The 72,089-nt window shown below is 41.3% G+C and overlaps 1 protein-coding gene across 1 annotated transcript; it reads right to left on the minus strand.

Annotated features, from left to right (window-relative positions):
• Positions 1-8,531: 8,531 nt before the first annotated feature.
• Positions 8,532-31,299, minus strand: LOC149316061 (blue-sensitive opsin). Its single transcript, XM_089514717.1, has 5 exons — positions 30,762-31,299; positions 24,385-24,553; positions 16,164-16,329; positions 12,023-12,262; positions 8,532-11,511 (listed from the first exon to the last, which is right to left on the minus strand). Exons 1-5 carry the CDS (start codon positions 31,120-31,122, stop codon positions 11,380-11,382), a joined length of 1,068 nt encoding a protein of 355 aa, XP_089370843.1. The 5' UTR covers positions 31,123-31,299; the 3' UTR covers positions 8,532-11,379.
• Positions 31,300-72,089: the final 40,790 nt, after the last annotated feature.

Consider the following 72,089-nt stretch of genomic DNA (forward strand, 5'->3'; position numbering starts at 1 on the left):
ATACAAACATTCAAAACTCTCAGATACAACTAAAACCTCTGAACCAGTGTTTTAGCTCCAGAAGCACCTCTCAGTTCCCACTGGCCATTCTGTACCTAATTTAGAGAGTTAAACCTGCATAGAATATTTGCTTCTCTTCTTTCTTAGTGATGCTTGGTAAGCTTTCTTTCTGCCTTTTTCTTTTAGTTTCTTTTAAAAGGCTGGACAAGCAGAAATAGCACCAAAGTTCTCTGGTCACCTTGAACATGGCCCCATAGGCTCATGCTCATTGTTTTTTGCCAGTGCATTCACAACTTTAGGGCAAGGACAGTGTACTATAAAGGGAATCGTTGTGTTTTGCTGTGCAAAGGTTTATTTAAAAAGTATGTCACTCTATGCTTGCAAATTATTACTGAGTATCATCCAACATATTTCTGCTATGGCAGTCAAGGCAAATTCTCACAACAGTTCCATAGAAATTGTAATGTTTGCTGATCCATCTTTCAGGCCTTTGGGAAATTGGGGTTGTTCTTATAGTACTACAGCTTCCTCTTTTTGTTTGTGGTCTATTTTGGGAATGGCCATTTTGTTGGGTCAAAGTACTATGACAGGTGTGATCATTCCACCATATTCTATTACAGCCTTAAGAGAGGTTTTTTGAAACCCACAGTGGTGAACACAAACTCAGCTCTACAAGTGGAGGCTTCTGCAAATGCTCAGGTTGACCCAGGTTATTGTTGTTGTTGATGTTGTATGTCTTCAAGTCATTTCCATCTTATGGAGACCCTAAGGCAAACTTATCATAGGGTTTTCCTGGCAAGAATTTTTCAGAAGGAATTTGCCTTTGTGTTCCGCTGAGGCTGAGAGACTGTGACTTGCCCAGTGGGTTTCCATGGCCAATTCAGGATTTGAACCTTGGCCTCAAGAATCATAGCCCAATGCTCAAAGTACCATGCTGGCACCATACTGCCACAGGTACCTTCCCAAAATCATTTCAATTTTTTACGTCATCATAGTCTTTCTGGATGATGTGATGGGCTTTGCACCAGATTTGTGTCTCTAAACTCAGCCCTTCTCAGCAAATATGAACAACTTCAGGTTCAGTTCTGGCAGATTTTTAGCACAACTGACAAGAATGGAAATGATTTTCAACAGGCTAAAAAGTTATCTAATAGGGCACTGCCTCCCTCTTTTTACCCAATGCCAAGAGTCCAGAAATAGTGATCAAACATCAAGACAACCAGGGATAGTACAGTTATTTTTGCCCTTTGTGACCATGCAGCACAACATGAGGCACCATATCCTGTGGACCCACACTGGTGCACAGAGCCAGCTCCATCATTTGGTAGAGGAAGATGGCTATCTTGGGCTGAAGATTTGGGCCATGCCAAGAAAGATTAGAAAATTGTTCCTTGTTTATTTTAATATATTTTTGCTTCATTTTCAAGAAGTACAAAGATGAGCCTCTGGAATTTTTTTATCTCAGATACCAAAATAACCTGGGGCCCATTCCCACTTACCTGTAGATTCAGTTCCTGAAGTGAATCCTGAAACCGGTTCAGCAAACACAGTGGTTTCCACTATGTTTGCGCCGGTTTCAGGATTCCTTTCAGGAATTGGAATGTCTATTTTGACAGGCTTCTTTTTGACATGGCAAGAGAGGCTTCCCCAGCCTCTCCTGCCATCCCTCCCTCCCTCCTCTCCTCTTCTTCCTCCCCCTCCTCCTCGTTCCCTCCTTCCCTCCTTCTTACCTCCTGCCTGGGGGCCCGGGCAGTGGCGATGATGGTGGTGGTGGCAGAAAGGACTACCAACCAGAGCTCATTGGATGTGTCTCCATCTGGCGTGCCTTAGTTCTCCAGTGACGTCCAGGAAGGATGTGCCTCCATCCTGGATGTCACTGGAAGACTAAGGCATGCTGGACGGAGGCACGTCCAGTGAGCCCCGGCCGGCAGCCTTCTCCGCTGCCGCCACCATCACCACTGCCAGGGCCCCCAGGCAGGAGGTAAGAAGGAGGGAATGAGGAGGAGGGGAGGAAGGAGGGAGGGAGGACTGAGGAGGAGGAGAGGAGGGAGGGGGGAGGGAAGGAAGGAAGGAAGGAAGGAGGGAGGCACGGTGCAGAGGGACTGCCAGGGTGGATTCGAATCCGCCCTGGATTCCCACTGGGCTGAATCAATTTATTGTCAAATAAATAGATTCAGCCCAAAAAGGAGCGGGAAAACCCAACTCCTTTTTGACATGGGGTAAATGGGGGGAAACCATGCCCCCCTTAGGAATCAATTCCAAATTGATTCTCAAGTGGGGACCATGGTGCTTTAAATCGGATTGTGATTCGACACGATCCGATTCAAACAATAGTGGGAATGGGCCCCTGATGGATCTAGAGTACTATGAACCCTGACTTTATAACCGGTGGGAGAGAGCTTTCTATTTAACTGAGATATGCCACTTTGGCAAACATAGCATAATAATTACTTCTGCTTTGTGGAGGAAGATTACAAGACAGAAAAAGAGAAAGAGAGGATAAATTGTATATGTGTGTCATTTTTGTTAATATGCTTCTGTAGCAATGAAACCCAAACTACCAATTGCTGAACACTGTGGAAAGGCATTTCCGGGAAATGTAAAAGCTGGTGCATTTTTCCCCTGAAAGAAAAGGGATCAGTTTCAAAGCTGTAATGAGTTGCCATACCTACAACAGGTGGTGGAGTCAGACAGTAGATCTTCTTCTGCTACATATCCTCGAAGCATTTGGTGCTGACTGCAAGGAATATCATTCAAATACTGTTATTTACATTAGAACAAAAACATTTTTAAAAGAGGCATAAATAAGGAATAAATGTTCCAAGCAACAGCCAGCTTTTAATGTAATTGATTAGACTCCAAAGAGATCACCTGAAAGATAAAAGAAGAGACAGAGAGCATTAACCTTTTAGCACAGTGTCTCTCAAACTTAGATTCCCAGATATTGTTGGACTATGACTCCCAAAATTTCTGGCCATTCAACATATTGCCTGAGGGTTCTGGCCTTTGACAAAGTTCCCCATGACATTCTTGCAAACAAGCTTGTAAAATGTGGGCTAGACAAGGCAACTGTTACGTGGATTTGTAATTGGTTGACTGGTTGACCAAAGGGTGCTCAACAATGGCACCTTTTCATCCTGGAGAGAAGTGACCAGTGGGGTCCCACAGGGCTCTGTCCTGGGCCCATTACTGTTCAACATCTTTATCAATGACTTAGAGGAAGAAATTGGGGGAATACTTATCAAATTTGCAGATGACACCAAATTAGGAGGAATAGCTAATACTCCAGAGGACAGGGTCAAAATTCAAAATGACCTGAATAGACTAGAAAGCTGGGACACAGCTAACAAAATGAACGTCAACAGGGAGAAATGTAAGGTACTGCACTTAGGGCGAAAAAATGAAATGCACAGATATTGGATGGGGGACCCCTGGCTTAAGGAGACAATATGTGAAAGGGATCTAGGAGTCCAAGTAGACCACAAGTTGAACATGAGTCAACAGTGCAATGTGGCAGCTAACAAAGCCAATGCGATTTTAGGCTGCATCAATAGAAGTATAGTGTCTAGATCAAGGGAAGTAATAGTGCCAGGTCAGGCCCCACCTGGAATATTGTGTCCAGTTCTGGGCACCACAATTCAAAAAGAACATTGAGAAACTGGAGCGTGTCCAAAAGAGGGTGACTAAAATGGTGTATGATAGACCTGTTTAAATATTTGAAGGGATGTCATATTGAGGAAGGAGCAAGCTTGTTTTCTGCTGCTCCAGAGACTAGGACCCAGAGCAATGGATGCAAGCTACAGGAAAAGGGATTCCACCTCAACATTAGGAGGAACTTCCTGACAGTAAGGGCTGTTCAACAGTGGAACACACTTCCTCGGAGTGTAGTGGAGGCTGGATGGCCATCTGAAGGGGATGCTTTGATCTGGATTTCCTGCATGGCAGGGGGTTGGACTGGATGGCCCTTGCGGTCTCTTCCAGCTCTATGATTCTATGAAACTGAAGTCTCACTATATCAGAAGACCCAGCTTTGAGAATCCCCTTGCCCTCACTCTGAGAAATCCTCTCTGAAGCAACAGATTCACAAAATTCTGATGATAATGTATCAGCAAAGGAAATCTCATATACGTACAGTCTGAAGGATCTGACTGGTTTTCAGACTGTAAGACCTTTAAACAAGCATTATTTAGATATTGTAGTTTTACATGCACTTCCCAACCAGTGCTGTTCCCACATTGAGTGACACCCGGTGTGGAGGGTGGCACTTCCAGGGGTGGGGCTTCTGGTCCCAGACTTCCTGTGGGCTTTCTGGGGTGGGGCACCCGAAAAAGCCTCCAAGTAGCACAAACAACACCCGGGGGGGGGAGACAACCTGGTGTCACCCCCTCTTCTTGGATGTCACTACACACACTGCACCCCCCCAGTGATGCTACTGTTCCCAACTAAGATCAGGACCAGAGTAACACACTTTAGGTAGGGCCAGTCTGTTTTTCTGCATCCACTCCACAACTCTGTAGCTATTTCCCTTGTCCTGCTCTTGCACTAGTGATAGAGGCAGCTGGATGTTTCATGCAGAAGAACATTATTTATCCAAGGACGGACTAGGCTGGTCCCTTAAGCATTAGGAAAATACTTTTAAAGCCATCTTTAAAAAAAAAAAAAAGGACAGGTTTGCACATGCCAATTCCTGTGTGTAGATACAAATTTAGAAAGTATTGAAATTCAAACAGAAATACATACCACCATAATAGAGAAGACTAATCATATACCTTCCAGCTTGGCAGGGATGGTCTCTGTCGTCCCACATCTTCTGATGCTGTTAAGATATTCCAGTTTCAGTCTCCTCCTGCTGTTTTCCCTCTTTATTCTCAGTTTACCTCAGTTTCTGCAAACTGAGTCCAAATTCAAAAGTAGTTTGTAACCAATTAAGTCAGCAAGAGGTAAGAGACATGAACTGGTTGGAACTTTCCCTTCCTAGCAGGGTCTGACAAAAGCAAACTGTTGCTGTCTCTCTTAGCATGTGTGTTTTTCCTTATTAATAACTTTTGCCATTTTACACACACTCTGATGTTACTTGGCCACAGTGGCGTCTCTAGGGCTGGTGTCACCCATTGCAGTAACTCATGGTGTCACCCCACCCCATTGACCTCCTCCCATACCACATCATACAGAATCCTTAGTATTTTTTGTACTAATAATTCCCATCTATCACTGAACCATAGTTGTGACATAAGCAACAGTGACATAAGCAACTAGCAAAATTAAAATTACATCTTTAAATTACAATATCACATGCACGCATTTCCTCAGTTCTTTAGGATATCAAAAATAAACTGTTAACATGGAACATTGCAAGCCTTTAAAAAAAATCTGCAACTTGTTAAAAAAAAAACTGATAAAAGCAAGCAACTCTGATGAAATTAACACTCCTTCCCTCCATCTCTCCCATCTCTCTCACTCCCAGGCTTGCTGGCTGTCTGCTGGCACTGCCTCCTGGGCAGAGAGGCTGTTAAGCAGTGGCCAGGAGCAAAAACCAGGTTTAAATCCATGGGTTGCTTCTCAGGACGTTATAAGACAAGGGAAATTGGAAGTATAATCCAATGGCAATCCGAACGCAATCATGGGTTTTAACGTTACTGCGTGATAGACTACCACACGCAATTTCAGGCAATAGGAAGTCAGTCCGAACACAATCATGAATTAAATTCTTTATTACGGTCAAAGACCAGCATCAATATAAAATATAACATTAAAAATAAAATAGTACACATAAAAAGATTGCTTGACATAAAAATCTGCCAACTAGAAATGTAAATAATTCATTTCCGTTACATTTAAGATAGCTTCATTTAAAATAAAATAACGTGGGTTTCATGTTATTGCGTGAGAGGTGATCACACGCAATTTCAGGCAATGGCAAACTATTTTCGGGCAATGGGAAGTCAGTTCGAATGCAATTCGAATTCACATAAATTTGCTGAACTAGCGAATTCACGTGAATGCGTTCTGGCCCCACTTTCTTTTCATTCGAAATTAAGAGAAATTCCTCCTGTGTTATAAACTCCTCACAAAGTTCCCGCGAAAGTCTCAAAGCACAGGGATGAGGATGGGCAGGGGAAGCAAACAAAATAAAACAAGCCTCTTCTCCAGCCCCCACCCCTAGGAAGGAAGGGGTGATTGATCCCTGTCTATTTATTGCCAGAGCCCTCCCTCCAGTCATTCTCCCACTCCCCCTTCTCATAGTTTTTTGTGGGTTTTTGGGGCTATGTGGCCATGTTCTAGTAGAGTTTCTTTCTGACGTTTTGCCAGCATCTGTGGCTGGCATCTCAGTTTGCATTTTGGAGAAGAAAAAAAAGGTGACCAAAAAGAGGTAGGAAAGGGCTTCGTATGCTGCTCTTGAAGGGCTAGATTTTGTCTCTATTGTGCCTTTGCAACTTTTTTTGCATCCTTGGCCTCCACACACCCCCTCCCCTCTCCTTCCCTCCAACAGAGGATTGATGCTTAAAGTGTGTGCCACCCCTCCCTGTCACTCCCCTCCCCTCCCATATGCCTACTTGTCCTGGCCATTCAAGGGCTCTTCTTCTTTAGGCAACCCAGGTTTTCCTACAAGCATGCCTATTACAAATGCAGCCCTGCTTCCTTGCATCTCCTTTCTCTCCCACTCAGCTCCAGCTCCAGCCACCTCCCCTTTCCCCCTGGCTTCCAGTGAGAGAGAGAGAGAGAGAGACTCTTCTTGCTCACTGAAGTGACTACATGGAAGGAGAGTGCCTTCTTCACCCACTGAGCTACCCTTCCCCACATTCCTTGGATGTTTGAAAGGCTGTGGTGTCACTACCACCCCCCCCCCCTTAGGGTGTCACCTGTTGTGATCCGCATCCCCTGCACCCCACTAGGAACACTACTGCTTGGCCATACAGGTAACATCAGTGAAATGTTGGATGGTATGTAACCAGGTGACATGTAAGCTGGCAAAGTGTGTTGTCCAAGTGCTGGTTGTTGATGGGCACCTTCAAGGTCTCTACACTCCTATCTTATGGTTCTTTACCTTTAAACAGTGGTGTATTGTATTTTTATTTTTTGTTTTTTGATATGTAGGCCTTCATCTGGGCAGTCCTAACAGTGACTCCACCAAAGGAGACCAAAAACTTTCATGGCTATCTATATTTTTAACAAAAGCTAGAAGTTTTCATCTCCACCAAGAGCAAAACTTGTCTATTCAGGAAGAAGTTACTTTAATATATATGGGGTTACAATAAGGGTGTGTGTGTGCCTGCCTGTCTTCAAGTTGCTTGTCTACTTATGGCAACTCCATGAACTTCATAGGGTTTTCCTAGGCAAGGAATACTCGGAAGTGGTTTTGCCACTTCCTTACTCTGAAATATAGCCCACAAAACCTGGTATTATTGGAGGTTCCCATCCAAATACTAACCAGCACTGACCCTGTGTAGCTTCCAAGATCATATGATCTGGTACCTTTATGGTATTTAGGCCCCTCACAATACGGGTAATTCTTGATAATACATAGTTTCTGGGAAAATGGGGAAAGTGCAGTTAAACTCAGGGCTCATCTACACAGGTAAAATAAAATGCTCTCACCCGTCCTCACAGCAAACTGTCTTCATGACACAAAGCCAAATCCCCAGTTTAAGTGTGGATTGTCTTCATGACATAAGGCCAGTTCTGCACTGAATCCATCCTGTCCCACCCTTAAAACAGTTTTTAAAAAGTTACCTTTTGCTCCAGTTATTGCAGGAAAACCCAGAGCATTATGTAGTCATATGGGGCAGCTTTCTGCCCAAACATCCCCATGTAATTGATGCTGGGCACTTTGCTTCTGACCATAGAGGGAACCACTCATGCCAGCAGTGGCAGCACCAGGCAACACAGTAGGGATATGTGTGTAGACAGTCACCCAGCATTGCTACAGAGTGCAGAGGTTACAGGGAAATCTAGGGCAGCCCTGGGAGCAGAATACTCCAAAACAGCCCAGAATATTCTGGTCAATGTAGACAACTCCTCAGAGGGAAGTCCAAGGGTAGTGACACATGATGTCATAGTCTCTGTTTATCAAAATGTCCCAGGCTTCAACCCTGTGATCCCTGGTGCATTACATCAGTTTCTTGGACTGTTTAGTCTTTATGGAGGATAGTCCTCTTTTAAACTAGGATACACAGCTATCCTAGGACAGACTGGTCCTGCCAAATATATTCATTAGAGATTCAGGTCTCAAGTAAGTTCTTATTCACCTTTTCCTAGTAGGTGGAAATTTGTGACTTCTTCATAGATATGTTCTGACATTTGTACAGCCAGATCTATTGTGATCCTCTTTATCTAGCTTTAAAATTCTTGCTGCAGTCTAATACATTCATCCAGAATTGTAATGAAAGCTATGACTATAATGAAAGGAGGTGTGTGTATGTGAATATTCCTCCTAGAAAAACCCATCTTTGGGATTGTAATAAGAGCTTTTCAAATGTATTTTTAAAATATGAGTTTGACCTATATAACTAAGCTATAGGTAGGTAGGTAGGTAGGTAGGTAGGTAGGTAGGTAGGTAGGTAGATAGGTAGATAGTGTATCTACAGGAGACATGAAAAGTTAATCCTTGTAAACATTTTGTTAGTAAAGCTTCTCAAGAGGAACTAATCCAACTACTGCACTAAAAATGTCAATTTGTATTGTGCATATGAAAGAGGCAAAAATTCTTTCCTTCTTTGTGCTCGTGGATTTATTCTTTTTCCAAATCTCTATATTTCAACTTTACAAAGTGATCATACTGATATTTATAAAATATGTACAGAAAATTGCCACAGCAGCCATTCCACCCTTTATTGTCTGTTGGGCTCATAAACCAAAAACCACAACAAAAATATGCTTCTTCTGCCTCAGGAGGGAAAATGTGGGGAGAGGAATATGGAGTTTTCTGTTGAAAAATATAAAGATTTCAAAGTCTGCAAGCAAATATGTACAAGTTCCAAGACCAAACATTATCTGTAGAGTCATTTTGAAAATACAGAGGCTGCTGCAAGATTCATATTCTCTCAAAGTTCCATATGTTACAATGATTGATAAGAGATATGTACATTGATCTCCATAGTCCATACACTTAGTAAGAATGCACAACTCAGAGGGCTTTATATTCACTGGTGTTTATGAAAGAGTGGCAGGAACAGTTCTAGATTTGCTGCTCCATATTTTACTGGTACAAAAAGATGCCTTTGAAATATAATCTAAATCTTGCAAAGGTTCAGAAACACAGAAAACAGACTTCAGAAAGAAAGGGGGGAAAGAGGAGAGGAAATTCCTAATTTTTTGAGGCTTTCATAATTTACATACAATGGTCTAAATCCAACTGCTGGTCCCAGCTAGAACAGACTTATTGAACCAACTGAAGAATGGTAAATTAATGTTTATCTAAATCATACTGCTTCAATGGGCTTATTCTAGGTGGTTCCAGTAATTTGATATAGGTCCCTCAAGAGATTTCAGAACACAAAGAACCTAGACTAGACAGTTTTATACCCAGCTGGAAGAAACTCTGTGAACTGCCTGCTTGCCTGCCCACCCACCCACTCTTTCAGAATAAAGATACAAAGTGGATTTCTTTGCTCATACTTCCCAGCAAACCCTAGGTAAGAAGGAACGGTATGATATGCAAAGACCATGAGTACTGTTCTGCCTACTGTTTAAGGGTCAAACTAGTCATTAATGTAAAAGTGTATTACCTGTGATTAACAGGTTTTCCCTCCGCCAATATGATTTTCTTTGAGAAACTAGACTTGCATGCTTATCCTCAAATGACTAATGACAAAAAAGTATAACAAATATAGGTGAGAACAATTAATAAGACATGACAAATAGACATTTTTCACCACTTGAAGGATCATATCCTTGATACATGCTGAATTAGGTCTCTGGTTTGGCCCTGAGTTCTGCCTTTGCACTTTCATTATAGCTTTTGCTTATCAGCCAAAACCTATTGTGCAAAAGCAAACGCAAATATTGGTGAAACAGCAACAAGCATGCATATTATTGGAAAAGGCAATAATTTATCAACTGTTTTATTTTATTTTATTTTGATAGATGGGGGTGAAAAGAGGGCCTCTGCACATTGCTGAAATTATGGGACCTTAGAACTACAGCCAAAATTTCCTTAGTTGCAAGATGCACTGAAGGGTAAGAAGGGCTTCTGGCTCATTTCCTTGCCTTTCCGTTTGCTATTTTAGTTATACAGTGAAGTGACAAAAGAGAAGTCTGAAGTCCAAAATCCTCCTACATCACTTCTGTCTGAATAAGGAGGTCTCTTTCCAGCCCATTTTTGAAGAAAAGTGGAAAGGTGTGAAAATACAGCTCAAATGGTGCATATTAGTGAAATGTTCTTGACAAAAGAGCATTATGCATAGGTTGCTGATTGTTAGCTATGTAGAATATAATGATTTCACTATCTATACACTCTAATGCATTCATATTTCTGTAAAGACATATTCATTTGCACACACAGAAGTATAATGGAAACAGACTCACTGAAAGCAGGTTGTTGTTTTTTAATCTTATTTGCACCCACAGTCGTAGTCTGCAATTTCCTTCTTTGTATTCAGATGTGTCTCACTTCTGTTGACAACTTTTCCTGGTAAGCAAAATTTCAATCCTGAGTGGCCTCTTGCAACATCTAATATTCTGTGTATAAAATTGTTGCTGGGAAATGCTGATTCCCAATGTCATCTTTGATGCAGACATCATGTCTGATTTTGGCCACACAAATACATACCTTTGAGTCAAATGGAGACAGGTATATGCAAAATTGAAAGCACTGAAATAGTTTGACCCCAGCCTTGACCTAACCAGTCAGTTTTCCCCCATCAACAATCACCAACATCCAGTAGCCTAAAGGACATTTTATTTCATTTTTATGTGTACAAATGGGCAGGCAGGATTTTTACCTGTTTCTTTGGGTAACAGAATTCTCCTGACAAAACTGAGTGCCCAAGAAGAGAGGGGAGATGACTTGCCAGAGCCCTTACACAAGTACCACTGCACTGATGCGCAGATATCTCATAGGTATATGATGGATAGCATGTCCATTTCTGGAGATGTGAAGGTGAAGACAGATGCAGGTATTTGACCAAAGGAACGCTTGCACAAAGGCTTACAGAATGTGTGCCAGTTATTACAGAGGGAGATTACATAAATTGTATAGCTAAAAATCTGCGAAGAGGAATGCTACACTCGGCACACTTGTCTGTATGTGGCATGCAACATCTGTGCATATGAAGATAATTGAATGAGAGAATCTTATGGACCACAAACCCTGTGGAGAGCCCATTTCTATTTCCTGGTCCCAATATGTGACAGATCACTGAAGGTCAAACTGTCCATAGCCTATGCAGGTGACACTTGGCTGGAAGAAACAGAAGATACCTCAGTCTTGCTTTGGGAAACAGTAGATGAAACATCATCATCCCCAAAGGGATTCTTGCCACAGCAGATTGTGGTGATCATGCAATTACGGAACTGGAAAGAGAAAGAGAGAGAAAAGAACAAAGATGCCCTGAAACAATTTGTGCAAATTCCACAGTGAAGGAAACTCAGCACTCAGCTCTCAGCTCTGGTACAAAGCAGTGGGTCTCTGCATGCCTCATTGGGCTGTCAACTATAGGCATATTAACCTTCATCAGAAAGATGCAATTGCTGAGAAGCAACTTTGATGACCAGGATGTCATTCCAAGAAACTCTAAACAGGAGATTAGGATGGACTTTCACATCCAATTGGACATTGGATTGGTTAGAAAAGATTGCTGTTGGCTGACACAAAGATTTATCAGCAGAGCCATATTGACATTCAAAACTGGAGCAGCAGAAAGCTGCAAATTAGGACTGTGATACCTTCTAGAGCTGGCCTGATGATGCAAGAAAGGAATATGCCAGGTTTAATTTCAGAGAAGCTGGAGCTGAAACCTATTTGGACATCAGTAGCCAAAGGGGATTTTTCTTTTTCTAATTCGGGGGGGAGAGGATCACTCACCTGCTTGTTCATGAGGACATAGATGATAGGATTATAGAGGGATGAACTCTTTGAGAAGAAGGCAGGCACTGACATGAGTGTAGCAGAGAAGTCTGCCCCTTTGTTGGTGAAGATCCAGAATGCCACCACTGCATACGGGGTCCAGGCAAGGAGGAATCCCAGCACCATCAAGATCACCATGCGGGTAACTTCTTTCTCTGCCTTCTGAGTGCTGGCAGACTCCTGCTGCTGAGCAGCTGCCTGAGGAAGGAAAAGACAGCAGTGGGTCAAGCAGATTCTCTCAAACCCAGTAGCTCTGGTGTGATTTATACATTACCATCACAATGAGACAGAGCTGAGCTGTTGCCATCATCACTTGTCATTATATTATACATTGCTAGTGGTCTTTCATCAGAAAAAGAAAACAGCAGGTTTTCTGGCAACTACAAGCTGGTCCAAGTATCTACTTCATGAGAAAGCAAATATTGTGGCTGATCTCCTAATTCCTCCTTCCCATCCCAGTTGCCACTTGCTTGGCCTATTAGGATCTCCTCCCCGCCCCCCGTCCTCCAAGCATGGGGAATCCACCCAAGAATTTTCATATCATAAATATCTTAATAGAATATGGTCAGGGGTACTTGCAGAAAAATCATCTAGTCATTGCCCTATGACAAGAGAAGAAATAAAGAAGTAGCAGAACTTGATAGCAACTTGTTATTCATTTTAATGTATTTTCAAAAACTCAGTGTTGGAAGACAGATATCTGACTAGTCAATTGAATTTTTGCCATAAAAGATATTGATATATTATAGAAGTAGAACAACGAATAATAGGCATTACATATGGACAGAGAGAGAGCTAGATGGATATATTATTTTATAGGTGATGTGATAAAATATGTACATGACCACTCTTGACACATTATTCTAACTACAGTGAGCCCTTGGTATTCACCGGGGGTTGGTTCCAAGACACCACAAACATTTTTCATTTCTTCTCATTTTACACCCCACTCTTCTGCCACAAAAGCTCTCAGAGCAGCTTACAAATTGTTAATTGGACAGTTCCCTGCCTTCAGGCTTATCATCTCAATAAAACATGACACAAAAGGAGAAGGGAATGGCAATGGGGAAGGGAATCAGGTCCAGCAGATACTGCTGGTTCTTCTCTCCCTCCAAGGCCACCTCTGTGGATACCAAAATCTGTGGATGCTCAAGTCCCATTATATACCATGGCATACTAAAATGGTGCCCCTTATATAAAATGGCAAAATCAAGGTTTGCTTTTTGGATTTTGAAGGGGGGAAATATTTTCAAGCTATGAATGGTTGAATCCATGGATGCAGAATACAGAGTTGATACAGAAGGTCAACTGTATATTGTTAATTTTGGGAGTAAGGTGGTAGAGCTGGATTTTTTTATGATTGTTGAATTCTAAAAAGAAATAAAATTAATTAAAATAAGGAGGAAAAGGGAGCAAACTTGAGGAGTCAAATTCTCCGAGCAGTCTATACCACAATGAGGCTCAGGTGCCTATTGCCTACTTCCAGTGGCCAAGCAACTGTTCTGAGATATTAGCTCATTTAGTACAAAATGAATGAATTGGGTTTTACAGGAAAATGAGTATGCATCATAGCTCAAATTAAAAAGCAACAGCAATTTGGAAACCCTTATATACGTATATGCTGTTTCCAATTGCTGTTGTTAAGTGCTGTCAAGTTGACTTCAACTTAAAGCATTATTGTCTTTTCTAGTGAGTAATGTTTTCTCATTTTATGGCCAACCATGACAGTCTCAGCAGCCATCTTGGCTTCTAGGGACAGTTCTGGTCTGATTTGCTTTAGGAGCCATTAATTTGTCTTTTTAGCAGTTCACAGTATCCATAGAACTATACCACAATGAGGCTCCAGCACCACATTTCAAATTATTTCAATTTTTTCCTCTCAGCATTCTTCACTGTTTAGCTTTCACAACCATTCATAGAAATTGGAAATACGATGACATAGACAATCCTAACTTTACTATTCAATGATATAGCTTGGCACTTCAAGATCTTGTCTTGTTCCTTCAAAAGTATCCTTCCCAGTCCTAGTCTTCTACTGGTTTCTTGACTGCAGTCTCCATTGTGATAAATTATTGAGCCAAGATATAGGAAATCTTGAACTATTCCAATGTTTTCATTGTCTACTTTAAAGTTATGTAAATAATCTATGGTCGTTATTTTTTATTTCTTAGTGCTCAGCTGCAATCCCCTCTTTCCACTTTCTTCCTTGACTTTCTTGAGCAGTCATTCCAAGCCTTTGCTATTTTCTGTTAATAGTATGATTTTACCTGCATATTTTAAATTGTTGCAATTTTCATACCTATGTTCTCCAAGTCTAACCATGCTTTACATATAAAATGTTCAGCAACAGTCAGGGTGATAAAATGCATTCTTGCCTGACCCCATTGCCAGTTTTGGAAACCATTTTTCCTCCATATTCTGTCTTCATAGTAGCCTCTTATCCTAAGTACAGGTTACACATCAGGATAATCAAATGTTATGACACACCCTTTTCATTAAGAGCCATCCCAAGTTTTTCATGATCTGCACAATCAAGTGTTTTGCTATAATCTATATAGCACAGGTTGATTTTCTCTGGTGCATTCCATTATCCAATGTATATTTGCAATATGATTCCTCTAGTATAGTGGTCCCCAAACAGTGCCCTTTAAGAGATTTTGGACTTCAGTTCCCAGAAGCTTCAGAAATGTTGGCCAATAGTCTGGGATTCTGGGAGCTGAAGTCCAAAATCCCTTAAAGAGCACAGTTTGGGGACCAATGCCTAGTACATCTTCCTTTCTTGAGGACTAGAATGTATATCAAGTGTTTCCAATCTGTGGTCTATTGTTTTGTTTTCCATATTTATTGTCAGATTTTATTTAAAACTAGATCTTGTCTCTATAGATTGAAGCAGCTCTACTGTATGCAGGGGCGTCACTGGGGGTGGGGGTGGGAGTGCAGACTGCACCAGGTGACAGCCCAGAAGCATGGTGCCTTCCATTAATGTTCTGCCATGGTTGTTTGCCTGAGCAGCCACACCAGACCGTAAACAAGCTATCTGGAGGCTTCAACACCACCACTCCAAGGAGGAATTCTCCTTGTCTCTGTGCACAAGCCATTGAATAGTTGCATTCAGGGTTCTGACTCTATTTCTGTCCCCTTTTTTACTTTTGGTTGTTTTATGTCCTTAACTGCTTGAAGAATTTCATCTGTCATCCTTTAAGGTTAATCTTTCTTTTTGGCAACAGATGGTGACTTTTTGCTTTTCATTTTTATTTTATTTTTTTATTTTTATTTTTTTTTTGTTTCTATGCTGTCTTTGTCCCAGGAAAGGACCCAAGGCAGCTTACATTCCTCCCTGACAATGTCTCTGGCTTCAGTCCAGAGTTCTTCAGGCTCATGGTCCATTAGGCTTAATAGTGCTAAATAGTGTTTAATAGTACAAATCTATTTTTCACATTATTTTTAACTTCTACAGGGATGTTCTTCATGTTGTGTTTTGGCATGATGGCTGGTTTAGTGTCCTTTTGTAGCTTTATTCTAATTTTTGATATTAGTAGTTCATGCTCCGTACACTATCAGCTCCTTGTCTTGTTTTTGCAGAGAGAATGTTGCTCCTTCATTTTCTGCTTCCAGTTATGTGATCTATTTGATTTCTGTTTTGGCCATCAGCTGATGTCCATGTTGCTTCTTGGATTGTTTGAAGAATGTGTTTGTGATGAAAAAACTGTTGGCCTCACAAAATTCAGTCAGTCTGTCTCCTGTTTCATTTCTTGATCCTAAGACAATTTTTTCCTGCAATCTATTCTTCTTCTCTGTTACCTATTTTTGCATTCCAGTCGCCTATGATTAAGAAGAATTTCCAATTATGCATATTAAAAATAACTTTGGGTCTTGTTTCTTTAGAATTCTTCCCTGCTCTCCTCTTTTACAGAACACAGATATAATCTGGATGTTCATAGCACAAAAATCATGCCTGGCTCATCTTGTCACACACACACACACACACACACACACACACACACACGTAGTCAAAGTCCAGTATGCACTTCATTCATCAATTCTTTAGTCCTGGCTTCACCACCACCCCATGTCTTCAATCTGTAAAAAGATACATTACCTCTCGGACTTTGCATATGAGCCGCCCATAGGAAAAGAAGATGATAACCACAGGGATAACAAAGTGGATGAGAAACATATAGAGGACGTAGGACTCATTGTGGTAATCAGGGTTGAGAGTATAATAGTCTGGACCACACGAACACTGCATTCCCTCAGGTATATACCTGTCAAGCAAAAGAGCAGATTTTTATTTTTACATAAAATATTTTATTTTACAGTAAAACCTCTGGATCAAGACAGGTGGCATTGGCTTAGGACCCAGTACATGGCAAAATAAGCAATGAAGCTGCTACCTAGGCAGCCTTTCCCTAGTGAAACATCAGGGATTTCAAGAGAAGAAAACAATGAGTTAAATCTGACAACTTTTCTCAGAGCATCTTCATACATCTTTAAGTTGCTGGCAACTACATTTTAGGTTCCTTCCTGTGTGCAGTCTCTGAAGTCATTTTCAGATAAGAAAAAGGTGACAGAAGTTTCCATAAGCCTAACAATTGTCTATGGAAATTTCTATGTATTCTCAACTGAAAACAATAGCTGTAACATGACCCTAGTTTTTTTGGAGGAGCTCCCAAATGATCCTGAGCTGAGGCTCTTTTGCACTACAAAGTTATAGTGCTATGATTCCACTTTAACTGCCATAGCACTTTCCAAATGAAATCCTGGAATCTGCAATTTGGGGAAGTTTGTATATAATTCTCAGCCAGAGAGCTTTAGTATTTCACCAAACTATAAACCCTGGGATTCTAAAGCTCTCTGGCTGAGAATTCTATACAAACTTCCCTAAAATGAAGCAATGGATGTTGAAGTGAAACCATAGTGCTATAACTGTGTAGTGTGAAAGGACCTCTTCTCTCAATGTGTTTCATCTACCACCCTTTAGTGAAAGGTGGGAATTGTGTGATCCACAGATTGCATACAGCCCTTGAAGGCCTTCCATATGGCCCCAGTTGCCTTACAGATTTCCCAAGACCTCTCGGTGTTTAAAAAAAAATGGACAAAAACAAGGGAATTCGTGCCTCCACAAAACTCTGAGGATATCTGACCATATAAAGGCTGTTTCCTCCCACACCGTTTCTGAGGCCAGTGGATTTTTTAGAACAGACATTGGGTTGGGGAACAACTGAGTGTTGCCCACAGGTTGGAAAATGAGGTACAAAGCCTTCCATCCACTCCACCAAATGCATCTCATGGTAGCAACTTCTTTCTTTCTTTAAAAGGTGCTACAAGATCTCTCTACATTTGATCCTTCAAAATGGTTTGCCAGTGTTTTAATCTGAGTTTGGACCCTTGCTTTTGGTATGTAGTATTTTCTAGTACTTCAATTGATTAAGAACCAGAGCATTCTGGCCCATATTCACTGTAGGCCAGGAGGTGACTCTGGTGCAAAGCACCGGCCTGTATACGTGCTAGGTTTGCCTCGGGGCATCCTTTACAGACGCCCCACAACCCTAGCATGTACCTGCGGCGTTGTAATGGTGGCACCCAACCCATTTTGGAGCTCCTTTCGCCTTTACACAGCTGTGCCAATGACACAAAAGAGAAAGGGGCTGAGCGGCCCCTTTCTCTGCCTCCCCAAGGACACCCCTTTCCAGGCCCTGGGGAAGCGGCATTTTGCCGCTTCCCCAAGGCCAGGAAAAGCGGCGGATCGGAGCTTCCGGGGATGCCACTGTGGCAGCTCAGGCCCAAATCTGTCGGGGAAAGGGGCGGTCTGTATCCCGCCAATAGATCTTTTGTGGATGATTGCTTATCTGGTGCCTGCTTCCTACAGATTCACACACCCATAAAGTCTGCATCTGTAGAACTCTTCACCTCCATGCACCATTCTATTGTTTGTTTGAAAGGTGGTACCCATTTCATCTTTTTGCTCTCCCCTACCCCCATGCATGTATATTTGTGCGCATGGTTTAAACTGCAGACACTGCTCAAATGCTTTTCTCTCCCCATCCCATTGACTAACATGTGCTTTGCAAACATATGAAATGTGCCCATTTTTTCATGCATTATGACACCTTTCTCAAATTTATGTTTATCCAAAATGTAGGAGGGAGCTACTTCCTATCAAGTAAGCTCATTTTCTGCTCACCCTAAAGCAAGCAGGTAGCATACTGGATATAATATTTAATAAACTAATCTGTTAATTTGATTCATTAAAACTTTTGATTATAAAAATTTTCTTCCAAATTAATCAGGCAATGTTTTGTTTTGGTTTTTTGGTTTTTTAAAAAAATACATTTAATATAAATGCTTACAAAAACTACAGATGGCATCAAAGAATCTTTTTTCTAAGATGTCACATGCTAGGCTACATGCAAAAAAAAACTTTTTTCCCTTAGAAATATTATTTTACCTCTCATGCAAATATGTTACATAAATCAAGTAGAAGTTATATGATTAATTCATCAATTTTGAAAAACTAGGTTGCAGCCCTAGGGGATATTATTCAACCTGAGTGAACATTGCCATGTTTAAGCAAGAGACCAATACATGTCTTCTCCAGGGATCTGATGTGTCCCAGTGCCAATGTCATAGAAACAATACAATGGCCAATATGTAGGTTTCCCTGGAAGGAGGTGACAACTGAGATGAACATGTTTGCTCTGAGCTGGCATGTTGCACTAGGATGTGTAACATCAGTTTATTTTGACACTTGCTATTCCCCACTGGGGACTAACAATTTACTGTAATCTCTCTGCACAGCTGGGTGTGTGGCTGGACTTGTCAGATACCTGCTCATTTCGTGGCAAGCAAAATGGGGAAGGGTGGTGGGGGACAAAGATTTCTTGTATTCTTCAGGGCACCTCTGAACTCTAGGAAAGAAGTAGGCAACCTGTCACTTTCTAGGTGCACTCAGCTACAAATCCCATCATCCCTGATCATCTGAAACTGAGGTGAATTGAAGTTTAAGTCTAAATCATCTGGAGGGCATCAGGTTTCTTTCTGCTGCTCTAATGTCTGGTAGTTGCTCCTGGTGAAGCAAAACAAGGGATAAGTAAATCTGGGATCCAAGTGCCCATTTGTTGGGACCTTGCACCAATATCTTTCAAAAGCAAAGGGCCAAACCAGATATTACTTGAATGGCATGATTAGGAAGTATGGGCTGAGTTTGTTTGTTTGCTTCTACAAATCCCAGGATGCCACAGCATTGAGCTATGGCAGTTAAAGTGATGTAATATTGCATTATTTCTGCAGTGCAGATTAAACCACTGTCACATCGTGATGGATGTGGATAGCGTAGGCAACACAAGACAAGTTGGAATGCCTAGCCATGGTATCATGGGTGGGCATCTGTGTTTGTGTAACCTTCCAGGTGTTGTTGAACTGCATCTCCAAATTCGAGTGGTTAAGACGCTGACTCTGTTCACTGCAAGATCGGCAGGTTGGCAGTTCAAGGCCCAAGTGTCACATGATGGGGCTGCTCCCATCACTAGTCCCAGTGTCTGCCAACCTAGCAGTTCGAAAGCATACAAATGCGAGTAGATAAATAGGTACCACTTCGGTGGGAAGGTAAACACCTTTCTGTGCAATCATGCTCGCCACATAACTACAAAGTAGTCTCTGACAATGTTGGCTCTTTGGCTTAGTAACAGAGATAAGCACTGCCCCTTATCTTGTCAGTGGAGAATACCTTTACCTAGCATGGCATACTTAGAAATTATGGGAGTCTCAGCTCAACAACTCTGCCTCCCCATGCCATGGATCAGAAGAGAGATTTCGGTATCCCATGACCACCTGTCAAGGCAACTTTGTAGGTACTATGACCATCCCAGAGCCCCACTCCACCCATGAACTAGAAAATTGCTCCCTTATAAGCCTCCAGGAGAGGATGTTCTCTATTTTAAAAAGGTGGACCCACAAATATTTAAAGCTTTGTTTAAAACAAAACTAGAAAGTGACTTTGAACTCTGGTTATGTTTTCCTACCTTTGAATCTGTTTTTGAGGGGTACATTCTCCATCAGTTCCAGTCACTGGTCCCAAACTCCAGACCTTACCTACCTGAACCTTAAGAAATCTTTGCTTGCATTTTTAGTTTTTTCCTACATGACTGCACAGGTGTCTTAAAGCAGGAACCCCTTGGAGATTAATTAATATGGCTGCAGCAGCCCCATTGCACTTCACATGATTAAATCCTTTTCAGAAAAATGACAAACAGCAGGTTCATCCACAAGTCTACTTGCTGCTCTTTAATCCAGTGCTGAAGCATGAAGCAAGCTAATTTGCTACAAGCATTCTCCTTGCTGATGAGGTCTATAAAAATATTCTTTTAAAGTTTTTTTAAACATCATATTTTAACCAAATCTTCACTATGTATATGTAAATACATTTAGGTTGTGCATATGCTATTGTAATTTGAAGGTATAATTTTAATTTTGCTAGTTATTTATGTCATAGCTATTACCACATTCAGTGGTACATGGGGATTATGATTTACAACGACCATAGTCTGTATAGTGTGAAATGAGAGGATGACACCATGAGTTATGGCATGGGATGACACCAACCCTAGTGACACCACTGCTGCCAGCACTGGCTTCAGGTAACTGTGGCATTTTTCATCACTGTAGAGAAGCCGCAATATGTTTGATAGATTTGTATGAATCATAGCTTTGGTAGGAGTGGTAGGGATAATGTCAGGCTTCGGCTGTGAAAGATTCAAGTGCACACACCCTGCCACCACCAGCTAAAGAGTCTGTTCCCTTTTGAGATCAGATCCATTCTCCTCCAAATAGATACAACTCAAAAATGGAGCTGACACCCCACATTTGCCAATTCCCACATCTTCCTGCTGGCTCACTTTTCCCTACACCTTCCCTTCTTTGGGGAAGGGTAACAGGGAGCAAGACACCCTCTGTGTGGTTATAAGCCCTCCCCACTGCCTGTCAGTACAGGGGGGAAGGATGAAGCAATGGAAGACATGCTTCGCCAATTTAAGCTTTAGAAGCACAGAGACATTCAAAAAAAGGTCTCAAGCAGAACTCATTACTCATTGTTTCCTTTCTTAAAAAATAGGTTTGTTACTAATACATCACTTTTTAGTTACATTTTAAACAGTGTTATCTTTAAAAAGCATACTTAATAGATCCTAATCTCTCCCCCCCCCCCAAAAAAAGCAACACTTTAGAAGCAGCAAGTTAACATTAATAGGTATATCAAAAAGAGAGTAACATCACTGCAAGCAGTTACCATCCTTTTAACAAAAAGCAATGTTATTATGCCCCCCATTCTCCTAAAAAGATATAATACATTCTTTTCCAGCCCTACACTCACACAAAACAGCAGCATAACTTTACTTATCGTAAGCTACCACCAGCATTTCCTGGATTTTCTTCTAGTAAGTATAAAGACCATGAAAAGGGGGTAATTATAAGGTGAATTAGAAACAACGCTTTTGAAGCCTAGCTGCAAAATCCTACTGTCAAGGGCTCACTTCAGGTATTTGTAACACAGCGTATAATAATAGCAGTGCATGCCAGGCACTTATGTACTCTTACTTTCCACTTGTCCATACAGAAGAAGCTTGTTGTTCTCAACAGTGTTGAAACTCTGTGGAAATTACAATTGTAAGCCTGTATGCCAGGAGTGCAATAAGATTTACCACAGATGGAGGGATTCTCAGAAATGGCTACCAATTGTGTATTTCTAAGTATCACTATTTACCAGAAAGAGGTAATGGCTCAGCTGGGATCCAAAAAACTACAAAACTATTCTCATATGACCAAGGGAGATTGGAGATTGCATTTCTTGAACAGCAGGGCCCCAATGTCATGTGGAAAACTGTTCTTGAAGTCAGCATTCCAGAAGAGTTTGTGAGAAAACACAAACATCTGCTGTTCAAAGGGGGGAGAGGGAGAGGAAGTAAAAACTCCCGCTAGATATGTGAAAACCAAGTAGTTCTGGGGTCCTGAATCTTGTGTATAGGAGAAAACATTTTCAATGTGAACCAGTGTGACAGCTGAAAATACACTTTGCTGGCTCAGGCCTTGGATCTCACAAAATAAATGGGGGCAGACTTAAATATTTTGGTGGTGAAAGTCTATGGATGGGCTGAACAGACAGCTCTTTGTGCAGAAAAATAACTATATTTAAATATGGGAAGCAATGTTTGGGAACCATGCCCTATGAAGGAGAGGCTTACGGAGCTGGGTATATTCAGCCTGAAGAAGAGATGGTTAAGGGGTGACATGGTAGCCATATTTAAATATTTGAAGGGATGTCATATTGAGGATGAAGCAAACTTGTTTTCTGCTTCTCCATAGACTAGGCAATGGATTCAAGATACAGGAAAAGAGATTCCACCTAGGTATTTAGAAGACTGTCCTTAGAACTGTTTGACAGTGGAATGTACTGCCTTGGAATGTGGCAGAATCTGCTTCTTTGCAGGTTTATAAACAGAGTCTGGATGGCCATCTGTCAGGCATGCTTTGATTGTGTACAGTGTGCCCTTGCCTTATGCGGGGGATCCATTCTGATCCCCCGCACACTCCAGACTGGAGCATGGCTTTGGTGTGGCTTCTGGACTTTTAGGACGCATGCATCATTGAAACACCATACCTCCACTGTGACTCGAAGCAGCTTTATTTTGGGTGTCTGTAACAGGCCTATAAGAGCTGTACAACAAAGAAATAGACTGCCCTGGGAGGTGATGGACTTGCCTTATTTGGAGGTCTTTTAACAGAGCTTAGAGGGCCATCTTTCAGGAATTCTTTAGTTCTGACATCTTGCATGATAGGGGATTGAACTACATGGCCCTTGAGGTCACTTCCTTGGCATTGAATTATAACCAAGAAAATTGAGACAGTACAAGCCTTCTATCACTGTGTTCCTCCAATACAACTTATACCCCAAGTTCCCAACCCCTTTCTAGTTCTGGGGTTCAGAAGCAAATGGCAATGGGGTCCACATCCCATATGGACACTCTCAGCTTCCACATGTGGAAACCCAATGGATTTGAAAACTATCCACCATATAGAGATCTATTCAGTGGCTCAGTACTGATAAACAGGCTCTTTCAATTGTGCAGCAGTTGGGGTGTGTGTGTGTGTGTGTGTGTGTGTGTGTGTGTGTGTGTGTGCCCATGTCTGTGTGTCTTGGCATGCCTAAAATAGATGCCCTCTGTATGCTCATACATGCATGCATACACAAGTGCGCCTTGGGTTCTCCAGAGAAGAAAGCAGCTGCTAAATGGACCACAGCAGGTGGAACATGACACCAGACAATTGCTGTACAAGCAGCCAGTATTTCCACTAAACACACAAGGGGTGTGTTACAGGGGATCTCTTCTCTGCCACCCTATTCCTTTGCTTATTGGCTTGCTCAAACTGCAAGATCCTCAGTTCACAAGGATCAGAATGAATTGTGACAAATCTCTATGACAACTTCTATCCCAGGTCCTATTTTTCATTGGTCAACTTAATCCTTATTCTCAATGTATGAATGAACATGCCCTCCAGGGCACTGAACCTATTGGGATCAGAATTTTGGACAGCTTCTTTAAAGTCTGATGTAATTGTGTGAGAACCCAAGCCTCCACTCTTTGGCACAATCTTATGTAGGATTCTGCTGTTCCTGGTTAAAAGCAAAACAAAGTCAGTCATCTGTTTTGAATCCTGTTTAGAGATCTGAGCAGACCTAGCTTTAAATCTCTCTGAGGAAGGCCTTAGATGGCATGATGGGCCAAAACATGTTAGGTTATGTACTTCCTTCCTTCCTTTGATGTTCTAAGACTTGTTCTCTTATTTGTTCTGTCCTCTGAAGGATGCTTGCCAGACTTTTTTTGTTAGTTTGTTTCATTTTGTTTTTGTTGTCAATGGTTATACTGGAAATGATGCCTCTTACTAGAAATGCTTCCACTGTTTTCCAGAACAGAAATTATATGGAAATAGTCAGATGCTGGAATCATCTGTTGATTGAGTAGTCATACTAGTAGGTCCCATAATTAATTGGCAAGGGGAAGGTGGTTCCCATCTGTGTAACGTTTGCAAAATTGCTATGCAATACATTCCAATTTACTAATTATTATACAAATACACAAAAACTGCACTTACAGTCTGCATGTACAGTCATTCCAGAACTGAGACCAATCACCTTTCATATCTGCTGTTGTACACCACATGGGGATGACACTAAGCAAAACCAATCAGATCTTGATGACTAGTTGGATTTGAAGACAGTGCAACAGGGTAGCTATGCTATTGCTAGTAAATGCACCAAGTTTTCTTACCTGGACCAACCAAAGAGAGGTGGAGCTGCACAAGAGAAGGACATAAACCAAGTAAAAGCAATGCCTAACAAGGCATGAGTGGCAGAGAAGCGGAAGTTGCCCATGGGCTTACAGACGACGATATAACGCTCTATGGCTAGGACAACCAGCGACCAGAGGGCAACCTGACCTGCAAGCAGTAAGGGGGAGAGGAAAAACAAACAAAGCTATGTAATACAAATTGGTTGGATATGAAAGGTATAGCAGCCTTTTCTAATCTCAAATCCCCAGATGCTTTTTGAGGTGCAGTTCCCATTATTCCCAGCTACAATAAGTAATTGTCAGGGATTGCGGACACTATAGTCCAACAACATCTAGGAACTCAGGATTAGTAACAGACTGGTCTCTGAAGAAATGCCTAATCCAAGACATTTTAAATTAGTGGAGAAGCATGATATGCTTATTCTAGATAGGAGGCTTATAGCTCATCTCTGTTAAGAGCTCTGAATCCATATTCAGCAGTTAGATGTTCTACACAACAACTGAGATGCATGGTGATATAAAGGCCACCGAAAGCCATTTATGGCACTGATGAAATGTCAACAGTGTTGCAAGTATTATCAACCTTTGGTTTTACACATGAGCATATGAGTCTATTAATCTCATGATCAGAAGTAATCAAAACTTAGAGGATTATCTGAGCCTAGCCTGGGTCATAAGCTTGTAAATGCCTGCTGCATGTAATCACCCAATGATAAGTTAAGTACATAGGGTTTCATGTAGGAAAAGCAGCTATTGCTTTTAATCTAGTCTACCTTTTTCACTTCTCACCCAAAATAAAATATGATTTTTCATAGACAATGTTCTCATTTACATCATTAAACAAAAATGTTCCCTAATGAACCACTGCCATATAGCGTGGGAGGGTGGGGGGTCTTCCCCACTGTAAAGTGGCCTTATAGGATTTCATGTTATATTGTGAACATATGCATACCTTGTGCTTTGAGTTCATCATTTGTGCACATCCATTTTGTTTTTGTCATCTAATTCTGCCAGGACTTTACTATCAACTTTTGGAACATTCTCATGATGGAGAGAATGATAATTTATCTTCATTTATAAATTTATAAATAACTCATTTATTTTAAAGCAGCAGTAAATGATATGAGGCTGGGCTGGATGCATATCAGGAAATACTGAAAAGTCATGGCAGCATATCCATGAGAGTGCCGACACTTTCTTAACTCAAAGTGTACAATTTTGTCAGAAAATGTACCCTAATTCTGCATTGGTAAATAGAAGCTTTGTTATTTCCAGATGAGAATATGTCTGCTTCAACTCCACCATGTCGGTTCTTTTCATTTTGGTTTGGCCTCTCTTTCTTTGAAATTATAACTTTTCTCCCACCAAACCCCTGTTAAAGCACTTAACATGCAACATGGAGACTAGTTGAAGGTAGCTTTTTAATTACATGGAGAAGTTTGGATTGTTTATACAACAGGAGAATAAAAATAATAGACACTGATCCTGAATGTAAAATAAACCTTATAAAAAGAAAGATGGGCATGGCATTAATCACAGGACAACTTAATTTCTGCTCTAGATTCTGGTTTGGCACTGCAGTTCAGTAACTATTGATCTTAGAAAAGGCAGTTAGTTGCCTTTGCTTTGAAATCCTGCATCCCGGAAAACAAAAGCTAGCCATGCTACTGCACAGTCTACACCAGTCTTACAATAATCTATGTCTGCCATGTGGGTAGCTGGTTAGCAGGGAGTGCAGTGTCTCAAGTATCTTCAAGTGAGTGTGTGGCACAAATGGGTAGAACCATTCAGATGAATTCCCCCAGGTTCAAACAACTAATACTGTATTGTATTTTTGCATTACTAGATCCTCTTTGAAATGCTCCTGAAAACTATCTTTCTAACTGGACACAGACTTTTCTCTTAATATAGGAATAGAAGCACTTTCCTGTGTGACAGGGATAGGGAACCCCAGGACCTGGAACTGAAGCCAGCCCCCCAGGGCTCCCAATCCAACCCTCTGATTAAGTCTGTTGAAGTTTATACCCCATTCACTGTACAAGTTTCCCTTCCTCATTCTAAAATGTTAAAAGCCCTCTTAGAGTCTTATGTTGGTATTTTTGGTCTCACCTTGTTGCCTGAAGGCCTACTCACCCCTGGAATGTGGTCTTTGAGACAGGGATGAAAAGATAGTTAAAAAAATATTTGAATGAATGACCACAGAGAGAGTTTCTCAAGAATCTTCACAATTCAGAACTTGCTTTTCTCCCCCTCCCCCCCAAAAAGGTGGGTCTTTTATACAGATTTTTTGTGTTTGTATACATAGCACACTGTTTTCTGTACAAAAAAGCCATGTGTGTTTTTCATGCCAAATAAGTCCTGAACTGTGAACAGTTATTGACATCCACCTCCACTGGTGGGGCAATAGTGATGTTGTTCCTTCACTCAGTTTGATGGAGCTTTATGGTATCTTGTCCTGCTCCACAATCTGTTCAGGATTAACATTGCAGGAACCACATCCCATAACCATCCTGGCAACCCTACTATCACTAGAGGTGCTACAAAATGTCTGCTGCATTCAGCTTAGACATGAGCTTCACAGGTATGACAGGACTTGCCCAAAATACTTCTTCAACTCAGATTAAAATCTTTTTTTATTATTATTTAGTATTTTTGAAATTTTACATGCTCAGATTAAAATCTAAAATGGAGAAGACTTCCTGTTTTAACTCTGTTTTGTAGGACTGTGTCCCAGAAAACTGCTGCTAGGAGGTAAATACCCTCCTCTTTGGGAAATCTTCTTAACCCAAGGAGTGCACACATTCCTTGCCTTTGACACTAGCTTTTCCAGTCATAGCCTTTGAAAGCACTGCCTATGTCATTAAATGGTTAACTATTTGCACACAGATTATAACAACAGGGAGCTCCTGTCCTCTCTGAATACAACTACATTTGACACAAGACATCTACATTGAACATATTCTGAAGAAGTTTTTATTTTATTTTATTATTTAAAAGGAGCTGCAAAATGGTGGAATATTATTCTCCTACTGTGTTTCCAATGCAGGTTTCCCAATAAAATTGTCCCTCCACCTTCCAAAGCTACTGGTGGATTTTTGTGTAGGGAAGCACATATGTGTCATATGGATACTGTATGTTTTCTCCCACAGGACAAATAACAGTTTGTATGAGAGGGCAAATTTAGTTGAAAACACCATATAGAGCGAAGACTTTCAAAACTATTCCTCCAGAGCTGGCATGTTGACTTACACTTCCCTTCTAGGAAACTAATTTGGCTGTTTTTTTAATCTGTTAGGTCATACTGCTGTTGATTTTTCCATGCTCTCTAAATCCTGCCATTTTCTCCCAGCCTGTCTACCACTGACATTCCCCTGCTTCAGTTGTGCCATCTATGGAGTTTATCACATTGCTAAAAAAAGTGCGACTTACTGCTGCCATTTTCAATTTGAATTTGGGATACATCCAGATATTATCACATGCATTTTGCTTCCAATGCCACTGGCCAGGTGAATCCCAGCTAACCTCCAGGCTCAACTAGCCAATTTGCAAAGCCGGGAGCTTCCTGGTTTTGAAGAGTCTGGCTGAGCTCAGATTCTAGCTGGAAGTTAGCTGGACTGCACTCGGCCGGTGGAATCAGTGGCAAAATGCATGCAAAAATATCCAGATGTATCCTGAATTTGAATTGAAAATGGCAGCAGTAAGTCGCAGTTTTTAGCAATGCAATAAACTCTTATATTTGCCTTGTCCTCTGAAACAGAATATGGAAAATGTTATCCTTCTTCCTTGAATGGCATGAATTCTTGTGCAAAAGACAAGTATATGAATTCTTTCTAGACCCGTGACTACCTAGTGTTTTACTGTGGATCACTTGTAAAAATAACATATTTCTTAGGGCATACCCATATTATTACATTTATATTGTCTGGTTGTGCTTCAGTTTTGCGTTAATGTGGATTGAGCACATGGTTTACAGCTTCTCAAAGAAATTAACACACTTCTACCAAGATTTTCTTTCATTTTTTAAAAAAACAATCTCTAGCAGTTTTAAAAAGAAATGTTAGTAAATTCATTATTTGTATTATTCTGACATACAAATACCTTTTGTATATGAGGACACAATGGAAAACACTAAAAAATCTTTATGGAAAAGGGGGGGTATTATTTTCTTGTAAGTCACACAACTATAGCACAAGCCAGTTTGGTCATGCACAGAGCTTGGAAAAGTTGTTATTTGCACTACAGACATCTCCAGCCAGCATGACCATGGCCATGAGAGAGAACTCAGTGCAGATTCAAGCCTCCAATGCACGTGGATTTGAGAATGGTGTTGTCAAATCATAAGAAGCATCCATGTCTCTAGAGTTGTCTTTATGTAGTGGGAAGGACTACACTACACCAGCTGTGTCCTTTCAGCACCCCTTTTGGAGATGTGTCCAGCAGAATAAGAAGTGACATTTTTCATCTATCTGAGCATTAGGCAAAAAGTGAGGAAATGGGCAGTATATGAGATCCTTCTCGAGCAGAGGGAATGACAAAACAGACACGGTGCATATTTTAGTTAGGACAGAGGTTTTAATTTATCATTGGCAAATTTGTTTTCAGCTGAAGAATTCCCTATTGTCCATCCATGTGCCTCTCTAAACTTTTACAGATATTTTATGACATCTACATAGAAAAGGTGTGTGCATCCTATGTGACAGAAATCATGAAGATTTCCCTGTCCTTCAATATATAACACTGATTAAGACCTTGGTGAATTATATTAAGATCTTTGGGTGATGCTGGCATGACCACACCAGTAATGGCCTTCATTCCATGTATCCAAACAGTACTTCATTTGCCTTTGACTCTCAAAAAAGGTGCAAAATCTGCCAAAGGAGAAGTAAAGATTCAGCATTAGGGAGTGTGTGTTATCTGCCAAGGATGGGATGGTGATGTAGCATACAGGGCTCCATGAAGAAATGGTGCTTATGAGAATGCTTGGGAACTTGCAGCACAGAGAAACATCTAAACAGCATTTTACAGCCTTACCAAAGGACAGGATCTCAGTTAAACAAATCAGCTTTATGCTCTTGAACTAGATTCTAGAGTCAGCATATGGTGGCATCCCTAATTATGAGTTTTGGATTCTTGGATTTGCCCTTGGCTACCTCTCTTTTAACTGATTGCACTAAACTCTTAACATCAAGAGTGCTTAAGCAAAGTATTCCTTGAAAGCAGGAAGGGCCTATGAAGTACAATGTTTGGTATTAGTTTCTCAGGAACAATGGTTTTCGTACTACGACCAAAAAAAAATTGTAATTTACAATACTGAAAATGCTACATTCAAACGCACAATGCCCTTTCACCAGATTTTCAGATTTGAGGACATACACATCCACTGCAGGCACAGATAGATGATAGATAGATAGATAGATAGATAGATAGATAGATAGATAGATAGATAGATAGATGATAGCAATGTTTTGCTAAATTGAGAAGTATTTGCTAAATTTAAAAAAACAATCCCAATTTTATTTTACAAATATAATGCATAAAATATTTATTTTGGATGGAAAGTGTTAATTCTAGTAGAAGAAAAATTATATTTTGTGAGCTTCAGCACTTGTACTTAAAACCAAAATAATAAATATATGAATGGTTGTTTTTGGTTTTGAAACTGAGTTGGAAGAGACCACAAGGGCCAGCCAGTCAAACCCCCTGCCATCTGGGAATATGAATCAAATGATGCTACTACTCGAGTTCCTGCATGGCAAGGGGCTGGACTGGATGGTCCTTGTGGTCTCTTCCAACTCTCTTATTCTATGATTCTATGAACCTGTGGGATGGTTTTATTCCATTAGAAATTATTACAATGTTCCGCTAGCATAATTGAGATACTCGTGGAGCTCAGTGGATCCCTTTCAGTCACTAGCCTAACCTAACCAGGGCTGTTTTTGAGAGCTGCTTGGAGGAAGAAATGGGGTTTAAATGGAATAAATCAGCAGTGAGCAAGTTATGACCCATTAGATGTCAGACTGCAGCTCCCAACAGCCAGCCCCAGCACAATCAAGAATAAGAGATTGTGCAGATTGCAGTCCCATAACAGCTGGACACAAGTTACCCACCTCTTCAATAAGTAAATAAGTGTATGTCATGATGATATATAAGGGTGAGTTACTTTTTTTACAGCTTTTGAAATATCAGTGATGAACTTATTGCATTAAACTTACAAAGATTGAAGGGCTTCTGAATGTTACTGTAGTGCCACAAGCATGGATCAACACTTTTCAGATCTGCAGGATGCCACCTGCTAGGTTAGAAGGGTGGCATAGTTTCCTTCTAATATTGCTCACTATTTTTTTCATAGATCTTACCTCCCAGTGTTGCAAAGAAGCCCTCAATGGCACAGCCGATGGGACCAAATATGAAGTAGCCATTCCAGGCTGTGTAGAAGGTGACGGTGAAGCCAAAACAGGCCATGAAGAGGTCCGCTACTGCGAGGTTAACCAGGATATAGTTGAGTGGCTGCCGTAGCTTCTTATGTTTGAAGGTCACAAGTAAGGTAAGGATGTTGATGGGCAGCCCGGTGGAAATGAGGAAGAAGATGTAACAGCACACAATTTTGTACTTCCAGGGTTCAGCTAGGTAATACTGGGGATATTCAAAGGGGCTCCGCACCAGCCCTGTTTTATTGGAAAGTGGCACATAGAAATTGGTGCCTTCCGTGCCATTCATGATTTGCTTATTTGATCAACTATTATACTGTTGTTGCACCTATTGTTCTTTTTTAAGCCAATGAAATTTGGGCTTGTTCCACCCCCCACCCAACCTTAGTTATTTTCCTAAAAATTGTCAAGAAAACAGCAAATCCCCTAAGGGAATGCAGGACTGGTGCGTCTGCCTTCATCTATGATCTGGGGCTGGCGAAGCCAGGATTGAAAGGGGGTTTTTATACCCTCTGCCCAGTTCTGTTGGAGGAGAGGGAGGAGGAGGGAGGGGTGGAAGGATTAGGGTCTAGGCTAACTTTTTATGACAAGGGCAATGGGATTGAGAGGGGCTGATGCTTTAAGCATCCTTTAAGCAGCTAGTTGGCCCCAAAACCTGCCCTAAGGCGTATTAGTTTCTATTAAGTGTTTAATATCATTTGGGGAGTTTGGTTTATTTAGAAATGAGGGAGGCTGGTAGGTCATTGATTTAACTAAGAAATTTTAGGAAAAGCAGAAAGAGGAAGCTTTGCATTGGTGTGAAATAACATGCTGTGGCTTCCTATCTAATAACAAATCAACAAATTATTTATGGCAATTCATAAATGCTTGAGTGCACATAAGCACAACTGTAGCAGAAAAAAACCCTATTTCATTAGATCCTTAGCTTTACAGAAGGAACTGTGTGAGTAGGTATTTGAATGGGTATATATATATAATCAAATGGCTGCAACATTGAGGAGCATTTGGGAAGGGATGCTCTTATGGAGACTTAACAACAAACTGTGCATTGGGCTGGGACAGTCCCAGTTCACAGTGCATCTTAGCCAAGAACCTAAGCAAGGCACCTCCATTCCCTCCTAGCATTACCCAGCTGAAGCATGGCAATAGCCACAGGGGTGTTGTGAAAAGGAATGAAGAGTAGAGTAAAACCATGAATGAACTCATTAGATGAACTTCCATAAAACTTTACAAGAAGCAATACTTTAAGACTACAGTCTTATACCCAGTAACCCAGATTAAGTCTAACTGAATCCCAGTTGTGATTTATCTATGAGGTATGGGGTTTCACTTTAAAGCACTGGATAACTGATAAATAATTTTGTTATCTGAATTGCCATTCTGAATCTATGAAGATTGTATCTGGTGTCACAGCCAGGTCCCCCCAAGACTCAGCTTAATAAAGTGTTCAGTTTTCTTTTTCGAATTTAAGATGCATTCAAAAACACATTGAATGGCTTATGAAAATGAGGGATTGTTTTTTGTTTGCTAGTTTTGTCTCCCTTTGTTTGTCCATCTAGGTTGAACTTCATTGATGACATTCATCACAACTCATTATGACTGGGCACTGGGAAAATGTACAGTATCACTCCCTTCCCAGAGTGAAACCATTTCTTTCATTCATGCAGTACTCCAGATGTTGTTTGACTTCACACCCCAGCAACCCTAGATAGCATAACCAATGCTGGGGGTTGCAAGTTCAAACTCAGCTGGAGGGCTGTGTAATTTCCATTTCTACTTTACACTAAGCCTGAAGTAACATATTTCCCATCTCCGCAATCTCATTTCCATTTTTACCTCACAGAAGTTCATATTGTTGGCTATTTTAATGTGTCATGGTCAGATGAGACTCAGAGAAGTGTTGACTTCCATGTTTAGACAGGTTCACAGAACAGGAAGCTATTCTTAAAGTATCATAATCTCAGAAGATGACTCTATGTTATCTATGAACAAAACAGGTTAAAGAAACAGACACAGAGGAAATATTTCAGGGAAGAATATGGCATCAGATAATTTGGAGTCAGCACTGATTTGGGCAGTCAAGAGCCAGCTTGATGTAGTGACTTGATGTTGTGCTAGGAAACTGGGAGACCAGGCTCTGAATCCCCACTTGGCAACGAAACCTGTAAGGTGACCTTGGGCACATCACACTCTCTCAGCCCCAGAGGAAGGCAAGGGCAAACATCCTTTGGACAAATTCTGTGAAGAAATCCCCATGATAGATTCACCTTAGGGTTGCCATAAGTCAGAAATGACTTGAAGGCACACAACAACAACAACAACAACAACAACAACAACAACAACAACTTCTTAACTGGGCAAACTTAAAAGTATTTAAATAAATATTTTACTCCTTCAGAAAGGTATATTTTTAAAAAAAGAAGAAGAAAAAAAAATTCACCTCTGTTTCACATAACACACAACACTGTTTTCAATCATCTCATGCCAAAGAAAACTAATTTCTTTGCATCCAGTTAAGCTGACTGGAGTCCAGAAAAGCTTACAGTAAAAAATTCCTCTTCCCGGTTAGTCTCAAAGGGGCTACTGGTTTAATTTACGTCTTTTATGCTAAAACAAACTAATGCAGCTATCTCTTTGAATAATCCCTTTGGTTTTTCCAATGGAGTATTAACAAGGTGTTGGCCATCTTTTATAGTCCAGCTTTCCTTATGACCTACTTCAGCATTTCACAAAGTGTAGCTGGCAAAGGGTCAGCTGTTTTCTTATTGGGGATCTGCTTTGCCCTTTATAATCTTATGCTTTGCTGCTTAGTGTAATACGTTAGCCCAATTTAGCAGAAGTTGCATCTTTGACGGAAGACTATCGGAAGTGTGTCAGAGATGGGCCATGTTACAGGTGGGTCCTTGGCTTCAAGCAAGGGATTACTACCAGGCTAGTTGAGGCTTTAAGGTGTGAAACCTCATTATTTGGCTTGCAGTCTGTATCATTGTCATCTGGTTCCATTTGGGCCTTGTGGAGTAAACATCTCTCCTAATGATAACTGTTCTCTCTATGGGAAGAAAGATCCAGATCTAAACAGCTTGTTAAGAATGGCTTCTTATTTTCTTCTGGCTCACCAAAGTGAGAGGAGGCAGGTTTTTGTTTTGTTTTGTTTTCCTTCCTGATGAGTCCTGCTATCTTTCCAAAAATAGGGTGACCACTTTTGCCTGGATAAAAAAGGAGGAAACACAAAAGAAGATAGAAATATCTATGGATTTTCTATATGCTAATTTATATGGGCAAGTGCAAATTTATAAATAATAACTATACATCCCAACCATAATGGAAATGCCTATGGTTCCACTCAATCTCTGGCCCTGGTGCTAACTCCTCATCGCCATTTCCCAGTAGCTTGGTCTTATACTAGAATTAACACAATACAAAAATGGATGGTTTGTCCCCAAAGAAGTAGGCCTAATTTAATATTCTGACCATCCTTCTGGAAAAATAAAGGAGGTCACTTGTATTCTTTGGGAAAGCCCCCCTCCTGCCACTCACCTCTCCTGCACCGCTGAAGCTCCTTCTCCACCCACCCCCATCTCAGGAAGTGAGACAACAATCCGTCTCACAGCTTTGCAGGGATTGGGGGTGTTAAAGAGGTTCTTTAGCTACTGTTTCTAAAACCATCTTGACAACTTGCCATTGGATGTACAAGAAGGAAAGCTCTTCAATGGCACTACGTGTACCACACCCTCTCTGATCTCTTGTGCAGCTCTGCATATGTCGTCCATCCATTTCTGAGCACTTTACAAATGTTTTTTGTTTTGCTATCACAACTGTCCAAGAGGTTGGGGTTATGCCTTTCAATTACATTGCAACAAAAGTAGAACAAAAGAGGAAATGTATTGTAAGCGTAGTTTGGCATGTTACTTTTAAAAACCAATCGCTTCCTTGATGCCTATTGCCCTTAAACGTAACTTATTCATGTCACTCATTCCTGGTATTTATTTATTTGCTATAGCACATTACTTTTTAGTTATATTTTTCCAATACGCTTTTTCAAAACACGGGGCTTCAAAGAAATTACCCTGAAACAGAGAATCTGGCAGTAATTTTATTTAATACTGTAGCAGTTCTGTAGGCACAAAACCTTGACTGAGTGGACCAGAATGCCTGTGCCTGTTTCAGAACCTTCGAATCCAAACCACATTTTTCTTTTAAAAGCATCTTTCCACAGGGTACTAAAAGATACAAGGGAAAAAAGGACTGGGGGGAGGAGATGTTCCATAAAATTCCTGAATATGTGTGGCAAAGTTAAGATTCCCAAAGTCTCAAGGGCTTCATTTCTACTTGCTACTTCAGTCTGCCCCATAAAAGCTGAGTAAATTCACATCTGTACAATTGAAAGGTAATAAACAGGTGCAATTAACCCTGGTGAGCCTTTTGGGGGCTCTTAACTCAGTGGCAAGATCCAGTGGCTACAAACTGATCAGAGTTTAACACAAAAAAATGATAGCATTTCCTAGCAGAGACTGGAGAAACTCACTTTTTTATGTCAGCATGTATTCTTTCTGTGTTGTTGCTCATCAGGAGTATCTGACATGGGAATTTGTGCCACCAGCATTCATAGAAATCCAATTTAGTCCCATAATTTGTGGCTCTAGGCTGTCACTGATGGATCACATCAGACATTCACAGCCCCATGTGGATAATACCTAATATACATGGTAGATATTTTAAAAATGAGCCCCAGAAACTCCCATCTAATAAAACTGTTTTCTAAAAGAGGAAGGAGAAGGAGAAGGAGTAAAAGGCAGTCAGGAGCCATTTATATGTTCAGTCAGTCCTTTGGCTGGATGCTGTTTCTGTTGTGGATGTACGAAGCAGGGGGAGAGAAATCATCAGTGTTAAAGGTGGCTCCTGCAATAACAGATCTTGCTAGCTAAGAAAACAGAATAGGTGCAGCTTTCACATGATGGGTATGACTCTGGCTATAGCTCCCGTATTACAAAAGGCAGTAACCCGTGAAGAGCCTGGCCACACTCCCAGAAATTACATAGAGATGAATCACTGCTTTTAGGGGGCTACAACTTCCAGCTCTTGATTATTTCTTAGCATGGCTTAGGGTGGATTAATAAATCAACATTTCAGTCTTAAAGTGCCTATACATTTGTAGGACACTTCTCTCAATCCTGTCACTTTTACAAGGATTTTTGGTGGGAATATGAGAGAAGGCCTTTTCAATGACTTCTTTCAGGACAGGTTGCACCAGCCTGTCTGCAGTAAACAATGAAATAAGGTTTGAGCTGAGAGAAGAGTCTCTTCTGGTCAATCGTATTGTAGCTGTGTATGCCTGCTTACAAGAAGTAAGGTAAATAGCAGCTGCCTCCAGAGTTCATTACTGAACATGTGTGAAGGACAAAAGAGAGAGAAAAGGTAGAAACTGTAAGTTTGTCTCACTAGCTATCCCTAACATATATTTTTTTAAAGTGTAGATCTATATGTGTAGCCTCCTAAATGAAAATCATAAGAAAACTACAGGCTGGTGAAAGGGGGGAAAGTGATCCCTGGATGTAGTTTGGAAGAAGCCTTCAGTTGGTCTCTAGAAGGTTCAAAACCTTTTTGTTTACTTATGCAAGGTTTATCTGACCTGCTTGTTTTGTTTTAAATGTGCATATTGTTAATTTTGGATAAAAAGTCTGCTGAAGCATGTCAAACTGCTCTTCTGTTTGTAGAGCAGGAATCTAACCATATTCTTTCCATGTTATTTCTACTTCTGGTACCAAATTTTCTGCCAAAGAATTAATACCCCAGAACATATCCACGTTGTTTACTGAGGTTTACCTGTACAAAACAATGCACAGAACTTTTGCATTTCACTGAAGCAAGAGGGCTGACAGTGCAATGGTACACATATATATATACACAGCATAAAGTTTCCCCATTTTCAACAGAGCTAGGGAAGTATCTATGGGGGGATTACAGCCTTTCCCCAATAAGTATTTCTAGTATTGTCCCTAAATTTCTAGTATTGCATCATGTCCTCAAATTTCTAATATTTCAGCATGGCAAAAATAATATGGTTTGGCTCTATGACAGAAGGTCAACAAGGATAAATCCAGCTTCACTTTCTTTGAAAAGAAATTCTATAATTGGACTGCTTCTACCTCATCTGTTCCCCAACCTAATCTCTTGAGGCAATGGGACCTGTACTAAAGATGTCAAATTCCAGGCAGGCTCATACAGAGGAGGCAGTCTTTCAGCTAACATGGTGCCAAGCTGTTAAGCTGTTAAAGTTCTACATCTGTGACTATGGTACCATTGAGTATTATAGCGTATCTACACTATGCAGTGATATCAGTTTGAAAGCACTTTGATTCTCATGGCTCCATCCTGTGGCATCCGAGGATTTGTAGTGTGATGAGGTACTTTTATGCTAAAGAGCTTAAGTGCTATAGTTCAGGAGAGCATGCCAGAGCTCTCTGGCAAAGAATTCTAAATTCCTCACCAAACCACAAATCCCAAGATTCCATAAGGTGGATCTATGATAGGGAAAGTGGTATCCAGCGTGCTATTACTCAGGGGTGCAGCTATGGGAAATGGGCAAAATGAGGGCATCACTCCTCCCTAATAAGAATTCTACCCTTTCAAAATGAAATTTTCCTTCAGTCCCCAAATTGTTAGCATTGCTATAACTTAAAACTTCATGTGAGCATTTAGAAATGTGGTATAGTTTTCTGACAAAAAGGGGCAGGAAAAACGATCAAGAGAAAGTAAACACAGTTCACAGAAAAATCCTAGGTGTGAATTATTTCAACGTCTCATTCTCTGAAATGCTAAAAATTTGGGGATAGAAGAAAATTTTAATTGATGATGAAGAATACATCTTGGGGGAGAATGCCCTCGCCCACCCTTTGGTTTACTTCCAGCGCATGAGCAGAGGATTTCAATTTTATACACACATATTGGACCTATGGCCATGTCTGCATGGAGTAAAAGAAACATTCCCACCTTATTCCTGAACTGACTTGTTTAGATGATGCATGGGGCCAAAACAGGTTAAACATGGGGCCAATCCATGCTCCAGGGCAATTCCAGAGTAAAAGAGTCCCACTTGCTCCAAATCAGGGTAGAAACATTAGAGAATTCCCTGAGTGTGTGGGCTGTGCATTCATGCCAGGACAGGAAGATGAGAGTTGGCAGGCAGGAAAGCCATTGGCCTCTTCCTACCCAAAACTTCCAGCTCCCTGCCATATCACTTTGACTTTCAAATGTACACAGTCCCTCTAGCACCATTCCTTTTGCAGACAAAGAAATTGATCATACAAACACACATTAGCACAATATCATCAGTACAGTGCACCAAAGCTCAATAGGATGACCACTGTCTCCACAAGCCATAGGAAAATAGGGATTGGAGTCTCTTGGGGTATGTGCAAACAGTGCTGCCAGTATTGGTCCATTATGGGCGCCAGTTGTGCAAACAGCTCATCTGCCTCATAGACCTGGAACCCTGAATGGTAAGCCAGTTTTCCCTTCAGTATGGACACCACCTACATGCTGTGGGGCCATAAGCAGAGTTGGTGACTTCTTCTGAAGGAAATAAAACCACCCATGCCTGAAGCACTTCTTGTTTTAAACTGAACCTCACAATGTTTCCTGTTATCAGGTCTTGCTTTATTGCTGCTGTGCAAACATAGTAAGAAGACCAAATCTTAGATAATTTCAGTTTTCAGACTTTAGAAGCAATGGGAAAACATAAAGTGTGCTTTCTCCTTCTCTCTAAAATGAGTTTGTTTATCAGGGTTGAGCAAATGTGGATTCTTGGCTGAACAGCTCTCTTGGGAGAAAAGGAAAGAATACAACTGGCAGAAGTTTACTCATATGCACACATACTCTCCAACTGTTCCAGTTTGCCAGAGATAGTCCTGATTAATCCTCTGTTACCACACTTTTTCAGCTGCTTTTAAAATGTCCCAGTTTTTCACCCCTCCTCACACATTTCCCCTTTCCCCTTTGCTGACTTCAATTGCTGCAAAATGAGCTCAAAATGCAGAAGTAGTTTGCACTCAGTTAACCCAGCAATAAGGAAAGGAGATAGAGGGGGGAGAGAATCTTGCCCTTCCCCATAAATTCAGGCAAAAGTAAATTGTTGCACCCTCTCCTAGCTTGTCTGTTCTTCATTAATAAGAAGGGGAAGAATCTTACCCTTACCGGCCATATCTTTCAACAATTTGCTGAGCCTCGCCTAGCTTACAGTATGTTTTCGCCCTCATTATTGCCATACTGTGACCATACTCATACACTTGACTGTACCCTGCTGTTGCTTGGCCACATGTGTCCTGCTTTTCATCTTTGAAATGTTGAAAGATATGGCCACAGACAGGGCTGGGCATCAAGGCTTTGCATATGTGGACATCTCCCAGGGCCCATGCCACCCTGAGGCCTCTCAGCAGACCCAAAGAGGAGTTAGAAATATAAAATAAACAAAAGGAAATATTTCAACTTAAAGCACACATTCACACTATCATTGAGCCCGATAGCCTCCAAACTCTAGGGCAGGGATGAGCAACCGTGAAAGACCATTAGCCCCCCCCCCCCAGAAAACATAGAGGGCCACACACACCATGCTTCCCCCTCAACAACAAAAATGCCCCCACATGCCCCCTAGGTGAGGGTATTTTAGCCATACTTTTTAGGACTCCTGAATAATTTTAAAACTAAGGTGATTATCATAGTGCTGAAAAATGTGTTTTACTGCTGCCGAACTGAAGCTTCAATTCAGCAGCAGTAAGACATGTTTTTCAGCAATGCAATATTCCCCTAAAAGAGCCCTTTGTTTAACAAAGGTGATGCTCAGGGAGCTGGAAGGAAAGGAATATAAGGAGCAGTGATGTAGACTTGAGTCCTTTGACTCAGACTTGAGTCAGACTCAAGTCATTTCAATGACTTGACTTGGACTAGACTCTACCATAAATTAAGCATTAACTCAACTTGACTTGAGACCTCTAAGGACTTTATCACATGGGGGGAATATGGGGGTTCAAAAGGCATTATCCAGGGACAGTCGCATGATCACAACCAAGATTTTCACACAATGTTGTGATCTGACTGGACTTGTCCCGGCAAGAACGAGGAATGCTCCAGCAACAAATCATTCATGGGATTTCCCCATGAATGATTTGTTGCTGGAGCATTCCTCGTTCTTCCCAGGATAAGTCCGGTCAGATCATGGGATGTGTTAAAATCTTAGCCACAATTGTGTGACTATCCCTGTATGATGCTTTTTGAATCCCCCAATATCCCCCATGTGATAAAGTCCTAAATTTCTAGCAACCAACTTGCTGCCCCTGGAGGAGGAGGACTCTTCTAACACCTAGCAGCAGGCAAGACTCACCCCCAAGAGTGCAGGAAGCTTTTCTTGGAGGGAAAAACAGCAATTGAGTTCAGTAACAGGCTTGACGGAGGATCCTCTAAAGCTTTTCCTAAGCAGAGGCAAGACTTGCCCCCAGAACACAGGAAATTTTTCCCACAGGCTGCCAAGCAGACTTCAACCCCCACCTCAAGCTCAAACCCTAGTTTAGTTTTCCCATTTGCTGTCATATCCCTCCTGCTTCTTCCTCAATTATAAATAATAAAAATAAAATATTTATTTATAGCCCGCCTTTCCACAGATCAAGGCGGGTTACAGCAAGTGCCAATTACAGGATAAAAACACAATAACACAGCAAATATACGTTAAAACACTAAATACAATCAAACAATGTAACAATATCCAGCTAGCTTAGGATGTACAACAACAATAACAATGACAGTGAGGGGGAGAAAGGAGGCTACAAAGGGAACAGTTAGGGGAAAGCTTGTTGGAACAGGAAGGTTTTTAGCTCCTTCCTGAACCGGTCAAGGGAGGTGGCCGAGCGGAGCTCACCGGGAAGCGCGTTCCAGAGCTGAGGGGCCGAGATGGAAAAGGCTCTATGTGTTGTTGTGGCATATTTCGAGTCTGGAACTCTCAGCAGATGCTTCCCGGCCGATCTGAGTGTGCAGGGTGGATTATATGGGGAGAGGTGGTTCTCCAAGTACCCAAGCCATTTAGAGCTTTATAGGTAATAACCAACACCTTGTATTGCGCTCGGAAGCGGATAGGCAGCCAGTGTAGATCTTTTAATACTGGTGGTATATGGGTGGCCCTGGAAGATCCAGTGACCAATCTAGCTGCCATATTTTGAACCAACTGTAGCTTCTGAGAATGGTACAAGGGTTGCCCCATGTAGAGCGCATTACAGAAATCCAAACGAGAGGTTACCAGAGCATGTACCACCATTTCAAGGTCCTTCCGGCCCAGGAAGGGTCGCAGCTTTATAACAAAATAATCACACACTTTTGTGCCCCCACAATCCCCTTTGTACCACTGATCGACTTCAACACCGTAGATCTCTCCTTTCTTTCCCCCAGCTCCATTAGAAACACACACATAAACACACAAAGAGACAGACAAAAAGTCACACAGTCCATGATAGTCTTTTCATCCCTTTCCTTCACCTGATATTCTCAGATAGTGCTGAAGTTAGCATCTCCACGGCTAGCCACCAACCTCGTTGACTCCTCCTCACCCTTTCCTTTGTCTAACCTTCATCAACTCTCTCCCTGGATTTCCAAGGCAGCCCCCAATAATCAGCCAGGATGTTCAGTGGATATTCCTTTGCCTATTTTTTCTGTTAAAGTTGACTCCCAGACTTGTGACTCGACTTGAAAGTCAAAGTTTTCTCTTTCATTTCTCTGGTAGTTTTTCCCTCTCATTAACTGCTGTTTGCCCTTATTTTCTTATGTGTCTTACCCCATGAATCAGACAGCAGTCTTTGAAGATTATCACATGGAGAAATACTCCCGATATAGATGCGGGACTAGTGAAAACTCAGAACTAAGTGTTATCACATCAGGGACATAGCCAGGGTTTTAGGAAGGGGGGGGGGGGTCCAGACTAAGTGTCACCATTATAATGGGGCTTGGGCGCGGCGGCTCAGCAGCACACACCATTCATTTTTCTAATGGAAGGGGGGGTCCGGACCCCAAGAACCCCCCCTTGACTACATCCCTGATCACATGTGTCGGCAGCTAAGCAAATACAACCCAGATGCAGCCTGGACCCCAGCTACGCTTATCAGGCAGAATTTCAAAAACAGCAAGCTCCGGTGTTTGAAAAACTACAAGATAAATGCTGCTGGGGTCTGGGCTGCATCCGGGTTGCACTTGCCCAGCCACCAGCACATGTGATAACACCCGCTTTGAGTTTTCAATCCCACATCTATATCGGGAGTATTTCTTCATGCGATAATCTCCTTTCTCGGGGGCCTCATATCGTATATTCATGGATCTGTACCTTTTTGCCATCAGAGAAAAATGGATGAGGGAAAAATAGTGAACTGATGAGAATACCACTGGAAGTGTTTGTGCATGGCAAAACATTAACATTATTGTTATTCTTTTATTTGTAGTGCAGCAGGAATATACAGAAAAGCAATGTAGTGGTTTGAATGTTGGATTAGGGCTTTGAGAATTGTTGTTGTTGTTAACTACATTTGAGTCGATCCCGATATCAGCAGCAACTCTGGGAGACTAAAATTCAAATTCCTGCTCAGTCATGGAACCCACTGGATGACCTTGAGCAAATCACACACTCTCAGCCTCAAAGAAGGCAATGGCAAACCATTTTTGAACAAATTTTGCCAGAAAAATCCCATGTTAAAACCAATATGAGTCAGAAAGGACTTGAGGGTACCCCACCCCAACAACAAGGAATATATATGTCCACTTTGTATGGTCTCCCTATTCATCCTACAGCAAATGTGTGAAGGAGATTTTCTGAGAGACAGTGGTTATCCATGGTCATATGATTAATTCCATGACCAAGCAGATTTCAACATGGGTCTCCCTGGTCCACATCCAGCATTTTAAACATTTCTCTGTAGTTGTTCTCTCAGATATGCTATAATTTCAAAGAATGATATGAATGGGAAACAGAGTAAACAAAAAAAAAGTGTGCTCATGCTGCATAGTTAGAATGCATATTAGGGTGATTTACATAACTGGAGTAATTTCCATAATATGGCATGGAATATGGCAACCCTACAGATGGGGGAGACTTAATTTGATGGAAGCCAATCACTCATCCATAACATTTACTTAGTCATGAACAGACTTCTTGGCACCTCAACAGACTTCAATTCTGAAGATCCTTTGGAGAAAACCAGAACATTTCAAGTGTTCCAAAACTATGATAGGCATGTAGCATAAATAGAGATGGAAAAATTGGTAATGAGATAATGATTAATCAGAAACAAGTGGAAAGAAAGCAGCTTTGCAAAACAAGCCAATGGACCCATTCTTCATGCAAAAGTGAGAAGCTTGGCAATGAAGGCATTTCTTTTTTTCTTGGCACTCAGTTTGAGCCACTAATCTGAGTCTTGGTATTTTGTATTTAGAGCTTTTTCACTACAGGGTGGCTTGCCAAATGATCTCACTGTAAAGTGTTTGAGGCACTGTGTACCAGTGGTGTATGAACCAAATATAATCTGCCCCACATGTATTTTATCACTCCAGATGTTCTTGGCCACTTTGAGATCATCAAGCCACTCTTTCTGCATTTCTTTTTATGCTAGCAAATTTGGGGTAGAAAATAATACATAATATAATGACAAATGTTCTACAAAGTACACTAATACAAAGCCATTTTATCTGCATTTGTATATGCTAAAACATCCTTCTCTCCCCTTCTTTTTCATTTGCATCTCTTTCATCATCATCCATCACTTTTAAAAGTAATGCAATTTTGGCGCACGGAAGAAATTCCAACAATTGACAAGTGCCTACAAAAATCCTTTACTATAACAGAAATGGATAAAATAACGACAGATTTAAAGGACAATGTTCAAGAAGGGAAACAAATATGGGAGCCTTTTTTGGATTACTGTAAAAAAAGATGGCGCATCTCTAAGGAATAAATAACTTCCTTTACACCTAACGATTAGAAAGGTTTTTGAAACTATCTCTCTTCCCTTATATTGTACAAGGTTAAGAGTAGTACTGAGTATAAATCATGGGCTTTAGAGTGAAATAAAATGCATCTAGTCATGCAAGGTTAGTTACAATGTAAGAAATAATAACCAATCGAGGTTCAAAAATAAGTACGGCTATTAATAAAATATCAGTTAACATTGATTTAGATATATCGGGGTGAGAGTGGGGGAAAATCCTTTGTAAAGAACGAGAATAGAAAGATGTATGATGTAAATATTTGGGTTTTTTATTGGTTGTATAATTTCAATAAAGTATATATATATATATATATATATATATATGTGTGTGTGTGTGTAATTCAATATTTTCTACAAGCACACATATATAAATATCTCTGTAACTTTCAAGGGCAATGGATCCTTCCCATCCAGCTACAAATTTTCTCTGAAGAAAGGCAGCCCTACATCACAAGGAGACTGGTAATGTGTGTATTGTTCTGTTGTTGAATGGCAAGGCCTCAGAGTATCTATCTAATTAATGATTCATTGTCTTCTGAGAAATCCCACTCAACCTGGATGGTTTTCATTTGCGTTTGCTGGGTCTTGATTTTGGTGTTTTTCAGGACTAGTAGCCAAACTTTGTTTACTTTAAGAGTTTCCTCTTTTCTGTTGAAGTTGTCCAGGTGTTTATGGATTTCAATAGCTTTCCTGTACATCCTGACCTGATAGTTGTTGGCATGGTCCAGAATTTCAGTGTTTTCAAACAGCATTTTATGCCCAGGATGGTTTATAAGATGTTCTGCTGATGATGATTTTTCTGGCTGACCCAGTCTGCAGTGTCTCTCGTGTTCCAGAGTATGGACACTGCAGACTCGGTCAGCCAGAAACATTAGCAGTAGCAGAACACATTATAAACCATCCTGGGCATGAAATACTATTATAAAACACTGAAATTCCAGATCATGCCAACAGCTAGCAGATCAGAATGCACAGGGAAGCCATTGTAATCCATAAATACCTAGACAACTTCAATAGGAAAAAAGAAACCCTTAAAGTAAACAAAGTTTGGCTACCAGTCCTGCAAAACACCAAAATCAAATGAAAACCATCCACGGTCAGGGGTTTTCCCAGCAGACAGTGGATCCATAATTAAATAGATACCCTGAGGCCATGCAACAACAGAACAATACACAGATTAACATGTAAATCACTTTCTCTCGACCAACAGTATACAGTGTGCGCACATCATATGCACACATGCTATACACAGCTTTCAGCTTATGCTGAAAGCCGCACTACATAGAGGAAATGGTGCTGCACCACTGTGTGCATGAGCCCCATTAGTTTCAATGGGGCTCAAGCATATGCGGAATTTGCCTTACACAGTGGGGGCTGGAACGGATCCCTGCATAAGGCAAGGGTGCGCTTTATACACCCACTCTCTTTCATGCCAGCATTCTCTGAAGATGTCAGCCACAGTTGCTGGTGAAATGTCAGGAATAAACTCTTCTAGAACACAACCTCATAGCCTGAAAAACCCACAAGAAACAATATATTTTGCACTGGTCAGGCAGCCTCATCTGGAGTATTGCATTCAGTTCTGGGCACTTCGTTTGAAGAAGAATATAGACAAGTTGTAGTGGGTTCATAAAAGGGCAACAAGGATGATATGGAGAACAAAACTTATGAGGAAATGTTGAAGGAGCTGGACATGTTCAGCTTGATGAAGAGAAGACTGAGGGGTAACATGACCGAACTCTTTAAATACCTCAAGCACTGTAGCAGAGAGGAAGAGACAGATCTGTTCTCTGCTGTCCTACAGTCTAATGGTAGAGTCAAACCAGGTCTAATGGTTTCAAGTTACAGGAGAATAGATTTTGATTGAACATTAGAAGGTACTTCTTAACAATAAGAGTGGCTTGATAGTGTAACTAATTGCTTAGAGAGGTGGTGGGATCTCCTTCTTTAGATGTCTTCAAAAAGAGGATAAATAGCTGCCTGTTGAGGATGCTTTAGCTTGAGTTAACACCTTGAAATGGGGTTTGGACTCAATGGCTCGCGAAGCCTCTTCCAACTCTATGATTCTACATGTTGATCGCAGCTGGTCTCTCACTCAAGCAGCAGCCAGGCCCATGTCTCCTTAACTTTGGCAAGGAGGATACACCATATATTTCAATATATTTCAAGAGTATGTCCTGTGTTTGATTTCTCCAGCAGTTTTTTAAGGCCATTACTGTATTTGATTCCTTAGGTAAAAGACATACCAGAAAATTGTCCTAAATTAGAGTACTGGCAGTTTACAATGTCTCTTGGCAGCAATGGTGTATGAAATAGCAGAATGTGGCACTGCACAGTAGAGTAATATTCATGGCATAGCATCTGGGCTAAAGATGTGTTCCCTCATCACCCAATATTGAGGCTTAAAACTAAACAGAGTTATTCAGCAGTAAGCCCCATTAGGTTAGTGGAAGGAGGGTACAGAGAGAAAACACCCAATAAAAATAGAGTGCCTGGGAGGCTTGGGAGAGACCCTGGATTGTGCACCCCCTGGATTGTGCTTTCAATGCCCCTGTGTTAGACTCATAAGAAGGAAACCTAAAGAATGACAACTCTTTAGATTTAGCAATACATGTAATTGCTAGAGGCCACATGAGGGCACTGGAGAAGGATAAAATCAAATGAAGTGTCCCAAAGTAACTTGCAGTGGCATTATGTGCATGCCTACACTGGAGAAGGTCCCTGTGAATTCAGTGGCACATATTCCCAGGCATGTGCACATAACTGCCTCCTGCACCATCTAAACAGTCAAGTTTTGGGTTTATTGCAGCATGTTATCATCAGTCCCCAGAGAAAAGGAGACTAACCAGCCTCTCCCGTTCTTCTCTTGCCTGTGCTTTCACTTTTCCTTCTTCTTTTCCTTCCTCTTAAATGTCTTCCTTTGTTGTCTCCCATTATATATATTTTCAGTATATGTTAATGGGTGCTTTAACAGGCTTATGGCCCATCTTAGGCACAGATAATCCCCTGAGTCTTGATTACTTTTGATAAAGAGATTAATAGACCCAGATGCTCATACACATAATCAAAGGACAGTAATACTTACATTCCAATCAGTCCTTGCATCAGTTTTCACATATGTAAACCAGTTTAGGGTCGGATCCAAACTTATTAATTGTTTCCTTGCCTTTCCCCCCCTCCCCCCAGCTCATTTTTCTTTGCAGGCATTCATTCAATGGGAGATGAGTACAAACCTTTTAAGTAGGGCTCTCCTTCTAATCTGTGGCATATGCCAAGTTTCAGTGCCCTGATCTCATAACTCTTTAAGAACTAGCCCCTCTCTCCCTCTAAGGATAAGAGGTGGAAAAAGTCAACGTCATGGAGTTACAGAAACTAGGTTGCTCCAAAAGTTGCATGAATACTAAGCAAGGCCATTTCGGGTTTTTATCTGAGGCTGCCAGGAATGAACAGGAAACCAAGGGGTAGGAGGAATATATTTATCATCTGTACATGCTGATCCTTTGGCCATGGCCTGAAAGGACAGAACTAGGACACCTCTGATAAAATACTGAAGAATCAGGGCAGGCCATGATATAAATGCATGCCATAAGTAGGCTCTTCTCTTTGGGGCAGGTCTACAATACATGCCACTCATACAATCATGAGAACAAAAGGACTGCATACCTTTGAATGTCAATGTCCTATAGGAATTAGTAGTCTTGGATGTATTAACAGCTATCTGTAAAGGGCTTTTAACAAAACAATGGCACATTCATTTGTTGAATACTTTTTAAAAGTCATCAGAGCTAGTGGTTATTAGCTCATGTCAGTGAACTCCATATGTTTACTATGCATTATGTGAAGATGTTCTTTCTTTTGCTCATCCTGAATGAGCTGTGAATCCATTTTATTTCATTAAATGGCCCCAAGGGTTTTGTTTGCTAGTGACAATTTTGGAGATTTTTAAAATGCCAACCCTAATGTGTGGAGTCAGATTTAACTGAGGGAATTCAAATCAGAACATTAAAATGCTATTCTTAAATAGCTATCTTTGAAATCCATTAGAATTTCATCATTTCCTTGCACTGAGTCATAAATATCTGACCTGTGGTCAGAAAGACAGAGCTGATTATACAACCCTGAATTTTTAGGATGCACTAATAAAATAATTCATTGAAATTCATTTCTACATACATCTTCTTATTGTACAACAACAACAAAAACCCCATGGGAAGAGTTTTAGTTCAATTTATGCAATGTCTATTTGAAAGTAAGACCCCTTGTGTTTGATAGTGTTTACTCTCCATTCAGCAAATTCATTTGAAATGGTAACCTTTGTGTTTTATTGTGTGAATCAAAACCCACACATCAAATGGTGGCTTGTAGCTTCCATGTCAGTGGGGCAGTAAATCTGCTTTGGGTCTTAGTGTGAACTTTAACTGGGTTATTCAAGTCACTGAACCTATTATAAGGATATGGTTTAGCACCAGGAATAGATTATTTATAGTTCAGAGTAAAGCCCAGAGTGGATTTCAGTGCCCCACTGACATGGAATCCACATGCCACTGATCTATAAAATCAACAGATATTTTCTGTACTAGACACAGTTTGTGTCTTGAGCAAAACTGTGTGACTAGTTTCTTATCTGTCCCTCTGTTCGCATCTAATAATTTTTGCTCTCTTTTTTCCACATGCTCAATCTTTACTTATTAAGAGTAATAGTAAGGTAGTTGACATAGTCCTCATCTGACATGGATTTAAAAGTTCTGATCAGGTCACTACCAGACAGCCAACAGCTAAAGCTTGGTTAAACTCAAGGGAGGAAAATGATATATGGCTGAAGACTGGCTTTCCAGAGCATGTCTGGACATGAACTGGTATCCCCTAACTTTCACTTTATTAGTCATAGAGCTGGACAGTGATACCTTTAATCTGGAGCTTCTTGGGGCATGACTACATACATAATTTAAAGACATTGCTACATCCCTGAACCTGCATCTCCTTACTTTACCCAAAAACTTTGTATGTAATCACTTTGCATAATTGTAGAGTGATAGGTCTTTTAAAAATATCCACTAGCTATTTTTGTAACATGCAATCAAGAAATAGTGAGTTTTGGGGAATGGAACCAATCAACCGCTTCTCCACACACTTTTTAATGTTCTTGTGTCTGAAGTCCCAAATTGTACTATTATCTCCTAGAGAGAAGGAAAGACAACAATGAGATCTGTTCTTTATGTGTCTCAGTACATCCAGGTCAGCCTCCTGTTAATGACATACACACCATTAAGTATGGCTTACATGTGCGTATGTCTCATTTTGGATGGGTTGCAGGGGGCTGTTCTCTATATCTTTGCACAGTGTCTAAAACCTCCTCCCTGACAGTTGTGAAGGGAGCAGGGCACCTACTGCTACTACTTTCTGGAAGGAGGGGAGAAAGAAGGCAAGCAATTTAGAGGTGGTCTCTAGGGGGAGAAGAAAAGAGGGTGCATTCCAAATGTGATCAGACTCTCATTTTTTTCCCTCTGAGCTGAGACTGGCCACTCCTTAACTCCTGAATTGGATCCACTTCCACCACTGGTCAGCAGCAGCAGTATCCCTTCTCAAGTCTTGATAGCTCCAGAGCAGGGAAAGACATGGAACTACCTGGGCATACTTGAGTTGATGCAGAAACATGGCTTCAGATTCCAAGAACAGTGTAAGCACAATGGACAATGTGCCAATCAAGGCTGGATTAAGGTGATGGAGACTCTGGAGCAGTTCCAAGAAATAGTGCCCCTTTGGGCATAAGTAAGAGGTCTCCTGTTGGAAAGCCAGTTTTTGCTATAGTGTCTTAGGCACATAAGTCCTCTCCTGAGTGCAATGGTGCTCTCCTGATGCCCTCTTTTCTCTCCTGAGAAAAGAGATGCATCCCCTTTGCCTGCATCTCTAGTGGCATGACTTGAAGTTGCAGTTTAAGAGGCAGCCATGCCAGTGCCTCACTTACTTCTTCTTATTCACCCCATGACCAGAAAATGAGACAAGAGTGGGAAGTAAATGCTACCAAGCCTTGAGGAGGGCAGTAAAAGAGGCCTCTAAAGCTCCCCTCTACCCAGGTGCATTTCTCTCAGCAGCACCACAAGCAGAAGAAATTTATATGTTTGAGAATGTGTGTGGCCAGCAGCAGCATGAGGCCCCAGAGTACTTGCTCCAGTGTAACCATTGAGAATATTTGGTCAATATCTTGTTTCATATTATTTGCATCCCCTTGACTTACCCACTGGAGAAGCAAAAAACCTAAACCCGCTCCATCTTGAAAGTGACAGCCCTTCAGATATTTGGATGCCTTCTTTTCTGCAAGCTAACCATTCTTAACCTAGGGTTCAGAACTTAAGATACCTCCTTTAAAATTCAGATTGACACTCAGAGCAGATTCATTAGCCCAGTGACATGAAAGCCATCAACCACCACTACAGAAGAGCCAGGTGCAGGTTAGCTCAAGTCTTGTCTAATTCACATCCATCACTTAGGTCACTAGTTCTCGGTCACTAGTCTTTCAGGTGTTTTGGATGTTAGTTCCCAGAATTCTTGACCACCACCCAGTTCAGATGGCTGTGGGGTTCTGGGAGCTGAGATCCAAGACATCTGGAAGACCAGAGTTTGAAAACCACTGACTTTGGCTGTCATCTGACCAGCTATTATAAAAGGACTGGTCACAGCCCGACATGGACATAGGCATTTTTCAAAGGTCTGAAAATGTGAGATAGTTCTGTGGGTTGGATCTTTTAAAAGAGCTGGCACTTTCTGGGAAGGCAATCAGTTATTCAGTCCCATCATTCAAGAAAACAGAGAGTGGGCCTGCCAGTCTCCCTATGTGAGAGCCCCCTATGCTGAGATCAGCCCGCAATAAAGTCTCTCTCTTGCGTTCTCACCCAATGGTCCAATGAGGCTAATAGGACCAAGAAAAATATTTTCCCTCAGAGATCTTAGAACCCAAGCAAGCTCATGGGGAAAATCTTATTTCATATGGGGAGATAATAGTCCCTTGGTCTTCTCCAAAAATGGTCACTTAAACAAACATCCAATCAAGTTTCTTGGTCAAACTCAATCTATGTTTATTTATTCATTATTCTGAATTCTTGCATACACTCTTTCTTTCCTGTTGGGTATTAGAATTGTTTAAGCCATTAAAATTAGAAACACATTAAAGTATTAAGATGGAATGATATTTCTATGTGTATTACTGAAATCTGGAAAGTATTTCTCAAGCCTTTGAAATGCAAGCTTTGATTCTTATTCTGTTTTATCATATGTGCACATCTTATGTTTTACTATACACTTTGCTTTTAAAACCCCTAGCAAATTAATATGCATGGGAAAAAAATTCTGGATTTCTTTTTGGGAAGCTACAAAGGAAAACATTAGAAGAGACAATGAAGAGTTATCTATACAAAGCACAAACAGTTTCCACAGGAAAAAGTGCAAAACTGATCATAAAGTTGAATAGTTCTTCAACAAAGGAGAAAATGTTTTGCATGCTTTCATGACCTTTCTTAAGCTTTTGTTTTTCTTTTTGGTGTTTTGAATTTTTTTCTCCCATGCTCTCAATTAGCAATAGCAGCTTCATTTATATACTGCTTCATACCACACTAAGCAGTCTCTAAGCAGTTTACATCTGTAAGCTAATTGCCCCCAACAAGCTGGGTATTCCTTTTAGCAATCTTGGAAGAATGCAAGGCTGAGTCAACCTGGAGCCCCATATGGATGGGTGCACACAATGATGGCAGCCAGGGTGCTTGGGGGGGTTGCTGAGTGAGTGAGTGGCTGCAGTACCAGCATTTAATCACTGTGCCACCAACATCAATATCTGGTACATTTTCAGAATGAGCAGATGTATCACTCCTAAGCTTCTGTTTTTAAACATCATCCCACCTACCACCTCTACTACTAACAGAAGACACTGAAAAATCCACACTATGTCACATAGCTTATTTTCCCATATTAAGATTTTTAGAAACAAATCTTGAGGAGGGGATAACACACCATGAAAAATACTTGTTATACCATGAATTAAGCTATTGCTTGCTGTGAAAAATATATACAGCCTTAATAATTTTGTAAAAATAACCGAGAAACACTCAGTTTGGATGCCAATAATTTACAACCTTTAATTTTCACCCAGGATTTCAAAAAAACTGTCTCCCATTTAAAATCACAAATGTGAGTTCTGTTTTCTAAGGAATTCAACCACCAGGAACTTGGGCTTCTAGGAATGAACAAGACTTACAGTACAACACTGAATGAAAGCAAACACAATTATTATATCACTGATGAAACATCTGGGGGAAAAATTCTGTTTAATGCAAAGGACAAAATGTAATAATAATAATAATAATAATAAAGTTTATTTGTATTTTCCTGCTTCTCCCAGTGGATTATCTCCACTACAGTTCAAACCTAATTGACAATGAAGCAGTACCCTTCACAATATCCTAAGTACAAAACTTGTTTATGGGTCCCAGGACATAGGGTCACCAGATGTCACAGCCTGGGCCCTCTCCTGCTGGGTTCTGAGATCTGCTGCCTTCTGGGCAAAGTGATGCATCTAACACTGAGAAATGATTTCTTCATTATCCCCCCTCACATCATTAAGTTGCTCTCATCCTCTCCCTCATTTCCTGTTCCCACTCTCATCCTTCTCCCACCCTAATTCTCCTTGCTACACTTGTCTTCTTCACCTCTCTCATCTTCCTCTTTCTGCTTCTTCCCTTTCACCCAGCTATACTCATCATGTTCTTTCTCCACACCTCTCTTTCTGTCTCTCAAATCCTTTCATGTTTGCCCCTTCACACACACACACACCCTTGAAACCATTACTGAGATGTCAGCTTGTCAGTATTTTAAAATTGTATTAAATTTAATAGCACTTGCTTCTGAGTTGCTCTGTATGAATATGATTGCCCTGTTGGTCTGCTGTTGGTGCTGTCATTGTTAGCACCAGTGTCACTATACCAATATTTAGTGATTATTAGGAGCAATATAATAATTATGATTACATTTTTTACTGACTGTAAAAATAAAGTATGCTCAATAAAGAGCACTCCATAATGGGAGCAACCCATTAAAAGCAAAATATTGTTAAAAGCCATGCTTGTAAAGTTGTTAAAAACAGAGCTGGGAAAAGATGGTCTTTTTCTGTTAAGGGAGGGGCTACATAGATGGGCAGAAAGGGGTGGTTAGACAGCACCCCTTTCTGCCCTGGATGGAGATTGTGCAACCAAATGCCACAGCAGGTTCTTTTTAGGCCACACACAGAGCACCATTGGCATGCTCGTGCACGATGATGGTGTCCATGCAGGACAGTGTTGTTTGGGTGCTGCATTGCATGGACATCATCATCACACACCCCGCATGGATGGGTGCACACAATGATGGCAGCCAGAGTGCTTGGAGGGGTTGCTGAGTATGTAAATGCTCAGCTCCTGCGCACCCCTAGTTCAGGCCAAGGCCGGCGCAAAACACCCATCTGTTCAGACCCATACACAGCTTAGATCACCACTAGTCCACTGGCCATCACTTTGAGTAGAACTGCTCTATGCAACAGTGGTTAATATTTAGTGTATCATGCTTAATGACATCAAGTCTATCCACTCTCTGTGAAATCAAAACCGCCTCCTCTGACATCACCGGAGATCCTCCCTAGATCTAGGAGTTTGCCCTGAAATGTCAAGGCCTGGGATGCTCCTAATCTGGCAACCTTACTAGCAAAGTTTGTTGTCACACATACAGTTCTGTCCTTAGAGGGAAACAGCCGAAACATTCACAGCTTTGAAGCAAGCACTGGTCTTGTCCAGTGCCTGTTGCTTGGGGTGGTCTCCTCTCTTCTTAATGATATAACCCGCTCTGTGAAATAAAGATGTGGAAAGGGAACAAAAGTCATAAGCTAGCAGAGGTTTCAAACCAAGAACTCCAACAGCAAGATCTGAGTGTTCTGTAACATTATGAAAGCTTGCAAGAAACCTACTGTCAGGACAGAGGCAAGTTGCTTACCTTCGTGTCTGATGCATTTCAAACCACAACTCCAAATGACTCAAACCTAATATGGCAACTACTACTGTCAAACGAGTCAGGTGAAACAAGGTATTAGTAGGTTCCACCTGTTTTGCAGAGCTGCTGAGTCTGACCTGTTGACTTATGGTGACCCCATGAATTTTGAAGGGTTTTCTTAGACACTCAGAGGAAGTTTTGCAGTTACTGCCTCTGAAATATAGCCTTGTTGTGGTTCTTAACTGCTCTCAAGTTGACTTCAAATCATGGCAATTCTGTAGATGAGATATCTTCAAAAAACCTTGTCCTTAGCCTCTCTGCAGATTAGACCTATTTCAGGGCAAAGTCCTGCAGGCTAGGCCCATGTCCTCTCTGATGAAGTCTAACCATGTGGCATGTTGTCTTTCTCTCTTTCTGTTGCTTTCCACTTTTCCTAGCATCATTGTCTAATGAATCATTTTTTCTCATTATGTGGCCAAAGTACAATGGCCTAGATTTAGTCATCTTGGTTTCCAGAGAGAGTTCAGGCTTGATCTATTTGAGAACCCATTTGTTTGTCTTCTTGGTTATCTATGGTATTCTCAGTACTTTTCTCCAACATCACATCTCAAATGAATTTATTTTCTTCCTATCGTCTTTTTTTATTGTCTAGCTCTCACATCTGTACATTGTAATGCAATGACTTGCATGATCTTCACTTCAGTATTCAGAGTTATGTCTTTACACTTTATAATTTTGTCCAGTTCTTTCATAGATGCCCTTCCCAATCCTAATCTTCTGATTTCTCAACTGCAGTCTCCATTCTGATCAATATTTGAACCAAGGTATGGGAACTCTTTGACTATTTCAATTTTCATGTTGTCCAGGATGAAGTCCTGTAGATCTTCTGTAGTAATTATTTTTCTTTGTTTTTTCATGTTCAGCATTAATCCAACCTTTCCTCCTTGACCTTCTTCAGTAATTGCTTGAGGTTTCTTTGTTTCTTCTGGTAGTATTGTGTCATCTGCATAGCTTAAGTTAGTAATGTTCCTTCCTCCTATATAGCCTACTATATGGTCAGTCAGTCTGTCTGCCTGTCTTTGTACATTTAAATGTATATATGTAAATAGGCTATTGAAATACAGTCTACAACACTTGTATTCATTGGCAGTCTCTCATCTAAGTATTAACCATCCCGGCTCTGCTTAGCATTCAAGATCAGACAGGATCTGGTGCCTTTAAGATGTGTAGGCAGCCCATTTGTATACTCAGTCATTGTCCAAATGGCAGGCATCTCTCTCCAAGTTGTTAAGCATGCAGCATAATCCAATATCTAGAACTCCCTGTCAAAGCTCTGTTGTTGCTTGATCACTGATGTAGTTTAGCAGCAACAACTGCTGCATTCATGACATTGGTGGGGGCAGACCCACAGTCCCAAGTTCCACTCTCACCCACCCACTCACCCACCTAGCTTTTTGCCTGGTGCCATGTTATCATCCTAGGAGTGGCCCACAGAAGCACAGAAGTGAGGATATCACTGTTGATCTAGAATTTGGATGGAGCAAGATCTCTAAAATTAGAACTGGGCTCTGATAAAAGTGCTATTTTTCCCCATCATGCCAGAGGAGCAGGGGAATACTTGGTGTGCCAGACCAAATCAAGCCCAGAGAGGTTTACCCATCACTAGTTTAGGCACGTAACAGATCATACTACACTATATTAAAGTTTGTTAAACGTAAGCCCTCACACAAACAATTCCGTTAAGATTGGGGTCAATATATTTCTTCAAAGGTCAAGTGCATTGTGAGGCAAGGACTCTACATGTCTCTTCACTTTTAGCAGTGAATCCCTTGTCTGACTGAAATTGGGTGTGATTCTCTTAGTCTGTAATGGATTTGCTCAGAGCCGTCTGCCCACATTTGTCACAACCTCTGGTACCCTTTCAGGAGATGAATGTGTTTGCCTGTAAAGCTCAGTTACAGCAGAGTTTTCACCAGTGCATAACCTCAGGCAGCGGAACTGAAGGCTGGCAAAGAGAAAATGGCTTAGAGAAAAGGGAAGGAACAGGGAGGACGGATAACTTTGATGGCACAATAGACCACAATTTGAAAAGCAGAGCTCCTTGGTGAGCTAAGGTACTGAAGGTGATAAAAACAATGCTATTTTTGGCCTGGGCCTGTGAGTCTGATGAGTCACTTGGGGAGGTTGCACTGTGGTTTAAATAGCAAAAAGTGTGATTTGTTAACGCTTCCCAGCCATTCCCCTGAGCCTCCTCGTTCCTGCACAAATTGGATATACCCTTCAGTTGTAGTCATGAAAAAATGTCTTTCTGACTTTACAGGGGATTTAGTAGTCATATAAAAATTATTTACACCATTTTAGGTGCCAATCAAGCCCTTCTCACTGGGCTGGGGGCTTGACTTTGGGGTTGTCTCCACAGATGAAAAATAATCAGCTTCACCTTGCATTTTCCTGGTCTGCAGTGACCCTGTTAGTGCCACACCTACTTGAAATAAATTGGACTCAGATTGTACTAACTGCCCCACATTTCCTATGTCCAAATTCACATCAGCACAAAAGGGATGCACTTTCTTTCTTCCCAGCATGCCAAAATCTATCAATCAATAGCGTTATTGTTTACCTGTCAATCTTGCCAGAATGCACTCTAATTGGCTGCCTCCCTCATCCAGTCCTCTTCACACCCCAGTGAGTGATAATAAGTAAGGGCAGGAAATCTAAATGTCTCCCCACACAGTATCTGTTGATGTGTTTTTTAATGTCTCCTGGTGTGCAGATACATATACACACACACACAGGATGGAAGATGCCCATTTTCTTTGCTGTGATTGTCGGCAATGAAGCACATCACACAAGTTGTGCCATCACCTCCCCAGCAAAGCTCCATTGGCAAACTTCCTCTGAAATCAAGCAACCGTTAGGGGGCAGTTTGATCTACCTGATCTTATGATTGGGTTTGGCTGGGGAAGATACAGCAACAACAAGGGTAAAGTGCTCCATTGCCAGCCATCACAGCAAAGGAGATAGGAAGCTTTATTTCCTGTGGTGTATCAAAGAGAATGGAGTTAATGGTAGATTGGGCTATCCCCTGCCTCTTTCTCCCCTCCCTCGCTTAAGTGATCAAACAAGCAAATGAACAAATGAGCGAGGAAGTGCACACGCAGCCAAGCACCCCAGTCCCTGCAAACACGGAGGAACAGCTGCATGTAAAAAGTTTATAAACCTCCATTTCAGAAGCCCTGCTAGCCTTCAGTTATTATGCCATCAACAGTTTATAAAAAATGGCAACACATACCAACCTTGCTAGGCTGGTCCCATTCTCTAATTAACCCCTGCATCACACCCCAGTCCTGACACATGTGTAAAAACAATCTGTTTTCCCCCCAAAATGGTAGTCTTTAAAATTCGTATTACATTTTTTAAAATTCATATTAATGCCTGAAAGAATGAGTTCATTGTGAAACAGGGCATACAATGTGTGTTCCTACAGAACTGGAAACAAAGAGAATACACTTTTTTCCACCTGTGTAGATAGCCCCTAGGACACTTCTCCTGGATTCCCAGTCTATTCTCTCTGCTGCCCTTTCAAAACCAGATACCGTATGCAGCAGCCTTTACAAACTTAGTGCCCTGCAGATGTGTTTGACTGCAGTTCCCAGAATCCCCCAGTTAACACAGCTGATTTGCAGATTTTTTGAAGTATACAGCATGCCTGCACCAATCGCAGACTTGCCATTTGCAGATCTGAGCTTCAGTGGACAGCATGACCCACCAGTTTCAATGACTGCATGTGAGCACAGCTGCATGCAGAGGTGCAAGCATGCACACACACGTATTGAAAAGAACAGGATTTAAGGTCCCGTGTTTTTTTCTGTCCTTAGGGAGTCTGGAATGGATCTCCCATGGATAGCATGGCTGATTATGCTTGCTTGCTTAGTTCATAATCCATGATTGCAGAAAAGGAGAGGGCAATTTGTGGCTCTCCAGATGATATTGGACTACAATTCTTATCAGCCCTGACTAGCACAGCCAGTAATGAGAAATGCTGAGAGCTGCAGACCACAATTTTCCAAACCCTGTTCTAGAAAGACTATGTACATTCTATTCAGGTGGAGAAAATCAGATTAAATGTATGTGCTTGCCTATACTAAATGACTTAAATTCATGTATGTTAATCAATGGATCTTGGGGATTAGAGTTCCAAATTATAATGATCAAGTATTAAATACAGAGCAATTGCATCCAATGAGGTACTCACTGATGATAATGGGATCAGAGAAGATATATTATCTTACAAATATATTATTGTACAATTATATTATCTGTAAGAAATGAGGTGGTATGAACTGAGGAGTATAAATATAGTTTATTTAGAAATATTTTTTGTTACATTTTTATCCCAGCTTTGTTTTTTCTGCATCTTACATAACTCCTGTAGCCTGCAGTACCCACACAACTCTCTTGCCAGTCTGACACAGTCACCAAGTGGATTTTAGAACTCAGTTAGAACCTGGATTTCCTAAGTCCAAATCATATACAATAAACAACCTGTGGCCTTCCAAATGTTTTTGGACTGCAGCTCCCATTACTTCTCACAATTGGCCATGCTATCTGAGGCGGAGAGGAGTTGCAGTTCAACAACATCTGGAGAATCACTAATTTCCCACAGCTGCTGTAAACCAATGGATGGGTTGTTGTTGTTATGCTTACATACATGCATACATTTTACCATGTTAAGGGTCAGGAAAGAAATGTTAACTTAAAATTGTTTGCTGCTTCTTGGGTTGGGCATTTCCTCACTTACACAGATCACTGGTTCAGTCCATAGACCTATTTGCTTTGAAGACTTTATGTTAGGATGCCTTTGATTGTTCTTTCTTTCTGCTTTCAACATTGAGACTGGAATGTTTGGCTTCCTGATACCTCAACCATCGCAGTTTGGGACATCAAGGAACAGGATTCCACAGCACTGTTCTGGTATACTTTTGCAATAGTTGGCATGCCTAGTGTTGACAGCAGTCATAAAAATGTGTCATATAGAAGGAACAGAGGTGTTAGGGTAACTCTTGGATTCCAGCAACTCTGTGATCAATTACATTATGGTAACTCTTGACAGAATGTCATATTTGCAGTTTAGAATATTGCAATCTTGTCCTTTCTTTTTGAAATGATTCCCTCTCTACTCAGTAGTTTCTTGTTGACCTTGGTTTCTACAAATACTTCCAGGTCATTTTCCAGCTTTTTCCTGGGTAACAAATTACCTGTGCTTGTTGTGACTCTTCATTCCCAAGATCTCTCTGTATTGCTCCACACCTTTTCTGTCTCTGCACCCACCATTTGTTTTTTTGTCCCCAAATGGAGATATGAAATGCTGCTGCTATTGTTTCCTCTTCTCCATCTCCTCCTCCTCCTTTTTTGGACTGTAACTTGCAGAATCCCCCAGCCATCACATCATTTGGATATTGGCTGGAGGACTGTGGGATATGGGATGGGAAAAAACCCTCCCCCCCTACTTTCCTATTTCTTCCCTTACATGCCCTATGTGGGTGAGATCTCAATTCCATAACCACTTACTTCCCTATATAAACAACTTGCCACTTCCCATTTGAAATATACTGCCAACAGCACCAGCTTGGTCATGAATGATGAAAATGACAAGCTGCACTAATATGCATCTTTCAAAATATATGACTCTTGGCATAGGGGAACAAATCTGTATAAACTGTGTTTATGAAATAAAAGCAATATTATCTTAATGTGGAGAATGCAGTGGGGAAAGAGTGCCAAAATACTTGGCAAGACAACAATTCCAGGTTTACCCAAGGTCAAGATGTAAACCAGGGAGGCAAGCCAACTGCCTCCTAGACCAAACATTTGTCCAGTTCTGTAAATGATGTCCTAACCTGGATTCTGCTTCTCAGAAAGTGTTGAAGATTTCCTACCTCAAAAGAAAAAGGAAAATACACATTAGAGCAGGCTTCACCCTCCTGACTTACCCACCCACCTGTTCTTCTCCATTCCTAGTGGACATAGGAGCTGAGCTGCTTATTGGTGGTTTGTGAGCTCACCCAACGGGAAAGGGGTTAAATGGAGATAAAGCTGGAGAGTGGTAGAGACCATATGGAAGGGGAAAGAAAACTCTTTATCCTGTAATTGGATTCACTCCCAGCAGCTCCCAGCTAAGGTGAGCTTGAGTGAATGTGACAGGCCATGATCCGTGAATTGCTGTCAGCCAGGCTGCCCCCAAGCAGGATGTGTGTGCACAAACTTGTAGATCAATCCATTAGAGTGGATCAAATAGATTTAAATGTGTGACAGGGAAGAAGTAGGACACAGATATATTTACAGTTAGGTTTGTCAGATTGTGTTTTTCTTTTCCTTTTTTTTTTTCTTTCACAGTCAAGATTAACTCTACCTCAGCTGTTCCAGTTAAATGCCCTCTACTGGTAACAGGAAGGTGAGCTATGCAGGGCTAAAATAAAACATTAGAAAAGTGTTAGGGAATAAGCAGAGCTGAGCTGGTGAACTGCATCCAAGGGAAAGGGCACATGTTTATGGAATGGTTGGCAAATTGTAGTTTTCAGAAAAATAACGGTAAATCAGAGTTGGCTTCTCAAACTTAATCCTTTCATCCCCAGTGAGAGAACTTTTGCCAAACCCTCTTTTTAGTTATTGGTCACAGGAAGAGATATAGATAATGTGCCTGTACAGAAGAACTCTTAAGCTTCCTTTTGTGTTTGTACAGATGGAAAGGAACTTGGAAAAGTTCCTTTTTTGGACTATCAGTCCCAGAACCTCCCAGACAGCATGGCTAGCAGCAACTGTACGTGGGGAAGACCGAGACCTCAAAAAGCAACTTTTTCAAACTCTAGGATAGAAGGAACACCTGGGCTTCTTACTTTTCACTCATAGATTTTGCAATACAGGGGTGGAACACTATGGACACAAGTTTCTAAGATAGCTGATAAGCATAATTTCTCTAGGCCTAAACTTGTTAGAAATCTGTCTCCCCAGCTGCTTCACTCTCTTTGCTGGCCTTGAAAAATTAAAGGACTGATTAGCATTCTTTAGTTTAGTTTTTAGATTGTTTTGTTTAAAACTCCTGAAGTCACAAATAGAGTTGTGAATTCATTTGGTGAATGTAAACCAACCCTATTTGCACTCCCCAAATATATATGTGAACCTAAATGTAGCAAATCCATCGGTATTTATAGATCTTCAGATAATGACATCCAGCTCTCCAATAAAAAAATGCCTACAAAATATTCTGAGAAATGCACACAATCAAAAATAATGCAGAAAATTATTGCTCTAGAAAAATTGCTTGCAAATAATACAAATTCATAAAATTCATGAAGGATGAGAAATTCTCATGAAAATATTATTTTTCATGAAAAATTTTTTAAAAATACAAAAGTATGTAAATATGGTGTATATGAGCCTATACTGTTCTGATGCTTGGTCACTGTTTTTCTTTTTCTTTCTGTGTTGGCTGTGCACCGTAATAAATATTAATTCAATATGGTAATTAAGACTAGAAAAAAAAGAAGAGAGACCAGAATAAATAGGTGTGTTTTTCTTTAACCAGACATGACCATATAGCATGTATGTACACTAATTACACATGTCACAAGTGTACCTTTTAAACATTGTCTGTGTCTCTGGGATTTAGTCAATTCTATGCATCAATAATGCTAGGAAAGGTAGAGGGAAGCAGAAAGAGAGGAAGGCCACTTGCTAGATGGATGGACTCTATTAAGGAGGTCATGGGTATGAATTTGCAGGACCTGAGCAGAGCAGTGGAGCATAGGGAGTCTTGGAGATGTCTCATCTACAGGGTCGCCATGGGTCGAGATAGACCCGAGGGTGGATAACAGCAACAACAATAATACATCCTGGAAACCAGCTGCTTTTCTCGTTTATTCTCATTCTGGGGCATCCTAACAGTAGCACTGATTTGCACTGATCTTCAGAGTATCCCTGCATTGTGCTTGTCCCCCACCACCACCTCATTCCTGTCAATCACCAAAACCTTTGTGGTTTCTCCTATCTGTTCTCAGCTAGAATGGAAGAACTCTGGAATGTTTAGCTACTGTCTAAGGGGCTGTAGGGATTGGTGGTATCCAGCTGCCTCTTCTTGCCCTGGAAGCAGGCCGTGGCAACCACACACTGTGACCTATGCACAGAACAAAATGAAGCCCCCCAAAGGAGCTCCTTTTTGCTCTGTAGAAGGGATGCCTTGGTGTGGCGTTATGACACCCCTTGAGTGCCATCTGGATGGGTGCACGATATAATGGCACCTTGGCAGAGAAAGAAGGGCTTGGAGCATATGAACGCTCAGACTTACAGCAGCCCTACCACACACACAGGCCGGCATAAACTGCCAGTTTGTTGAGCCCTTAAGTCATACTGGGCAGCATATATCTGCCAGTCATAGTAGTGAGAGGGTAAGCCCACAAAGCAGTCTGTCCCATTCCACCCATTCTGCCAGTCTGTAATTCTCTCTGTGTGTTTATGTCCTGCAAGCTGCCTATAAGCTTATCACAAACCCATGAATTTCATAGTGTTTTCTTGGGCAAGAAATCCTTAGAAGCAGTTTTGCCACACCCTTCCTCCTATTGCACCTGATATTAATTGCTGGTCTCCCACCCAAGTCCTAATCAGAACTGACCCTGCTTACCTTCCAAGATCAGAGGGAGGGTCTTCCATCTGCCATGTGTATAACAAATTGGAGCCAGTGTGCCATATTGGTTTGAGCATTGGACTGTGATTCTGGCAACCAGGGTTTGATTCCTCACTCAGGCATGGAAACCCACTGGGTGACCTGAGGCAAGTCACACACTCTCAGCCTCAGAAAACCCTGTGATAGGTCTGCCTTGGGTCAACGTAAGTTAAAAATGACTTGAAGGCTCACAACAGCAACAACAATATAGAAAATGGAGAACAGAAACAGAATGGTTCCCAACTTGAAAGAGAATCAGGCAAGGCTGCATTTTATCACCCTGTTTCTTCAACTTATACAAAGAAAATATATACAGAGCAGGTTTAGACTCAGAGGAAGAAGGAAGAAACATCAACAATTTAAGACATGCAAATAAAACCATAATTGTTGTGTGCTTTCAAATTGTTTCCAACTTGTAGTGATCCTAAGGTAAACCTATCATGGGGTTTTCTTGGCAAGATTTATCCAGAGAGGGTTTGCCATTGCCTTCTTAGCAGAAAATAAGAAAGACTTGGAACAATTACTAAGGAAGGTCAGAGAAGAAAATGCCAAGGCAGGCTTACTGTTGGGCATTAAAGAAACAAAAATAATGACCATAAAAAAGCTACTCAAATTCATTATAAATGATGAGGAAAGTGATATAAAGACTTCCTGTAACTTGGATTAATCATTGATCAGAATGGAAATTGTAGTCATAAAATCAGGAAAAGCTGATGCCACAAAAGGAGAAGAGAATGGCAGTGGGGAAGAGGATCAAATCCAGGAGGTATTGCTGGTTCTTCTCTCTCTCCAAGGCCAGGGTGGTGACAGATGGGGCTAAGCATGTTGGAGCTGTTCCTGCCTCTTCTCTCCCTCCAAGGCCAGTGTAGAATTTCCCATCACTATGTACGGGTATGAGAGCTGGATGGTGAAGAAATCTGATAGAAAGAAAATCAACGCGTTTGAGATGTGATGCTGGAGAAGAGTTCTGCGGACATGGCGGATGGCTAAAATGACCAACAAATGGGCCCAAGAACAAACAAGACCTGAACTCTCCCTAGAAACCAAGATAACTATTGTGGCTGCTGCACTTCATTACTCACTAGAAGACAATACTCACTACAAAAGACAACAATACTTAGAAAGATAGAGGGCAGGAGAAAGAGAGGGAGGCTGTACACCAGATAGATAGTCTCAGTCAAAGATGACACAACCCAAAGTCTGCAAGAACTGAACAGGGTTATTGAGGATAGGGTGCATCATTCATAGGGTCACCGTGGGTCAATGTTAACTTGACAGTAGATGATGAAGGTGGTGATGATGGTGATGATGAGCAGTAGCAGCAGCAGCAGCAAACCATTATCAAGCGACAGGTTTGTATGAATTGGGAGTCTGTGTGTCCGGACTTCCTCCTTACACAATACAGTAAGTCTATGGTAAAGTAATCACTGCTCATTCAGAAGGAGCATGGCAATGGCACAGTCTCTTGTCCTGCTGAATAGCTCCATATTGTGAGTGTGTTCTCTTTAGGATGAAAATTCAGACTAACTCCTTTACTTCATAGGATAATAGGAGGGAGGGAGTGAAAAGATACCACAGGATGATTGTGACAATATACACTGGTGCCTCGGGATATGAAATGATCGGGTTACGAAATTTCCGGGATACGAAAAAGTTGGATTGGCAAAAACTGTTTCGGGTTACGAAATATTTTTCGGGTTACGAAATTCATTTCGGCGCGAAATTCAAATGCTGCAAAGTGCAGCTATAGGCTTTCCAGTGCTAACGGATTATTTTTCGGGTTACGAAATTTTCGGGTTACGAAAGGAATGGCGGAACGAATTAATTTCGTAACCCGAGGCACCAGTGTACTAGGGGTTTACATGATTTAAAACCTTGGTTAACATATTTGTTATATTTGTAATTGCTGCTGTCAACTGATGTGTTAATTAATTGTTTTGGGATTTATACATTATTTTAATGTCTTTGTTTGCACTGGACCGATACATTTAAAACTTTAAAAAATTAATAAAAGTCCTGTGTTTAAAAATGCAGTGCTGAACATCTATCTGTGAAGGAGAAGAGCAACACTGGAATCAGTCTAAGGCAAGGTTGGGAATTATGTGGCCCTCAAGATACTAACAATTGCAATTTCCATTAGCCCTAGCCAGTTATTATTATTATTATTATTATTATTAACCTTTATTTATAAAGCGCTGTAAATTTACACAGCGCTGTACATACAATCTTTTTAATTGGACGGATCCCTGCCCTCAGGCTTACAATCTAAAAAGACACGACACAAAGGGAGTGGGGGTGGGGAGGGGGCATCTCTAGTAGAATAATACATATAAAATACATAGCAATACAACATATACATAGCAGTACAACCAAGGATAGGCAATGATGGGAGTTCTAGTCCAACATCTGGAGGGCCACATATTTCCCATCTCTACAGCTTTTCCTGCTTTCAACTGTGGTGTTAGCACTATTGAAGAACCACATTAACTGAGGGGTAGAGGCCTTGAACCTCATCTATGTGTCAAGGCTGAATCAATACCTGCCCCACTGATCTTCAACCAAACAAATGCTAATTCACAGTTGCAGATAAATGATAACATTAGCTGTATGCAGAATTTTGGGAACAAAACTGACAGCTGTCCATTGAAAGTACTGATAAATCTAGTGCATCCACGTCTCCTTTAATCCAGCTCATGCTATCCAAAAAAAAAAAAAAATCTCCTGGGATTTTACAGCATCAAGAACAGCTATTTCTTTTCATGGTACACTTCTCACATTGACAGCTAATCTCTTCTGACAAGACTGACAAAAAAAAAGTTGAATCTAAGGCTCCTTAACTCCTCACCCAAGCAAAAACCTATTGGCTCCTATAGGATATTTGTGTGAACAAAGAAATAATAGCCTGGAGTACACACTGGTCATTTTTTTTCTGCCTTTTTTCGAAAGCCAAGTTTTCATTCAGTATCAGAGAGATGGCACCATACAATAACTCCTCATAAGAGCTCTGCTGATGTGGTGAATGCTGATCTGCAATGTTTTGGATTGGCAAAAAGTTCCCCCTTGACATTGGGAAACTGAAGGATTACCTCCTAATGTCCTATATTTTTGTTCCTGGCAACTCAGGAGCCACAAGCGTATGGTGATTGAGGGTGGATGGGAACAGACAAATAGTACTGGAAAATCAAGCTCCCACCCACCTTTTTTCCTTTATCCATCATGTAAAATTAGGCACTATTAAACCTAATTGACCAGCAGAAGCAGCAGTGGTGAAATGATGAGGGAGAAAGGAGGAAAAAGTTACCTGGTATTCCCAAGATGGCGCCACACTGGAATTGGTAATGGAGTTGGTAATGGTCTGAAGTGCTGGGACTATGTCAAGCATGGCCCTGGGCTCAGATGATGGTGAAGATGGCAGAGATAATAAGCAGCAATTGGAGGCTAGTATAGGAAAAGGTGGTGGAAAGCGGCAGCAGGAGTCAGGAGGGCTTGGGATTGTCACTGCCTACAGGCTTAGAGGAGGTGAGAGACTACAACAGGCGCATCTTCTACATTGACTACAACACCCTGAAGATTTCATGGACTGACTCTGGGAACAGGAGAACCATGATCGTGTTAAGGAAAATGCAACATGGGATATACAGTAGAAGAAATAAAACATGTATGTGAAAGTCACAGTGACTAAGCAAAAGCAATTAAGAAGCCACACAGGTGAAAAAGCTAATGTAATTTAGAAGTCCTGAATGTCAAGGACAGAATTATAGAATGTACAATTAGAAGCACCTGAGATTCATTAAGTGTACAAGGTGAAATGATGAAATTCTTAAGTATGGGTTGAACTATGAGAACCAATCAAAATGAGTGTACACACACACTGGGTGGAAACTGACTAGTGGGTGGTGTTTAACAATGGCTATAATAATTGCTATGTTTGCCAATGTATTTTGTGGGTAGTTGTTGGGTAGTTGGAGTAGTTTGGAGATTGTAGAGATTGTGATTTGTAGGGCATATAGTATTTGTATATAGTAGAATAAAGTAGATCTTTTATATAAGACTACTGAGTTGTCTGGTGTCTTGAGTGAAGATACAAGAGCCAGCAGGATCCTGGAGAAGATTGGAGACTTCTCAGGAAGAAGAGTGAGAAGGCTTGGAGAGTTTGTCAGGGTCTTCAGCCTATTCTCTGAAACTCTGCTGCTTTGGAGAAAAGCGCTAACCACTGATCAAAGCTGGTCAGCTCTGCTGCATAACAAGGTGGTGAGTTAGAGCCAGAGGTGAAGAGCTACAACTCCCATCATCCCTGACAGATCGCTGCCTGATTCATGGCCTAGGACACTACTAGCCAAGGGAGAAGCAGCGTTGCCACTGCCACCAAGTCCCATGCACTGCCCTACCCCAACGGCAACACAGTTTCCTTTCTGCTTTGTGTGGATGCACCTATGAGTAAACATCAAGGTTTTTTTGAGAAGGCAGACTAAATGTGCCAAGCAGCTACTAGGCAGCAGCAGTAGTGAAGGGTGACACTGGCAAAGAATCTATCAGAGACAATGACAGTGGTGCTATAGCTAATGCTTGTTAGTACTGCACAGAGAGAGACACAGCAACCCTTCTTTTGAAGATTTTTTTTTACCATGGAATCCCTGTGATGAGACAATCCAAGTAAAACAAGAGATAATTTCAGGATGCACTCACTGAGCTAATGGAGTAGAGCAAAGGACAACTATAAGTACCACTGTTGCTAATAATATAATTGGACTCAAGCCAAAAGAAAATTCAATTGTAGATGCTCTCAGAGGTGAAAGGAAAGTTCGAAACTGCACAACATATATTGTAGGAACACGGAATGTGAGAATCAAAGAGATAGTAAAACCAGATATGGAACACATAATCATTGCAATACTCAGGGAGAGTGCGCTAAAGTGGACAGGAATGGGACATTTTGAGTCAGATAATTACACTGTGTTTTACTCCGGAAATGAAAATCTAAGATGAAATGGAGTAGCATTTGTAGTGAAGGAGAGAGATAGCAAAAATAGTCAAAGGATATACTACAAAGTCTGATTGAATAATATCTATAAGACTTCAGGGAAAACCCATCATTATAGCCATAATCCAAGTTTATGCTCCAACCACAGACTCAAAAGAAGAGGAAACTGAGAAATTCTATGTGAGATGAATATGATCACACACTGAAACATGACTTCTTGTTAATCACAGGCAACTGGAACTCAAAAATGGGAAATAGAGCAGAATCAAAGAGTATAGAGAAAAAATGACCAGGATTCAAAAAATGAAGCAGGAAACAGACAGGGTTCTGTGAGGTCAACAATTTGTTCACTGCAAACACATTTTTCAGGCAACTCAGGAAGCAACTGTGAACATGGACAACATGTGATGTACTGTATAGAAATCAAACAGACTACTGTGACAAAGTGGCTTTGGGAGCTGGCTGTCCTGGGTGAAGTCCAGCTCAAGAGTAGGTTGCCAGGCAATGTCCAGCATAGGAGGGGCAGAACCCAGCCCAGTTGTGTTCTGTTTCAGCCCCCAAACTACCCCCCTATACCGTACCAATCTGGCAGGACACACATGGGGGGGGGGGTCTAGGAAAACAAGTAGTGATTCACAGGCATTTTGGTGTTTTGCATACATACACACACCCAATAAATACATAAACAACATAGAAAAAGGCTTTGTGGTTTTTATCAGAGTATCCAATTTTTGTCATTATTTTTATGATAGTTAGTTAATTAAAGTATTATTACTGTATTTGTATCTTACAGATGTGCCTGTATGTATTTTATCATACTGTAATCCCGCCTCAATCCACCTGGGAGAGGCGGGAAAATATAAATTATTATTATTTGCTGAAATGCACATCGTATGGCTGTCTGTCTGCTTCAAATGCATTCAAATGGCTGTGCATTTTCAGCAGAGTGAGGATGAATAGATGCAAATAGATGCAAATTTGCACAGGAAAGTGAAGACAATTAATTGTCAATGTGAATGTACAAAAAGGCACACCAATTCACATAGTACATTTACATGTAGACTAAGTCCTTCCACCAGCAAGCTAAAATCTTCCTGTTCAAACAGACGTTTAAAACAGAAAGTTTTAAAAGAACGTCTTGGGGGTGTTATGTTATTTTAAAGTGTGTGGTTTTTAAGTGCTCTTATCTTTTTTTAAAAAAATATTCTGTTTTTAAACAAATGATCTGTTTTAATACTGTAATAGTTTAGTTCCATTTTAATTGTCACTTTTGTAAGTTTTTAATTGTACTGTGTTTTTAGACTGTAAGCTGCTTTGAGTCTCAATTTGGGGGGGGGGGGGCAGGGTACAAATAAATATAATAAATAAATCATGTTACATGTTGACAAGCCCTGAAAAGCCATATCACCCTATACAAACCTGTCAGAATCTTAGAGCTACAGAAAAGGGCTTTCCTTTCGTCTTGCCACTATTAACACTTTGTGAATTGTTTTTAATTTTATTGTCAGGTTTTAACTGATTCCTTTGGGACCCACCTCCACTTGCATTTAATGAAATGAAATAAATGTAATAGCTCATTTGAATAACATCTGCAACTTATGATTGCTGTTGTTGTACTCCTTCAAGTTATTTCTGACTTATGACATCCCTAAGATTAATTTATCATAGGATTATTTTTGCAATATTTGTTGGGGGGCGGGGGCTTTGCCTTTCTTTGAGGCTAAGAGAGTTTGACTTCCCCAACATCACTCAGTGAGTTTCCATTGCTGAGCAGGGATTCCAAGCCTGTTGTCCAGAGTTGTAGTTAAATGTTCAAACCACTGCAACAAGCTGGCTCTCATGGTACAAGCACAGAAATCTACTTCATGGAAAGTCACTCAACTATTTAACTGAAGGAGAGGTGGAATGATGCCTCTGTGTGTGTGCCTTCAAGTTTCCACTTGACTTAAACCAATCTCTTCATTTTGATAGGATTTTCATAGGCAAGGAATATTTACAGGTGTTTCGCCATTGCCATTGTCTGAATATAGCCGATAGCACCTATTATTCCTTGGTGATTTGCCATCCAAGTGGCAGCCAGGTTTGACCCTGCTTAGTTTCCAAGATCAAATGGGATATGGCACCATCAGAATATTTAAGCATTTGACTTCAAGTGATTGTGAATGCTTTCTACCACAATCTTCAAGGCAATGGGATTTCTGGCTCAAACTGAATCAGTTCTTCTTGTAACCAGCAACAATGTTCCCAGTTGAAATTTGAGCCCAGGGCCCATTCACACTACATAAATATAGTGCTATTATTCTACTTGAACTTTCATAGTTCCATCCTATGGAATCCTGGAGTTTGTAGTTTGGCAAGGCACCAGAGCTCTCAGAGTGAGATTTCTAAACACTCCTCTCAAAACCACAAATCCCAGAATAGCATGGGATGGGACCATAGCAGTTAGTGAAATAACAATGTTATACTGTAACTGTGTAGTATGAATAAACACCTGGACCTTTACCATGAACCTTAGAGAATAAAAGGTGCAAAAACATGAACCAAACATGGGGGGAGGGGAGAGAAACACCTAAATTCCCCATTAATACAACCATGTTTTCTCTGGCTAAAAAGAAGAGAATACATTGGACTCTGAACTTAGCAGGAGTTAAATCTTATTATTGATTGTGTCTCCCATCCCTGCTATGCTCCAGTGAATTAACATGAGTTACATTGCTGAGAAGTTGGGAGAAATGTAACCAGTCTGCAGGGAAGAACAGAAACACAAGTTAAAGACCGTGCATTTAAAATATTTATGCTGTGAATGAACATGTGTTTAAACTCTCTGTATTTCAAATATTTATGTATGCAGGGGGACAAAATCTAATATTAAGAAAAATGTATTAAAAGTTGCCAAGGGCACTTTTCTTCATTAGCAAAGCTGAACACCCACAGATAGCAGCAGCGGCTGCTATTGTCCAGAATGCATCTGCACAATAGCTGGAAACAGTTTGCAAATGCTGCCTGGATTAGAATGTGCTCTGCTTTACAATACAGATTAAAGCATTTTCAAAGCAAATGATTACAATTAGATCTTGGGAGTAGGGGGTTGGGTGACCAGCCACAAGAGCACTTTGGTTTGAATCCTCATTTGTCTCATAGAATTAGAGAGGAAAAAGTCATGTAGTCAGTTCCTGCCAGAGTAGGAATCCACTGCTAAAGCATTCCTAAAGGGTGGCCATCTAACCTCTGTTTAAAAACCTCCAACTAAAAAGAGCCCATCATCTCCCAGGGTGGTCTAATCCACTGTCAAACAGTATTTACCATTGGAAGGTCTTCCTAATATTTTAGTCAGAATCTCTCTACTTGGAGTTTCAATACATTGGTTTGGGTCTTGTTATCTGGAGCAGCTGAAAAACAAGCTTGCTCTGTCCTCTACATGACAAGCTCTGTGTTAGTAAATCAGTTCAAAAAAGGTCCACCATTCCCACTTTGAAAATTGATCTTTTGAATTTCCCCATTCGTTTCTTTTTTGGCACTATTGTCATCCCCACTAGTTTGCGCCACTTCAAAATGCATGTCAATCATCTGTTCATCATCAGTGACATATGCAGCAGCCTGGCCTGGGATGGAGTGAAAAGGCAGACCAAGAAGAGCCAGAGCAGGAAGAAGGGCCCTCCCTCCAGTCCATCTGTCATGGTTAGGGTTGCCATAATGGAGGACCTCGAAACCGGGACAAATGTAGGACAAGGTTTGAAAATGTAGGACATTTTTTTTTTTATTTCCTGGCTAGGAAATTAAAAAAAAAAAAGTCCTAGATTTTTAAACCTTGTCCTCCTCCTCCTCCTCTCGGCCTGGGAAAGAGCCTAGGCCGGCTCCCAGGCCGAGAAGGGCGGGGGGAAGCCTGGCATCGCGGAGATCTCCGCGGTGCCAGGCTTCCTCCTCCTCCTCTCGGCCTGGGAGGGAGCCTAGGCTGGCTCCCAGGCCGAGAAGGGCGAGGGGAAGCCTGGCATCGCGGAGATCGCCACGGCGCCAGGCTTCCTCCTCCTCCTCTCGGCCTGGGAGGGAGCCTAGGCCGGCTCCCAGGCCGAGACGGGCGGGGGGAAGCCTGGCATCGCGGAGATCGCCGCGGTGCCAGGCTTCCTCCTCCTCCTCTCGGCCTGGGAGGGAGCCTAGGCCGGCTCCCAGGCCGAGAAGGGCGGGGGGAAGCCTGGCATCGCGGAGATCGCCGCGGTGCCAGGCTTCCTCCTCCTCCTCTCGGCCTGGGAGGGAGCCAAGGCCGGCTCCCAGGCCGAGAAGGGCGGGGGGAAGCCTGGCATCGCGGAGATCTCCGCGGTGCCAGGCTTCCTCCTCCTCCTCTCGGCCTGGGAGGGAGCCAAGGCCGGCTCCCAGGCCGAGAAGGGCGGGGGGAAGCCTGGCATCGCGGAGATCTCCGCGGTGCCAGGCTTCCTCCTCCTCCTCTCGGCCTGGGAGGGAGCCTAGGCCGGCTCCCAGGCCGAGAAGGGCGAGGGGAAGCCTGGCATCGCGGAGATCGCCACGGTGCCAGGCTTCCTCCTCCTCCT

Source organism: Sceloporus occidentalis, unplaced genomic scaffold (assembly GCF_023333645.1).
Source record: "Sceloporus occidentalis isolate IW3139 unplaced genomic scaffold, rSceOcc1.0.p SCAF_3, whole genome shotgun sequence".
NCBI lineage: Eukaryota > Metazoa > Chordata > Lepidosauria > Squamata > Phrynosomatidae > Sceloporus > Sceloporus occidentalis.

Bases quoted from the DNA above. Each gene is read 5' to 3' on its own strand.
- LOC149316061 (XM_089514717.1), bottom strand. From the start codon at position 31,122: ATGAATGGCACGGAAGGCACCAATTTCTATGTGCCACTTTCCAATAAA. The intron at 16,330-24,384 runs GTAAGAAAACTT...TTTGCTTGACAG, and splicing joins CCTCTCTTTGGTTGGTCCAG to GTATATACCTGAGGGAATGC. The intron at 11,512-12,022 runs GTGAGTGATCCT...TTCTCTTTCCAG, and splicing joins ATGTCCTCATGAACAAGCAG to TTCCGTAATTGCATGATCAC.